The 60,948-nt window shown below is 48.5% G+C and overlaps 6 protein-coding genes across 14 annotated transcripts in view; 4 read left to right on the top strand and 2 right to left on the bottom strand.

Annotated features, from left to right (window-relative positions):
- The window catches only part of Lcn10 (lipocalin 10), a 3,093-nt gene extending 3,034 nt beyond the window's left edge, over positions 1 to 59 (top strand). Inside the window, exon 6 of the mRNA XM_034507546.2 lies at positions 31 to 59. Within this exon, the coding sequence (XP_034363437.1) occupies positions 31 to 59 (29 nt within the window). The remainder of the gene's footprint in view (positions 1 to 30) is intronic.
- A 13,418-nt stretch (positions 60 to 13,477) lies between these two features.
- Positions 13,478 to 16,872, top strand: LOC117709854 (odorant-binding protein 2a-like). Its single transcript, XM_034504257.2, has 7 exons — positions 13,478 to 13,632; positions 14,174 to 14,307; positions 14,549 to 14,619; positions 15,057 to 15,167; positions 15,664 to 15,765; positions 16,256 to 16,282; positions 16,699 to 16,872. Exons 1-6 carry the CDS (start codon positions 13,546 to 13,548, stop codon positions 16,279 to 16,281), a joined length of 531 nt encoding a protein of 176 aa, XP_034360148.1. The 5' UTR covers positions 13,478 to 13,545; the 3' UTR covers position 16,282; positions 16,699 to 16,872.
- A 3,048-nt stretch (positions 16,873 to 19,920) lies between these two features.
- Positions 19,921 to 21,172, top strand: LOC117710980 (protein B-Myc). Its single transcript, XM_034506339.2, has one exon. The coding sequence runs from the start codon at positions 20,427 to 20,429 to the stop codon at positions 20,934 to 20,936; it is 510 nt and encodes a 169-aa protein (XP_034362230.1). The 5' UTR covers positions 19,921 to 20,426; the 3' UTR covers positions 20,937 to 21,172.
- A 9,405-nt stretch (positions 21,173 to 30,577) lies between these two features.
- LOC143442907 (odorant-binding protein 2a-like) lies at positions 30,578 to 34,631 on the bottom strand. Of its 3 annotated transcripts, none has more exons than XM_076937585.1 (7): positions 34,504 to 34,631; positions 33,855 to 33,988; positions 33,584 to 33,654; positions 33,001 to 33,111; positions 32,299 to 32,400; positions 31,973 to 31,999; positions 30,578 to 30,596 (listed from the first exon to the last, which is right to left on the bottom strand). In XM_076937585.1, exons 1-6 carry the CDS (start codon positions 34,588 to 34,590, stop codon positions 31,974 to 31,976), a joined length of 531 nt encoding a protein of 176 aa, XP_076793700.1. In that variant the 5' UTR covers positions 34,591 to 34,631; the 3' UTR covers positions 30,578 to 30,596; position 31,973. The 3 variants fall into 3 exon arrangements, with proteins under 3 accessions (XP_076793700.1, XP_076793701.1, XP_076793699.1); XM_076937586.1 differs by lacking the exon at positions 30,578 to 30,596 and adding an exon at positions 31,474 to 31,644 and having other exon boundaries at positions 33,001 to 33,042; XM_076937584.1 differs by lacking the exon at positions 30,578 to 30,596 and adding an exon at positions 31,474 to 31,644.
- On the bottom strand, positions 31,474 to 51,274 carry LOC117709885 (odorant-binding protein 2a-like). 6 transcript variants are annotated; one of them, XM_076937582.1, is made up of 7 exons: positions 51,120 to 51,274; positions 50,471 to 50,604; positions 50,195 to 50,265; positions 49,398 to 49,508; positions 48,699 to 48,800; positions 48,412 to 48,438; positions 31,474 to 31,647 (listed from the first exon to the last, which is right to left on the bottom strand). In XM_076937582.1, exons 1-6 carry the CDS (start codon positions 51,204 to 51,206, stop codon positions 48,413 to 48,415), a joined length of 531 nt encoding a protein of 176 aa, XP_076793697.1. In that variant the 5' UTR covers positions 51,207 to 51,274; the 3' UTR covers positions 31,474 to 31,647; position 48,412. The 6 variants fall into 6 exon arrangements, with proteins under 6 accessions (XP_076793697.1, XP_076793698.1, XP_034360188.1 ...); XM_076937583.1 differs by lacking the exon at positions 31,474 to 31,647 and adding an exon at positions 31,772 to 31,790; XM_034504297.2 differs by lacking the exon at positions 31,474 to 31,647 and adding an exon at positions 47,913 to 48,083.
- A 6,461-nt stretch (positions 51,275 to 57,735) lies between these two features.
- Positions 57,736 to 60,607, top strand: LOC117710399 (vomeronasal secretory protein 1-like). Of its 2 annotated transcripts, none has more exons than XM_034505106.2 (7): positions 57,736 to 57,896; positions 58,255 to 58,376; positions 58,545 to 58,615; positions 58,841 to 58,951; positions 59,499 to 59,600; positions 59,773 to 59,799; positions 60,450 to 60,607. In XM_034505106.2, exons 1-6 carry the CDS (start codon positions 57,792 to 57,794, stop codon positions 59,796 to 59,798), a joined length of 537 nt encoding a protein of 178 aa, XP_034360997.1. In that variant the 5' UTR covers positions 57,736 to 57,791; the 3' UTR covers position 59,799; positions 60,450 to 60,607. The 2 variants fall into 2 exon arrangements, with proteins under 2 accessions (XP_034360997.1, XP_076791368.1); XM_076935253.1 differs by lacking the exon at positions 60,450 to 60,607 and adding an exon at positions 60,064 to 60,427.
- The last annotated feature ends 341 nt before the right edge of the window (positions 60,608 to 60,948 follow it).

Raw genomic sequence — 60,948 nt, forward strand, 5'->3', positions numbered from 1 at the left:
CCTCTCATCACCTCTTGTCCTTGCCCACAGATTCCTGTGCACACACCATCCTGCCTTGACAGCCAGCTACCTCCTGCTTAGCCCTTTGACTTGAGAGTCCTCCAGACACTGTTCCAGGTGGTGCTGTGACATTCAGTGATTGGCTGGCTGCAGAGAGCCAGAGCTGTGGCTGCTGCCTCTGTGCCTTCTAATCCCAGGACACTTCCTCTGGGCTGTGCTCATGGCTTTCTCTTTGGTCCACCTGCCCTGCAGCTTCCTGGACTTTACCAGAGGCTGAGTCTGGAACCCACCATCACTTCCCCCTGGGGAGGCCAAAGCTGGCCTCAGGCTCACCCGCTCCCATTTCCTTCTTTTCTTTTAAAAAGACTTTCTTTATTTGGGGGCCTAGGGGTGGCTCAGTGGTTAAAAGAACTCAAGTTCAGTCCCCAGCATCCACATAGCATGGCTCACAATGGCTCCAGGGGATCCAACAGCCTCTTCTGGCCTTTGTGGACACTGCACACACATATACAACCTGCCTACATATACATATAATTAAAAATAAAAATCTTTTAAAAGTTTTTGTTTTCATATGTACTTTTTTGTTTATTTTTTGTTTTGAGTGAGGCCACACCATGTAGTTCTGGCTGGCTTGGAACTCATTACCTAGCAGGGTGGTGGGGCTCAGGCTTTAATTCCAGCACTTGGGAGGCAGAGGCAGGCAGATCTCTGTGAGTTCAAGGCCAGCCTGATCTACAGAGTGAGTTTGAAGATAGCCAGGGCTACATAGAGAAACAATGTAGTCAAAGCTGGTCTCAAATGAGATCCACCTGTCTCTGCCTCCCTGGTGCTGGGATGAAAGATGTGTTTCACAAGCCAAGTGTTCATGTCATTATGGTCTGCTCTTATTCACCCCTCCCCGCTCTCCTTCACTGGTCTCCATTTTTTTTTTTTTTTTTTTTTTTTTTTTTTTTTTTTGCTTTCAAGCCGTGCATACTCCACAACCCTCTCCCTGCTTCAACCTGGAATTCTCTCTCTCTCTCTTAAGAATTTATTGATTTTTAAAAACTTTTTATGTACATTGGTGTTTTGACTGCTTGTTTGTCTGTGTGAGAGTGTCAGATCCCCTGGAACAGAAATTGTAGACAGATAGTTCTGAACTGCCTGTGGGTATTGGGAATTGAACCTGGGTCATATGGAAGAACAGAGCAGGCAACCCTTTTAACTGCTGAGCCATCTCTCCAGCCCCTGGTGATCTCTTTTTACATTTTCATGGTTTCATATTTTCATATTAAACACACACACACACACACACACACACACACACACACACTTTAAATCTAGACCTTGGGGCTGGGGAGATGGCTTATTGGTTAAGCTCCAGAGGATCTGAGACCATCTTCTGGCCACAAGGAGAGCTGCACATACATATGCATACACACAAACCTACATACAAATCATAAAACAATCTAGACTCTGCTTATGAGGGTCAAGATGCTGTATTCTCTTTCTGATTTGATTATTGATAATTGATACTTAATTATTGATAATTAAGTAGAGATTATTATTAATACAATAATCTCTACTTCCATCTATTTTGCCGCAAATGTCACTATTACACTTCTGTTTATGGCTGAATAGAATTCTACTGTGTGTGTGTCCCAGATTTGTGTATGCGCACCATATTTCCTCTGTCGGTTCATCTCGATAGCATCTAGACTGGGCCTGTATCTTGGCTACTGCAAATGGTGGAGCAATAACAGAGCTGCATGTGTTGCTGCAGTGTGCTGATTTAGAGGCCTTCGGGTGTGGTCCTCAGAGAGCTCAGATGGTATTTAGTTCCATTTTCTGTGTTTAGGAATCTCCATGCTGACTTCCACAGTGGCCATGGCCACTCCTCTTTACCCCCTGACCACTCAGCCATGTTCAGCTACAAGGAGCAGTGACAGCAGGAGCCCCTCATCTGGAGGCCTCCAAGGCCAGCTTGCCTGGTTGCTAGGTTAGCTCTCAGCTTTTCATGTAACAATCATAACCAATGTCACTTGCTTTTCCCCAACACGGGTCTTCCTCCAGTCCCTCCCCACCAAAACAGGCTTCTGCACCAGAGAAACTCCACTGCAGGTGCTGAACAGTCTTGGGTATTGGTGTAGCCGTATTCCACTTTGAACCTAACATGTGGGAAAAAGATCCCAACAGTGCTGGCCCACAGACTTCTCACAGATGTGAGTCTTAGGATGGAACTCAGGTCATGAGGCTTAGCAGCAAGCCCTTTCATTTACTGAGAAGCCTCTCTGTCCTTCTAATATTGGCATCTAGAACGAGCAAAATTGCAGCAAGAACCAGTTCCACTGTCCAGGAAGTTCTCAGATGTGTCTCTAGGCCTCACTGCCTACACCCAAAGACCACGGTGATATTCTGAGGCCCCCCCCCATCCTGATAAGCACATGGCCAGTTCTTTTTTCCTAACCGTTGAGTGTTTGGTGGCCAGACTTTCTGAGTAGACTTTACACACAGTTAAATCACATGGAGCTAGCTTGGTCTTTTCAAATCTTCCACTGAGGTGTTGCAGAACAGAGCTGTATTTGGGGTTAGTTTGACCCCATTACTTAACTTGATGGTTCTCATTGGCCACCCTGTCACCTGGGGCATGAGGAGGTTTCCACACACTGCAGTGTGAATCCATCCAATGGCCCCAAGGCTTGTTCTTCTGACTGCCTCTTTGCTAGTGGTTGGGTTTGCTTAAACATTTTTGGCAGGAGTATTAACAGTGGGTGATTTGTGTCCTTTGCGATGTGACTGATCACGTCGACTGACACAGGACTCTGTGCTATCTGCATTGTGTTTACTAGGTGGCTCTCGTGTAAGGCACTTGCCTGCTTTGTTCTTCAGTTCATTACTGTATGTGTGCTGTTCACCAGCCTTTTGGTCCAGGGCAATTACATATAATTTTTGGCTTATGAATGAAAACAGAAGCCCAGGAGGAAGGCTGTTGATGTAAGGTGTGGCTTCATCCTTGTAAGGATCTAAAACCTAATTATAGGGGGGGGGGATGGCAGGCAACATTAGGCATGCACCTAACCCTCCTGGGGGAAGGACCCAGGGTTTAAGTATGATGGGGACTTGAGCACCCCTTAATGTCTTGTGGAGCTCAGCCCGGGGTTCCTGTCTCTTCCTCTGATATCTTTGGTCCTTAATATTTGACAGATGGTGGCCACTTCAGAGCAAAGGACAGTCATGCCGTGCTATCTAGCCTTAACAATCTCTAGACCGTTGTTTCATCAGGGTGGGTAAGATCACTGTTCTAAGGGCCTCAGTCTCCCTGTCTTTCTGCCTGCTGGGCCCTACCAGGGATGGTTGAGGAGGAAAAGAGGTAGAGAGAAGAGGAGGAGGAGAATGAAAAAGGAAGAAGAGGAGGAAAGAAGAGGGAGAAGAAGGAGAAGAGAAGAAGGAAGAGGAAGAGGAGGAAGAGAAGGAGGAGGAAGAGGAGAAGGAGAAGAAAGAAGAGGAGAAGGAGGAGGAGGAAGAGGATGAAGAGGAGAAGGAAGAGGAAGAAGAAGAAGAGGAGGAGGAAGAAGAGGAGGAGGGGAGCATGGAAGATCCCAGAGCCTGGACCATGTCAGTAGGTCTGGATGCCTATATGTGCCCCACAAGGTGGACTCACAAAATCTGTCCCTTTACCCTTGAAAGTGACTTCCCTTGAATCCTTTGAATTGAGCCAGCTGAGTTGGGGGCAGAGTTGTCTAAGTCACACAGAGCCAGCCTTGCAGATCCTAATGCTGTTTGCAACAGCCTGACATTGGTCTCACATAAGCCTGGTAAGGTTAGATCTACTTCAGGGCCCTGGGAGGAGATTCACAGTCGCTGTAACTTCAGGAGCATTTTAAATGCCATTTCCCCAACTCATTTCATAGAGGCAGCAGCAAAGCCAGGGTTCTCCCTGCTATGGCGTGTGTGTGTGTGTGTGTGTGTATGTGTGTGCGTGTGTGTGTGCGTGTGTGTGTGTGTGCACACATGTGTGTGCATGTGTGTATGTGTGTGCGTGTGTTTGTGTATGTGTGTGTGTGCGTGTGTGTGTGTGTGTGCGCACACACATGTGTGTGTATGTGTGTGCGTGTGTTTGTGTATGTGTGTGTGCGCGTGTGTGTGCGTGTGTATTGTGTGTGTGCGTGCGTGCATGTGTGTGTGTGTATGTGTGTGGAGAGAGAGCCACATATTGTTAGGCCATAGGTGAGCCCATGGGTGAGCATGTATTACCATAATGCCATATGCATTATAGAATAACGTCGTCTGTTACTCCAGAGACTAATGAGCAGGGACAGAAATAGAAGTAAGGGGAAAAGCACACTGTCATAAACCTCAGAGACAAGACTGACCACCCTGCCAGAAGGACAAGATTTTGGAATGATTATGGCCTTTGTCCCAGTTTTCTATAAAATATACCAGAGAGAGAGAGAGAGAGAGAGAGAGAGAGAGAGAGAGAGAGAGAGAGCTCAGGCAAGGCTCCCCCTGCCCCCTGCTCCCCCCCTTCCCTGCTTGCTGCTCTCTGAGTAAAGTATCACTTAAAGAATCCTTTCCTGGCGGGCGGTGGTGGCGCACGCCTTTAATCCCAGCACTTGGGAGGCAGAGGCAGGCGGATTTCTGAGTTCGGATTTCTGAGTTCGAGGCCAGCCTGGTCTACAGAGTGAGTTCCAAGACAGCAGGGCTATACAGAGAAACCCTGTCTCGAAAAACAAAACAAAACAAAAATGCCAAACAAACAACAACAACAAAAAGAATCCTTTCCTGTCTTTGCTCATTGAGCTTTCAGTGCTGGACAATGGCTGTTATTGAACTAGAGCAACACATACATAGGTGAGCCTACGCTTGATGTAGTCACATGACAAATGAGGAGGGGAACACGGGGCTCACAGCAGACCCCTCATGTGAAGCTCTGGTCTACAGTGGGATGATATAGGGAGAGGGACCCTTGGGAAGATTTGTGTTGGATGAGATTGAGGTGGATCTTTATGGGAATCAGTTCCTTGGCACATGAGGACACTGTGAGAAGTCACCCTGTCATCTTGAAGGAGGCTTTCTTTAGAATTTCTTCATATGGGAGCCCTCTTAGACTATCGCCTCCAGAACTTTGAGATATAAATGCTGGTCAAGCCTCTGTCTAGGGCCCTTGGTTATAGTATCCCCAGCTGACCCATACACATGGGGGAACTGTAGGAAGCCCACAAGCTCTCAACTTTGCCTGGGAACTCGATCTCTGAGGGGAGGACACTCTTGGATCTCAACTTTGCCTGGGGACCCGATCTCTGAGGGGAGGACACTCTTGGACAGCCTCATCCCACTTAGCCATTCTGAGTGTGGGACAATGAAAGCCTTTTCTGTTGGAAGGTGGAGGAACTTGGGAAGACAGAGGGAGCCTCCCTCACAGGACTGGGTGCTATGTTCTGATGGAGGATGCACTAATGACCCTGCTCTGTAAAAGCGACAGGCTTTATTCTGAGTTCAGCCCACAGGTCCAGAGCCTCTGGATCTCTTTCTGCTTCCTAGATCAGTGTGTCTCCTTGAATCCCATTCCTACCACCTGGCTCAGTTTCCTGAAAGTCCTGGGTACATCTCCCAGGGCTGGGGTTTCTGCATTTCCCAGGGCAGTAGCAGATCTCAATGACTTCATTCTGCTGAGACTATAAAAGTGAATGGCCACAGACAGCTGCTGACACACACATACACAGCAGTGCACACCCATGTTATGGATGCATTGCACGCTGACAAACAGCTCCATTAGCACATCCAATGTATAGGCATAGAGTGCAGAGCCTCATGCGTGCTAACACATGCTCCGGCATACATAATGTACACACCCCATCTTGTGCAAAGCACACTCACCCGCATACACACTCAGTCATATGTATATATGCAGAATGTACATATATGCACTTGGACACCTACACAGGCACATGTATGTTCACAATAACCGCACATGCATAATATATGCATATATATAATACACACATTCATCTACATGGATACGTATTCACTCATACACATGCATGTATGCTTACACATGCACACACATGTGCACATACACTCCTGCTTGTTTGTTCCATCTCTAGCTCAAAGCTGAGCCAGCCATGCTAGTTTGCAGTGGAGGAGGGGTTGCAACCTGCCCAGCCCCTGGCAGTATCTGCAGTCGTGAGCTGCAGAAACAACTCTTATCATGTGGGCTGCTTAAAACAAAAGAAATGCACACCCTCAAACTCTACAGATTCCAAGGCAGTGTCTGAGGCCACAGGATTGTGCTTCCTTGGAGGGTTCTGCGGATGATCCTTTGGGTTTCTCCCAACCCCTAGTGATGTCACAGGGTCCTCATGCCAGGGTCTGTGAAGTGGACTTCTGAGTGACTTGGATGATCTGGGACCAGTAGAGCTGACAAGGAATTCTTTGATAGCCCTTCCTCACTGCTGAAGCTTGCAGGGCTGGCTCATTTGCCTCTTGGGAATCAGCTTCCTGGAAGGCAACCAACCACACCCAGCTGAGGGTTTTGATTCTTGGTGTAGAAGCTTTAGATGCAGTTCTGGAAATGACCACTGGGGGCATTTTGGAACAAGAGGAATCAGGGAAGAAGAACCTTTAGGGGCATACCGTGTGCCTGCCTCACCCAGAGACCTTTTATCTCCAGCATTCCAGGGCAGGGTGAGCCTCTCAGAGGTGGGGAATGACTCCAGGTTTGTACAAACAGGTGGTGTGACATTGTTCCGGGCTAGAGCTGAAATACCAGCAACTCCCTCCTCCTTAAAAGAGATTCATGTTGCTTAGACCACTGATTCGGGGGTTTTATTCATTCCCTCATTCCTGCAACAATGATCCATCCATTTTTTTCATCTGCCTATCCATCCACCTGTCAATCAACACCTGCTGACTTCTGCCCTCCGTCAGTCCCTGTAGCTCTGCTGTCCTGACTCGAAAGAGCTACTTCCTTGGAGTTCCTGTACACAGGAAGGACTGTGGCTATGGCCCTGGGGTTATCAGGGACAATGGCTACTGGGAATCACTCATACTTAAATGTCAAAGATTGAACTGATGTATAAACCCACTGGGTCACTATGGTGAAATTAATTTTGTTTTGGTTTTGTAAACATTTGCAGGTGGATCTTCAAGTTCATGTCAGTTAACAACACAGGGGCAACCACAAGTGTTACCAAGCCCATGGAGAAATGGGGACTCTGGGGCTTTACACATGAGACTGTGAGATGGTGCAGTCACTGTGCCAAGCGACCTTCCAGTTCTCCGGATGTCAGGATGGAGAGGGATCCTGACTGGGCAGCTCTGTACCTAGGATCATGGGTTCTGAGAACGTTCAGTCCACATGAACATGTGCATGTGACGGTCCACAGTAGCACGGTGGAATCAATGCAGACGTCTGTCAACTGCAGAGCAGATGAACACACGGAAACCTGTATGTGAAGGCCCACGGTAGCATGTTTCCTGATAATCCCATGGTGGGATCCGTGTTTGTCAACTGAACAGTAGATGAATACACATGGTCTGGGGTTTGTTTTCTACTTTTTTTTGGGCAGGGGTTGGGGAGGTCTTCAGTGAACCATAGGAAGGAATGGAGTTCTGACACACTAAGTACTTATAGGTCTGGAAAATGCTCAGGGCAGGAAACCAGTCCTGAGGAGCCACAGACTCTGGCTTTCACCTCTGTGACAGGGCACACTACAGGGATCACCTGGCAACTAGAGCTGGGGGCTGTGAACCAGCTCCAGGCTTCTCTTCCATCCAAGAAGGCTAAGCCAGCTGAAGACCGAGTGAATAGCTCTTCATACACAGTAGAGAATGGAATGCATTGTCCGATACCCACTTCCCCGTCAAAGAGCCAAGCTGTGAGAAGCCAGCATGGCACAGATATGAGGTTGGCTCTCCATGGGTAGAGATAGCTGTGTAATGGAGACTCACTTCCCTGTAGAAGGGCCAAGCCATCTGAAGCCAGCGTGTCATATTGCGTATTGAAGCTTGGCTTCTATGGAAGGTACCACCCACTTGTCTGGGGCAACGGCTTCAACAGTGTGGTGTGTCTTTTGATGAGTTTTGAAAAGACAGTTGCTATAGCTTTAAAGATGTATCCTGTTGCCTGTCATGGCTCCTTCTTCCTCAGGCTGAGTCAGCAGTGGTCCTGCCATGGTCCAGCAGATGGTGCATGGCCACTCTGAGCTCCACATGTCCCCTTACTCCTCATCATCCTGCACTTTCTTCTTCTTCTTCTTCTTCTTCTTCTTCTTCTTCTTCTTCTTCTTCTTCTTCTTCTTCTTCTTCTTCTTTTTTTTTTTCGAGACAGGGTTTCTCTGTGTAGCCCTGGCTGTCCTGGAACTCACTCTGTGGACCAGGCTGGCCTTGAACTCAGAAATCTGCCTGCCTCTGCCTCCCAAGTGCTGGGATTAAAGGCATGCGCCACCACTGCCCAGCTATCCTGCACCTTCTTCTCCCTGACATCCACATTACTCTAACTGTTCTGAGGTCTGGGTGGGTGGATGTTGATTCTCCCAGAGGCGTATTGAAGCCAGTCCTTTCCCCTTGAATTGTCTTTACTCCTTCAGGAGTTCATTGTCTTGTTGCCACGTGTTCTCCTGATAGTTCTTAGAAACATTTCTTACTTGAGGTCATTCTTCCCTCCGCCATGTGAAGAGCTGCTCCCCATGTGGTCTGGCACTTTTGTGGTCAGACGTATTTCTGGGGTTCTTCCTGCATGTGGGGGTTTTCTCCCTGAGTCTCACATAGTGCAATCATTGCTCCTGACCTCAAGTCCCGCTTCCATCCCCTCCACTCAGCCAGACCCCGGCTCTGCTGTGGATATTCTTTCTGGTGTTCAAATTCCCCACAGGTTTCAGGATGCTGTGACAAGAGTGGCCATGTACTGTGAGTCACCCCAAGGATGCAAAGTCTTCATTGTTTGTGGTCCATTTTATAAAAATGATTTTGCAGATTCTTTCCCATCTTCTCTTTATTGGCGGTGGATATATAAGTCCATTCTTTGTTCCTCCCTTCTGTCCAGGTAGGTAACATCATATCATCATTTTGGCCTGGATCACTTATTTCAGCCTTTCCGGCTACCTTCCCTGATGGTCTCACTTGCTGCCTCCAATACTGTCTTACTATATAACACCTGGAAGGACTCTAAAAATGTGCCACATTGTGCTGGGTCAAAGCCCTCCATTTCTCCCTGTTTCTTTCACAGAAAAAGCTAATGTCCTTATCCAATGGCCCATAGCCACCTATGCTGACCTGCCCTCTCAGTGACCTGGGCTTTGGCCAGTCTTCACAGGCATCATCTGCTGTAGACATCCTGCCCTTCAGTCTGTTCCTGGAACAAGCCCAGCTCTCTCCTCCAGGTCTGTACCCTGTGTTCCTCCCACACTGAATGTTCTTCCACCATAGTCAACTTCGTGTTCAAATGTCACTTTGGTGAGGTTGGCTCAGACAATTCAATTTAACATTCAAACACCCACTGTATCAACACTGTCTGTACGACTTGTTCCGGTTGATGTTCCCATAACATTTATGACCTTTTAAGTAATTCATAATTACACGAATCAGAGTTCAATCAAGAAGCAGAAATGTACAATAGATAGAGAAGGGATGGCTTATGAAATGGACACTGAGCAATACAAATGTACAGACAAAGCTAAGACACAGGTTAAGGTTGCAGGAGGTGGCTTGGGGTGGGATCCCCTCCACACGGCTTCCATCAGACCTGCTGGAAATGATGTGGCTGCAGCTCAGAGCATCTGCCTGAGTCAGGGATGGGTGTGGTCAGGGCAGAGGATAGTAAACAGAGAAAGGAATACATGCTGCCTGGCAAGGAGAAGCCTGTCTCCCTTTGCAGGTGCAGGAGGGCTAGCTGGGGAACCTCCAAAATTCATTGGGAATCTGTGGTGGGCTACATCTTGCTAGAAAGCCATTTGGGATCCACTGAGGATAGTGTGACTCACAACCTGCATGGCCTTATGTGTTTAGAGCTCAGTCAGCTAGAGAAGAGTCAGAACTCTGAAGTAGGCCTGACAAAACAGATGTGTCCAATTGAGATGAATATGTATTCTTTACAAGAGAAAACGTGGCTGTCTTTCCAGCATCCATTACTTCCTTCCTTCAGCCTCCACCTACCCGCACACAGTTAACCTTGGACTTTCATGCCATACATTCTGCAAATGAAAGAAAACATGCAGAATTTGTCTTTCTGAGTCTGGCAGGACTAGGCCAGAGCAGGATGTAGCTGAAGGACATGGTTTCTGTGACACATTCTTCCAGCCCTGGGCCTTCGGTCTGCAGAACACTCCAAAACAGGGCCACTGGCTGGGAATTAGTCTTCAACACATGGACCTCTGGAGGATGCTTCAGATCCCAACATGACAGCGTGTTACACTTACTTCACCTTTGCTCATTGAGGCCGTGTGTTAGGAAAACACAGAAGGAGATACAGGCACTGGACTGGGATGCTGTGAGGCTGTCAGTGTGTCAGAAAGTGTCTACCACAGGTTCAGGGGACTGTGAGGTTCGGCCTTCCACATTCAGACACAGCCCAAGTCAGCAGCAAACTGACAGTGCCCCTGGCTTTGCTAATCATGTGTGCGTGTTGTTCTCCTCCTGTTCAACGACTGAGACTCATGTGCCTGTGTGGGGACATGCTTACAGGAATGACTCATGCATGGTATGAAGGACAACCTGACAATACAGAGACCTCTGCCATAATACAGAACTGCCAACCTGCTTCCTGATCTCTCCTAAAGAGCACCAGCCCCACCGTCTCACGCCCAGCATGTCAGGCTTCCTGCTCAGCACCTTCTTTACTTACATCAAGACCTGGGCCATGCCAGCTCCTCAGCACAGTTCAGGGCTTGTCAGAGAGTGCTCGCTAATATTGTGTGTGGATACTTGGGCCTGTCCACCTTTGGTCCAGAGAGGGACAAAGGTGCCATTGTGGGACCAGCATCTGTCTCCAGGGCTATGGAGTGTGGACAGCTCCACAGGAACTGAATCCCTTCTCCAGAGATGACCTCTGTGTTTCAGGGCTGGTGGCCAAGTCCAGGAACTGCAGAGTGGGAGTGGAAGGCAGAGTTCCCGTTGGGAGGGAAGTTGGGCTAAGGCCGGAAGCCAGGGCAGCCAGGGCAGCCTTCACTGACCTCAGGTCACAGGCCCGTACATGGACTCATGGTGCCTCGTGCAGCCATTTGTAGGGAATGAGACCTGGCTGTGTTGAGTGTGTGTAGGTGCTCAAAGCCAATGAGAAGGGAGGCTGTGGACTCCAGAGGCATGAAGTCCAACAGAAGCACAGAGTGGCTCAGGACAGGCTGTGAAGGAGCCTGGTTCTCCATCTCACATCAGGGCACAGGATGGCAAGAAATGAATCTCATGGACCTCAGTTGTACCACAGCAGCCCTAACTCTGCAAACGTCCTGTCAGTGAGCCCTCAGAGGAGGGAGCAGCAGAAGGTCAAGTCCCCTGGTTGGACATGAACTCCCTTGAATCACAGACATGAACCCTTTCACCAATTCCTTCAGGGTTTATTCTACCATACTGGAAACTCATTGTTCAGGTCACCTGCTCATATTGGTTGGATGCCTTGTTTGGTGTTAATGTTTTCATTAATTCAATTATTTATTTACTTGACAACACAAATAGAGCTTTTCCTCCCTCCTCCCCTCCAAGTTCCTCATGCTCCACTCTCCTTCCTCTAGTGCCCCGTTTCTTGCTCCTCAGAGAAGGGGAGACCTCCCATGGATATTAAACCACCTTGGCTTATCAAGCTGTAGTAGGACTGGGTATATCTTCTATTGAGGCTGGACAAGACTGTCCAGTTAGGGGAAAGGGATCCAGAGGCAGGCAACACAGTCAGAGACAGCCATTCACAGCTCTTGCTGTTAGGGGTCCCACATGAGGACCAAGCTACATATCTGTTACATATGTGTAGGGGGTCTAGGTCCATCCCATGCATGCTCTCTGGTGGGTGGTTCTCTGAGTCCCTATGTGCCAGGTTAGTTGACTCTGTGAGTTTTCTTGTGGTATCCTTGACCTCTCTGACTTTCAGTTCTTCCTACCCTTCCACAAGATTCCCTGAGTTCTGCCTAATAGTTGTCTGTAGCTCTCTGCGTTTGTTTCCATCGGCGGCTGGGTGGTGCTCAGATGACTGCTATGCTAGGCTTCTGTCTGCAAGCATAACAGAGTATCATTGATAGTGCCAGAGGGAGATTTTCATGGCATGGGATGCCAGTTATTGATTAGCCATTCCCTCATTTTCTGCTCTCTCTTTATCCTTACACCTCTTATAGGCTTGTCCATACAGTCATAATAAACTCTGAACACTTTTGGTGCATTGTGTGGTTATATGAACAAACAGAATGAGATCTGGCCATGTTCAGACCATGTGGGTGCTCAAGGCTAATGAGGAAATGAACCTGCTGGGGGGTTGTGAACCCAAGAGAGACCATGTTCAACAGGAGCTCAGGTGTGATGGAGCCTGGGTCTCCACCCACCTATGGTGCAAATGCCAAGAAAAGAACACCTATGGACCTCAGCTGTATCAGGGCAGCCTGGCTCTGCAAATGTCCTGTCAGTGGGCCCTCAGAGGAGGGAGCAGCAGAAGGTCAAGTCCCTGTTTGGACATAAACCCCCTTGAGTTTACAGACGTGAACCCTTTCGCTGATTCCTTAAGGAGACACATACTCATGACCCTACTGTGTGGCTGGAATTCTTCATGCAGCCAACTTACAGTTGAGACGTAAGGAAATTGAACCCTGACCGGTGGCTCAGTAGATGAACACTGGCCATTTAGTGAAAAAGGAGCCAGACATCTGGGAGTAAGAAGTGTTCTTAGAGAACACAGCTGGCCTCAGTGCAGGATGGGTGGGTCAGGGGGCATGGTATTGCCTAGTGCCATGGGGTCTGCCCTGATGATGTTTAAACTGACTCCAGTCAGGAATTGGTGTCCCCACTTACAGGGAAGTCCAGGTGGTGTATCCATGCAGGGAAGGGACAATGAGGTGAGTCCCCAGGCAGGGGCCAAGCCATCTGGGGCCCAGCAGATGGTCTCTGGTTGTGAAGCTCAGCCTAGTTCTCAGCAGCAGGAGGTCAGAGGCCAGGTCTCAGGGAGCATAGCTCAGCTCAGCCATGGGCAGATGCAGGACAAAGTTGTGAAGGGAAGCCTAGCCCCCCTTTCCTCCCTCCCTCCCTCCCTCCCTCCCTCCCTCCCTCCCTCCCTCCTCCCCCTGCACCTGCGTTGCTCAGTCCCCAGGGTCCTTTGTGAGCACAGCACTTGGGTGGCCCACACCTTGCAGGGCATTGTGTGTCTTTCTTTATCTGCAGGTGACACTGAGTTGATATTCATCAGATCCCAACAACAACAACTTTCAGCTCCATGATGGATGTGTGTTTGGCCATGAGAGATGGACAGGAGGGACATGGTTAGTGCCAAGTGGGCACATGTCCCTGTCCCTGTCCCTGGGGGATATAAAGGGCACCAGGAGGAGCCAGAGCACACACTGCCCAGGTGACCTGCCTTGTGTGAGAGCCCAGTGACTGGAGATGAAGAGCCTGCTCCTCGCCGTCCTGCTGCTGGGGCTGGTGGCTGTCCTGAAGGCTCAGGAAGGCCCATCAGATGACCAGGAGGATGTGAGGATGGGAGGGACAATGGGTGGTGGTAGGAGATGGCCTGGCCCTGGTTGGTGTTGGTAGAGTTGTGCTGAGTTGGAGCATGTTTCCTTGAAGGTTGAGTTTGACTCCATACTTCTTCTCAGCAGTCAGATCAAGGACTCCTGAGATGAGTCTATTAGAAGATCAGGTCTTCCTGAAAACACAGGTCCTATTAAGACTTGAGTTAGGATAGACAAGCAGATTTGGGTGAAGTATCCTTGTTCAAGTACAACTAGGGCTAGAACATTTAGAGCAGGACATTCAGGGCAAGAATCCTTCCACTGCCCTCTTTGAGGTGTAGACCTCAAAGTGTACATACACTGGGCTGGAGAAAGACACTTCTGCCATCATGGTGCTGGTATCTCTCTATTGACCACAAGTCTTGGAACACATGGTGGTAGCTCACCTCAGTGGCTGCACCCTGGGCTCTGGAGTTTCTATTCAGGAGCTAGCTTATATGCCCAGCCTTGGGGTAGAGTCCGGGAAGGCTTGGTTGTGCTCACATTTTTGTCTCCTGCAGTACTCTGGGACCTGGTACCCAAAGGCCATGGTGCACAATGGGAGCCTACCCCACCACAAGATACCTGGTAGGGTCTTCCCTGTGAGAATAATAGCCATGGAAGAAGGAGACTTGGAGGCCACAGTTACAATGTGGTATGTATTCCCTACTGGGGCTCTCTGCCATTTTCTCTCCCTTGCTAGTCATTATTTGAGCTTGGGTAACTAAGAGATTCCTACTTTTGAGGGGATGCAGTCCCAAGGTAGCACCTTAAAAATAGAACAGGACTGACATAGAGTTTAAGGGGCCACCTGGCCAGGACTGATATACCAGCGGAGCTGAACAAGCCTCAGTTATGTTGCTGAGAGCAGCTGCCTGTGGGCTTGTGTTTTACAGGAAGAAGGGTCATTGCCATGAGTTCAAATTCGTGATGAAGAAAACGGAAGAGCCTGGCAAATACACCACCTGTGAGTCCCTGTGTCTCCGTGTCTCCTACAGTGTCAAGCCCTGGGGTGGATGGGTCCCTGCCTGCTCTAGTTCCTAAGACAGGCCATCAGTCACTTCCTAGAGGTCATTGACTGGCCAATACAGAAAACTGAGTCATTCTTTCTCCCCTGCCCAGCTCAGGTCTTGATCCATGAGGACCCAAAGACAGGAAAGCCAGACAGGGAGGTGTGTGGGCCTAAGGGGCAACCTCAGTTCCTACCTTCCATGAACTCCTATGCTGGGCTTGGCAGCTTCCATGGGAGATGGCTCCTGTCTAACTATGGGGACCACGGAAAGGCCAGGGCTAGACTAGCTAGGTGTTCTGGGTGACCACCAAAGTGTTCCAAGGTGCTCATTCCTTCATAAGGTTTTCAACAGTGTCTCGATGAGACACTAAGCTATTTCTTTTCATCTGCAGTTCATGGCAAGAAGGTTGTTCATGTTGAAAAGACAGCGGTGAAGGACCACTACATTTTCTACTGCGAAGGCCGGCACGATAGGAAGTCGTTCGGGATGGGAAAGCTCATGGGTGAGGTGCCATGGAGGCCCCATGTCCTGTCCCTGGTCTCTGCTTCTGATAACCATGAGAAAGGCAGGAGACATGTCTGGCCTGGGTCCAGCCAGGGTGCTGCTCAGGAAATGTGTGAGATCCAAAGAGGAAAATGGAGAAAACTGACTAGGAATGGGGTTTGTGTGGCCTTTGGAGGCCTGAGCTCTCAGTAGTGGGTTCCTTACCTAGAGCCAGCAAATGCCACTCCCTGGGCTCTCAGTCACATGAACATAAAAGGACATGTCTAGTTGGGACGTTTTATTGCAGGTAGGAATCCTCCAGGGCAAGGGACAACCTCATGGGCTTGAGATTCAGGGTTCATAAAGGACTGTGTAGTGACCCCGCAGGCCTGCTTGGGTCTATGCTATTCACAGGGTCGTCTCTGACCTCTGTGCTAGCTTGCACCTCCGTCTTGTGTCTCTGGCTCTCTGCAGAGCTGAGTACCACCCCTCAATCCTGCCCCACCTCCTCACAGGGAGAAGCCCTGAGGAAAACCAAGAGGCCATGGAAGAATTTGAGAAATTCATACAGCGTATGGGACTCCGACGGGAAAACATGTTTGTGCCAGAGATCAGAGGTGAGAGCAAGAATGTCCATGCCTCTCTCTCTGTCCCCTATGACTGTCTGTCTTCAACTCATGTCTGTGTGGGTGCCTTCTGTGTCCTCTCTGTGCCTGGTTCTGTTGTCCCTTACGTGTTATTTCATATCTCTCCATGTTCCCCGTGTGCCTCTGTGGTATTCCCCCAGTGTCCCCCAGTGTCACCCATAATTCAATGTCATCAAGGGGACATTCTGTCCCTGTGTCCCTCTGTGTCCTCATGACCTCCAAATGTCCTGTGCTTCTGCTTCAGTGTCTCCCCAGGTCTCTTTGTATCCCTGTCTTCTGTATTGTCTGTCTTCTGTATTGTCTGTCTTCTGTATTGTCTGTCCCTTCAAGGTCTCTTCCCTCTCACTGGGATCCCAGGGCTCTGCTTCAGATCTTGGCTATGGGAGGGTCTGAGCTACAGGAGTGATGGGGTCCTCTTACAGGGCCCTTCTCACTCCTGGGATTCTTTTGGTTTCTACAGATGAGTGCGTTGATGAAAGTGACTAAGGTAAGTCTCCCCCCTCCACCCCCCGCCATTGCCCATAGGACTGTGGAAAAGCCTAGAATGCTGGGCTCTGGATGAAGGTCCTCGTCCTATCCACATAGACAAGTGTGTCGCTCAGGATGTGGCCCTGTGTATGGTTTCTGTGGTGTATAGGAATTCTGTTCTCGTCATGATTGCTCCTAGTTTCAGGTCTCTACCTGCTCCTATCCTTGCCCTGCTCCCCAAGGAGGCTGAGACCTGGCTATTTACAGAAGTGGTGCAGGGCCCCAGCTCCCAGCAGGGACGACACAGAAATGTGGGGAAAGAGGATCTCTGACCCACATCCGCCCTGTGCCATCCCTGTCCATGCCTCCCCTGACTGCTGCTCCTGAAGAAAAATGAGGGGAGGGTGCTTATTTCTCTTTCTTTCCCCACCACAGCAGCTACCCAGGTCTGCAACAGCTGAGCCAGCCTTGCTTCCAACACTGGGCTGGGACATCCCTGCACCACACCTCTCCTGGACCAAACTTTCCACTGCCTCACCATCCCCCACTCAGTACTGGTTCCCCAACTTCCCCCTGACTCCAAATAAAGCTCTTTAGCAGTGCTCTGGATCAGCCTGTCTGTGAAGAGCCTTGTGTGGGTCCCAAGAGCTCTGCTGGGGGGAGACATGGGAAAACTGCAGAGCGATTGCCTAACTAGTGCCTAAGGAGCACGGCAGCTGGTTCTCCTGTAAAGCCATGTAAGGTCCTAGGAGCTACCTGGTGAGCTACTTGCTGTCAGGTTGGACCCTGGCAGAAGTGTCTAAGGTGCTCTGGGGAAGCAAGACTGTGAGAGGTCATCAGGGCTTCAGACAGAATGAATGCAGGGGCCCTGTTTTCTGGCAAATTGCTTGAACACCGGGAAGGCCCTGCTTTGAGGAGCTGAGCTCATTGACAGGGTAAAACAAAGGGGCCTAGTTCCTCCATCATCTCCCCCTGGAAAGACAGAAGCAGTTACAGCAACCATTAGCCCTGTTTCCCATTCCAGCCCTCTCCCAGAGTTTGTCCAAAGATCAGGGTTTGGGCTTTCTCTGTCCAACAGGAACATGGTGGGCCACAGTGAGGGAGCAGATGCTCCTTACCCCAAACAATCAGTAACAGCCTCAAAGTGCAAATCCCAGTGGAGAGTGGCTGCCCAGCTTGTCACCTTTCGTGAAGGGTTGTTGGGACTCAGGCTGGTGTCCATCAGCTCAGTGAGCCTCTGCTCTAACTCCCATGTGACTCATCATTCTGAATTCCTCTCCTACTTGGGCCCAGTTCTTGCTGGGAGCTATTGGATGTTTCTAAGGTGAGGCCTGCGGTGTCTAGGACACTTGGAGGGTAGGACCAGGCCAGGCTGGATCCCACATACCAGGCCTGCTTTTTACTCAAGACAGGGACTACACAAGGCCTTTCACTTGTGGGCCCCAGAACTGCCCCAAATTCAAATACTTGATATTGTTCTCTGTTGTGGTCAGTACATGAGGAAGACTCCTAAGTCCAGCCTCAATATGCAGAGATGACACCACAGCACATGATAGTCTTCCACCCCCTTTCCCGCTGTCTGAGTCAGTACTGAGGATTCATGAGTGGTACCCTAGATTTGGCATGCTAGCTCAGGAGCTAGGACTGTGCTTAGGAGGGATGAGCAGAATTCCAGCAGGACAGGAAGTGAAGAGGCATCCTGCCTTTCTGCCAGCTACCCTGCTGGAGAGCCTTCTCTGAAACTCCTTGGGCTTAATTTCTGCTGGAAAGAAAGCTTTAGGGGCTCCATCTGGCAGAGACCACCCAGTGTCTTCAAAGGCCTCATTGGCCAACCAAGCATCTTGTGGTTTGCAGAGGTTTGCCTCTTGTGACCTTTTGCAGTTGGTCTTGTCACATGTTAGGGGCTGGGCAGATAGCAAGATAGAGCCTAGGGCACTTAAAATGTTATTATCATACTACTTGTGTTTATGCAGGTATGCACAAGCCTCGGCCTAGGTGTGGAGGTCCCGGCAGGACTTTATGGAGGCAGTCCTCTCGCTTTCCAATTTTACAAAGTTCTGGTGGTTGAGTCACATGGTTAGGCTGTGCATGGCCTGTGTTTGTACTCAGGGAACCAACACTGCTGATACCAAGTCAGGTAAAGAATAAAACATACCCAGTTCTTACAGGAGAGTTGCTGTTCCGCTTTAGCGGTATGTACTGTTTTGGTAGCTCCCAACTTACATCTCAAAATAGGCGTTAAAGGTCCCAGCCCACTCCCAAAATTTAAATAACTCCTCGTTAAAATTAAAACCCTAGGGTGTGGTGGTACACACCTTTAATCCTAGCACTTGGGAGGCAGAGGCACGCTCTTCTCTATAAGTGTGAGGCCAGCCTGCCCTACACTTCACAGTCAGAGCTACACAGTGAGACTGTCTTGGAAACAAACAAATTAAAACTCTTTGGGAGAGCTGGCCCAGTGGTTGAGAGCGCTGGCTGCTCTGCCAGAGCCCCCAGGTTTCATTTTTAGCCTTTACTTGGCAACTCACTACTGTCTGTAGTTGCAGTTCCAGAGGACAGGCTCACACAGACATATATGTAAGCAAAAAACCAATGGGCATAAAATAAGAATAAATGAACCATTGAAAATGTGTAAAAATTAAAACCCCAAAGAATTAAAAGCAAACACAAAATATTAAGTTTCTGTTTTTTAAAGTTGGTCTTTTTGAACATGTGGGTGCTGGGAATTAAACCAAAGTCCTCTGGGAGAGCAGCCTGTGCTCTCTACCAGTGAGCTACCCCTCAGCCCCCTCACATAGAAGTTTAATGCAGACCTTAAATATCTATAAGAAGATATTGTTCAGAAACCAGATAACATATGTATTTTATCAGTGTTCTTTAAATCTTTTATTTTTTTCCTTTCTAAGAATTTGGTATAAAATAAGGAAAGAAAAGAGAAAATAAGCTAGATCTTTTAATTTTCTAAGAATTCTACACTATGGATTTTCTTGTTGTTTGAGCAAAGTTCTCACTATGTAGACCAGGATATCCTGGAACTTACTATGTAGCCCAGTCATCGTAACCCTCTTGCCTAAGCCTTCCAATGCTGCCTGGCATTGTGTAACATTTAATCATAAAGTATTTAGAAGTTTAGTTAATGCTAAATTTAATGTGTAACTCACACATATTTTATCTACACTCTCAAAAAATTGCAGGAGCCTTTTATAGATGCAGCCATCATATATTCATTACAAATGTATGGGATGGTGCTGGAGATGGCTGCAGTTAAGACCTCTTGCAGGGGTCCAGAGGTCCTCAGTTTCCAGCGCTCACATGGAGGCTCACAGTGTCCTGACTCAGTTGCAGGGAATCAGTTATCCTCTTTGGATCTCAATGGGCACTGGGCATGCAGGTGACGCACTTACATATATGCAGGCAGATCACTCCTGAACTTAAAATAATATAAATAAATCTAAAAAATGTAGTGTAGCTTTAAGAAAACCCTTGAAGAAGACATCAAGCAAGTACATCACACAGAGATCCTTGGACGCTTGTTTATCACGGACGTTTTCACAATAGCTGTTCCGGAATCAAGGTATCCATCAACAGAGGAACGGACAATAAAGATGTGGTTCATATGCGGAAATGGAATATTTTCAGTCATAAATAAGAGCAAAGAAGGTCATTTGCGGGAAACGGATGGAATCGGAGATTATCATATTAAATTAATTAAGTCAGTCTCAGAGAGACAAAAATCTTTGCTTCTTTCATCCGTGGGTTCTAGATTTTACAGATACATGAAACCACACATGTTACAGATGACATGAAAGTAGAAGAGACCCTGGGCGAACGAAGAGGACTGAGAGGAGGAGGGGTAGACACTAGCAGGAAATGAGTGAGAACATGCGGGGAATAGGTTACGAAAATGCATCCTGTGCACGCACGATGCGGCGCCTGTAGCCCCTCTCCGTAAGGTGGCGCGATACTTTGAGCGTGGCGTCTGGCGACGAGTGACGCCTCCTCCCTCCGCTGCAGCCCGAGACCCAGCCTGGTGAAGGGACTGTCGGGATAGTCGGAAGTGAGGGTCTGGGAAGGGGAGTGGTTCGGGGCTGCTGCGCAGCGCGCCAGGTTTCTGCAGCAGCCCTGCACCCGTCCGGGTGGCCTCTAAACGCAGCGCAGCGACCATGCCCCTCCACGTGAGCCTGGCCAACTGCAACCGCGACCTGGACTACGACTCCGTGCAGCCATACTTCATGTGCGACGATGAGGAGGAGGACGTGCACCAGCAGCCGCAGCAGCCGCCAGCGCCCAGCGAGGACATCTGGAAGAAATTCGAGTTGCTGCCCACGCCGCGCCCGTCCCCAGGCCACGCGGGGCTCTACTCGCCTCCCTGCGAAGCGGTCGCCGCGTCTTTCTCCCCCAGGGACCACGACGGTGATAGCTTCTCCACCGCAGACCTGCCCGAGCTGCCAGGAGGAGACGCGGTGAAGCAGAGCTTCGTCTGTGACCCGGACGACGAGACCTTCGTGAAGAACATCATCCTGCAGGACTGTATGTGGAACGGCTTCTCGGCCTCCGCCAAGCTGGTCTCCAAGCTGGACCCCTACCAGGCTGTGCGCAAAGAAGGCGCCAGCGTGAGCCCGGCCGCCGACGCGGAGCCTGCTACGCCTCCAGACTGCACCTGCAACACCTGAGCGCACAGCACCGCAGCTTCGGACTGTAAGCTTCAGCCATGTTAACTGCCTCAAATTCTGGGCATAAGAGAACCCTCCCTACCCCCTTTTCTTTTTTAAGCTTGCCATCCTTCCTCACTCCCCTTAACAGATTTGTATTTGTTTAAAAAAGGAATCTTAAAGTATATCAATTTTCCAGCGTCTGCTGGACCCTTAAGTGTAAATAACTTCAATAAAACATTTTATGTTATACAAGATCTTAAGATATGAAGTATAAAAGTATATTTTCCTTTTAAAATCTGATTCTTTTCTTTTGTTGTTTTAAGAAAAACAAAGTAATTGTCAAATATGTTGAGCCCATGCTTTAAAAAAAACAGTTTATGAAATTTAACAAAATAAAGAACCAAGGAGCTACAGAAAATACTAGTTACTATAAGTAGGCTAAAAGTAAGAAAGGGAAAATTTGTGTGACCAAAAAGGAAAGATAAAAAAATAAAACAAAACAAAATAAAAGAGGAAAAGATAAAAGGTTGTCCAATAATGAAACAAATGCATAAACAAAATTAAATAGACTAAGGTGAATCACGAGAGGCAAGAAAAAAAGAACACCAAAGTTCTGGTGCTTCTTTTCCCTGGGTCGCCTGTGTTTGGACTGGGTGTACGCACCCGCAGGCAGGTGGTGTGGCGGTCAGCTGAACTTGGAGACTCTTGTCTCTCCTACAGTTAGGCCAGTGCTGATTCTACAAGAAACAAGCCAACAGCAGAGCTGGTGAACATTTGGTGCTTTGCCTGAGTGAGTACTGGGGCCCTCTGCTGGCCACACTTGGCTTTGCAGTCTGAGTCTGGCTTGCCCTCTTACCCTTCCCCCTCTTGAACTTCCTCAGTTCCTTCACCCAGGAGAAGCTGAAGCTCTAGCTGATGTGACAGTAGTGTCTCCCAGGTGTGTGGGGAGCAGGGCAAGCAGCCACTGTGCAGAGACCGGTGTGTGGACCAGTCTTCCTACTTTCAAGGCCTGCTAAAGTGGAGTCTGTGACGGGGATGCAGGTCCACTGCAGCTCCAGGGACCTCAGACCCCTCAGGGGGAAACTCAAAGCTAGGTACTGACACACTTGCTGGCCCAGGCTGTGTGCTGCCAAACTGCAGAATCCTCTCAGTTGATAAGGTCAGCTCTAGGCAACAAGGGTGGAGTTCCTTCCCCCATGCACTCTGCTGCAGAGTCCAGCTTCCTGCCAGTGGGATTCAGTGGGCTCTCAATACCAGCCCCCTACTCTCCACAGCTGCCTCCCAGGCCCTTACCCTGGAGCCCTGTGGCAGGTCCCTGAACTGTCATGGTTCCCTGTTCTTGACCTCCAAGCTAGATCCAGTTTAAACAACAAGCCCCTTCTCGGGATGGCTCCTGGCCACAGCCTCAGAGCTGGGACACTGTTCTCCACGTCTGGCCCATGTGGCCAGGAAAGGGACTGCTCCTGACAAGAAGAGCAGCTGGATGTGAGGTTGGACTTGGATCTGAGGACAGACCAACCAGGCTCTGCACAGGCCTCCTTGCTGACCTTTGCCTGAGGGTCTGACTCCTCCCCATGGCCACCATGCTGGAGCTGGGCTCGCCTTTTTGGAAAGAATTGGGATTGGCTCGAGACACCCCAAGACCAGGTTCTCAGCACAAAGGAGATTCTCTGCCCCAGAGGGACAAGGGCAGAGGATAAGAGACAAAGACAGGAGCTAGAGGATGAGGGAGAAGAAGGAGAGGAGGAGGGATGTTTGTCCCAGGGCTGCAGGAGAGGTCTGGGGTGGACCAGGGGGATGATGACAGAGGGCTGCTTCTTGCTAGAGAAGGGACAGATGTGGCACAAAGACAAGTGGTGATTTATAGAGGTAAAATGGGAAGCCTGTGTTAGGATGAGGTGATTGATTTTATTTAGGTGTGTTAACTGGGGGGAGGGGGCTTTGATAGCTAGACTTCAAAACTTTGATAGCTTGACCTTGGTAGTCAGCCTAAGGTGGAGGAAGTGGCCCAATAAAAGAATGGACCTTGGTGGCCAGCTTTAGGAATGTAGTTTAATGGCTAATGTAGTCAGGGGAGAAGGAATGGGGGAGGGCAAGGCCTTCCAGAGTCGCGCTGGCCATGTGCGGGCTGGCTAGAGTCCCTTCAGCTTTCTTCCTTCTGTTGTGTGTCATCTGTTTCTACATATTCCCAGCTGTCCTATGATGAGTGCCTTGGTGAGTGTCTAACCCATCCTCTCTTTCCCTGTAAGAGCAGCTCTCTCTATATAGATTTTTATTATTAATCATTCCATTCCTTTACATCTCAAATGATACCCCACTTCCCGGTTACCCCTCCACCAACCTCCCATCCCACATCCTCCCTCCCCACTCCCCTTTGCCTGTATGAGACTGCTCCCCCACCCACCCATACTCTCCCACCTCACTGCTCCAGCATCCCCCAACTCTGGGGCATCAAACCTTCCCAGGACCAAGGGCCTCCCCTCCCATTGCTGTCAGGCAAGGCCATCCTCTGCTACATAAGTATCTGGAACCATGGATCCCTCCAGGTACACTCCTTGGTTGGTGGTCTAGTCTCTGGGAGAAGTGGGTGGTCAGGCCAGCCTATGCTGTTCTTCCAATGGGGTTGCAGTCCCCCTCTGCTCCTCCAGTCCTTCTGCCAGCTCCCCTGCCAGGTTCCCTGGGCTCTTCTGATGGTTGGCTCCAGGCATCCACATCTGCATTGCTCAGTTGCTGGCTGGACCTCCCAAGGAACTGCTTCACTCAATTCCTATCCACAAGCGCCTCTTGACCATGTGAACAGTGTTGGGTTTGGTGTCTGCAGACATGATTGATTCCTAGGTGGGGCCATCCCTTTTTGGCCCTTCCTTCAGTCTCTGTTCCATTTTGTGTCCCAGTTCTTCCTCTCGACAGAAACATTTCTGGGTTAAAAAGTTTGAGATGGGTGGGTGACCCCATCCCTTGACAGGGGGCCATGCCTATCTACTGGAGGTCTCAACAGGTTCTATCCCCCCTTCTCTACACATTTCTGCTAAAGTCATCCTCTTTGGGACCTGGAGCCCCATGTTTCACTGGTTATCTGGGAGCTCCCAGTGGCTATCCCCAGTAGCCTCCCCCCGCTACCTATTTTTGTTCGATTTCCTGACCTTCTGTCCTTCTCTCTCATCTCCTCCAGCTGCTGATACCACCCCCCTTATTTATAGATTTTTTTCTTATCCTGACCCTTCTCCTTCCCCAGGGCCCATGAAGTCACCTTGTCAGCCTTCATTTAACTGCAGGCCTCTGGTTTAGGTTTTGACCACACTAGAGAATTGCAGTCGTTGCTATTCAGCCATTTGTGAAAGAAAGTTTTCCATGTTGCCCACTCGTTCCAGTCTGTTTTGTTTTGTGCCCTGTGAGCTTCTGGCTGAGGGCATTCAGCAGGGCGCTCTGGGAGTGCCTCCTCAGAGTTTGACTTGGCTCTGAGAACAAAATCACATAGACTGTGTGGCTCATAAACGGAAATTGATTTCACAGTTTCAGAGCTGGGGGAGCCCAAGGTCAGGGAGCTGGCAGGTTTGGTGTTTGCTGAGGGCTCACTTCCTGGGTCTCAGATGGCTGTGAACCACTGTGTCCTTACATGGCAGAAGGGAAGAGCCCTCCCTGGTCCCCTCTCTGCTCACTTCAAACTATTAATTACACTATGAAACCTGCACCTCTCTGAAAGCAACTCCCCTCCCTCACCCCATCTCCTTGAACTTATGTGTCAACACATGGAGTGTAGGTAGACACAAACATCTGGGCCATTGTGAGCCTCTCTGAATATCAAATCCTATCTGAGCTGTGACAACCAAGACTGTTCCACTGTCTTTCAGGTCTTGGTGTCGGGTGGTGTTATCCAGCCACCTTTGAACTTTTCAGCAGTGTGTAGTTTGCTGGAGCTCTCCCAGGCAAAGAAGTTGCTCACAAACTGTTTTCTTTGATATCAGGCAGGGCTGGGCTGGGAGAGGGAGAAAGAGAGGAAGAGTGTGTGAGGAAGAGTGGGGAAGGATGGAGGGGGCGTGAGGAGAGGTGCCAGAGATGAGAGGATGCTTTTCCTACAGGAGACAGATGACCTCTGTGTTGCTACAGGTTCTCCCTGGATGCAGAAAAGCTGGTGTTATGAATGTTGTCACAGAATTAGATCAAATGAGCACAGGACACAAGCCCCTGGAGCTCAAAGTCACCTGAGCAGCTGTGGGTGGAGACCTGAGGTTCCTTCAGTGGATGCTGGCCACTCCCTCATTGTAGCAAGGGGACTTTTGGGAGCTTTAATCACCCTCACACCATATTTCCAGCTCATAGATCCCAGGATGCAGGATGACAGAGCAAGTTCCAGCAGAGTGCATGGAGTAGCCTTACTCTACCTGACATGCAGAACAACCACAAAGCCTCAGAGCAATTGCAGTCAAGTGGAACTAGGTCTCTCTTGGTATCAGAAAGGTCAGACTTCTCAAATGGAGGGGCCCAAAGTTCAGGGAGTGGTAGCAAGTCAGGTGGGTCTGGAATGCAGAGCCTCTCTCAGGACTGGGCCTTCTTCCTCAGGATAATTTCCATTCCTCCTGAGCTGAGCTGTCAAAGGGGGATATGCTGTGTGACAGTTTTCTCCGAGACTGGCACATTCTATCCTGCAGGAAAACTCTTTAAACAAACAAACAAACAAACAAAAAAAATAAAACTACTCAAAATACCTCAGTACCTCAAGTAGGTTCAGGAAATCTCTGAAACCTACCAGATTCTCACAGCGCCTCTCTGCCAGAGTAAGCAAAAACCTGAGAGTCCTTCTCAGACAAGAGAGCTGCAAAGAAGACTCTGACCCCAAACCAGGTCCTGGAAGAAGCAGAAACCAGCAGTGCTGCCTGCATGATGTTTAAACACTAGCTCCATTTCAAACTGAGTTTGAAAGAGTAGTCTAACCGTCTGCAGGACCGTATTCTCAGCCTAAGCACTGATACCCACACGATGTCTAGACCCGAAGGTCAGCTGCATCAGCTGCTGAGCGCTGACAGCATCTGTAGAGGAGACTGATGTCAGGGCCTCCTGGCTCATCTCCCTTATTGTGCATCTTTTATTAAAATTTTAACCAGACTCTTATCCTGCTGCTGTAATCTCACATCACTGCAGTGCGCTCAAAAAAAACCAAACCAAAACAAACAAATATGATAATGCCTCATTCAGAAGAAAGTCTTCAGAACTGAGACAGTTGGAGTTTGTGTCTTTAGAAAGTCCAGACTCTGTCTCCTTTTTTGTAGGATTGGCAAGACTGCTTACTTATTGCAAGGTTGTTATAAGTAAAGTAAAATCATTCATTTATCTTTTAAGTTTAAATTTTGTTTGGTGATCATTCCCTGATGGTCTCAAACTCCACAACACCTGGAAGAGCTTTAGACCAGTGTCACTTGAGAAGAACATCCTCCGTTGAGCTGCCTGCAGGCTGTGCAGTGAGCTGTACCCTGAGTCACTTCTCCTGTAAGTAACTCCCCACCCATCCTTCATACGCAATCCCAACAAAACTCTGGTTCATCAGGATGGCCTTTGGTGGTATCTGTACTTTGGGCTGTCATGGGATTCCTAACTAGAATGTATTGCACCTCTCAGGGAAAGTTGTTACAGCATCATGTGGCACAGACTGCTATGTGTCTCCTTCTCCTCCTCTCTCTTCCCTGACAGAACTGTCCACAGCTTCCTGTCCTGGGTCAGCAGGGAGTTAGTTTTATGTGGTCAACGAGGAATGTCATATAACATTAAGTTTGTGGCCTTGGGTTTGGTTTATAGGTCTCTAGAGGAAAATGAGTTCCAGATGTATTTCACTGACAGGGTGTCACTGACGGCCTGTGGTGAGAGAACTCATAGAGCCCTGCAGAGATGGGCAGACTGTCTCCAGAGGCTCCAGCTCCATAGATGAAGCCCTTAGATCCTCCTGCATAAAATGACTGTCTCAACCCAAACCATGCTGCAGAGATAGGCCATTCCACACAGGAGGTGGGTTGTCCCTCGGAGCCTCACCACACTGTGGAGCCAAGCACGCACTTGAGCAGTTCTTTCAGGCATGAGGTTTTGGGAAGTCTAAACGACAGGCTTAAAACTTCATACCCCACTCATCTTTCCTTCATGCAGTCTGACTTTGGGGGCTGTAAAGTCAGAATTTCCATTACCCTGTCTAAATTTTAAAGCCACTGTCATTCTGAAGTGAGCACTTTCTGTCTATCTCTGTGTTTTTATAATTTAGGGTTCAGATTAGAAGCTGCCTCCCTGTGATGTTGTGAGAAGTGGAGGAAGGGCCCCAGGAATACAAGGGAGGTAACCCACAGCTGGAAAGCACAGAGAACAACAAGACTAGGCAGTGAAAATGAAAGAAGCAGGCTGTGGCTCCCACCCAGGTCCTTCTGGAAAGAGGAAGCCAGAAGAGCAAGGTGAAGAGAGCAACCATCCCAGCTGTTGGCTAAGCTTGCAGTTCCCACAAGTCTTCATCCAGCTGAGGACACGTGTGTGATAGTGAGTTGGCCCCTGTGACAGGTTCACACTAGAGTGGATATCCACTTTCCCAGTCCCCATTTCTTGGAGAGCTGTAGTCAGGTGCTTGGATTTGTGATTGGATTTGTGTCTGAGATTCTGTGGGGGCATGAAGAAAAAACGCAATCATAAGGTCAGGGGTTGGGGGTGCCCTGCAGGGGCTTCCTGGGTAGGAGGACAATGCATGATGAGGCTGTCCTGAAGAGGGTGAAGGGTCATGGACTTTTCCCAGGTCCACAGCCCAGGCTGTGAAGGGCATGAGGCCAGATACTTACCTCATCTTCTGTGACAAAGATGATGGCCTGTCATCTGAGGATAGTTTTGAAAGGTATAGCCCTAACTCCGAGCTGGTTGGTGGCTCTCCGTGGGTTCCCCAGATCAAGAGTGCCTCTAAGGCAGGGCCCTGAGCCTTGCTAGCTTCCTTCAAGCTGTTGAGAGCTAACTTGTCTCCAGCACAGATCTCAGTGGCTTTTTGCCTTCCTCCCACTCTACAGTGAAATCACAAGACAGTGTGTGGCTTTGACACAGCCGCTTCAAGTGTGCGAACAGGAGTCTTTGCAGCAAGTGAGACTTTGCCTGGCCACAGCGATCAAGTGGCTTCAGGCACACAGCAAAAGCAGGCTCCAAATGCCAAGGAAGTTCTGTAGGATAACTACCCTGGGACAGATCCAGGCTCAGCACCAGAGTGGGCAGGGTGAGTGGTGAGCTGCTTAGCATCAACAGAACACTGTCCCCACGAGATTCCAACAGTGGGGATGCAGGATGGCACTCCTGTTTGTTTTCCATTAAAATTGCTTTGTTCTTCTGATTCCCCTTTTCTGTGTTTTCTGTGTGTATTTTCCAATGTTAGGGATCCAAGAAGGTGCTCCTATTTTATTTATGTATGTACGCTTTGTCTGCATGTACACCTGCATGCCAGAAGAGGGCATCAGATCCCCTTACAGGTGGTAATGAGCCGTCATGTGATTCCTGGGAATTGAACTCTGGCCGAACAGGCAAGGTTCTTAAGTGCTGAACCAGCTCACTGGCCCCAGACTGCTAGATTTTGTCATTGAATTTTTTTTTGTTGTTCTTTTTGATTTTCCTTTATACTATGCTTTTTTTTGTGTGTGTGTTTTAAAAATATCTCCTTTTATTTTTAATGCTTATGTTTATCTGATTTTGTTTTTGCATTTTATTTTACGGTACAATCAGATTTTTAAAATTTCTTCTGGTTCTGCACTCCCATTTCATAGCACCTTCTCCTTCCTTCTTTTATGTCTCTATCTAATAACCGTTTGCTTTGTATACATTGTGTGCACGCACGCGCATGTGAGTATTTGTGAGTGAACTAGGCATATAACATATACAAACTGTGGAGTTCTGAGGACAGCCTTAAGTGGAATATAGTTGCCTGCAACCTGTGTGACACAGGGCTTCTCTGTAGTGTTTCTGCTGTGTACAGTGGGGCAGCTGGCCCACACGCTTCTGGGAATCTGTCTCCACATCCTCTTCCATATGAACACGAATTATAGACCTTCTTGCAACTAATCTGGGTTTTTGTGAGTGGCTTCTGGGGATTCAACCTTGGACCCTTAGGCTTCTAGGCCAGCACTCAGACACTCCTCTCCCTAGCCTGCCCAGCCATCCTTCATTCAACCACGAGCACTTCTTTTACTATAAATTTAAGTTCATAACTCTCTCTGTATCATGTTCCATTCTCCTTTTTTTTTTTTTGTGGTTGGTGGTAGCACAGCAACTGCCTTTAGTTGGTTTGAGTGTATTTCCAGAAAGCTTCATGATGCTGCCATCATGATAGATTCTTTCTCCTCTTTGAGAAGTACTGGGAGTTGAGCTTTCAAGAGAAGGGTACTCACTAAGAAGACCCTGAAACAGATCTGGAAGACTTATCTCTTTCAATATGCAGAGTTCAGAAACACAAAAACCATGAAGACAGGTCTTCAGACTCCAAAGAGACCGAAATGGTTGAACTACCAAAGACAGCGCTCACAGCTCTACTTGCAAACAAGATCGTTAGCCTTCGGCACAGTGCAAACAAGCAAAGGAGTGGAGCAAGAATTCCGAACCTAGACTGGAAAGCCAACAACATGGGTGAGAAATTTTAGATTGTGATGAAAAACTCGCAGTAATTCTGGAGATGCAAAATAAATCAGACAAAGCACAGCAGAAGCCATCACTGATAGCCTAGAGGAAGTGTAAACCTAGGTATAAATAAATAAATAAATAAATGAACAAACCACATATGCATGGCAACAGCTCTGAAGAACTCTGACATGAACAAAGAAACATTAAAGGCTGCAAGAGAAAATAAAAATACCAATTCATAAATGGAAGCCAATCAGAACATCAAACTTCTCATCAAGAACCCTGTTAACCAGCGAAGCCTGGAACAGCACATTTCAAACCCTTCAGTAACTGCTAGCCAGGATCATCATAGCCATCCATGTTATCTTTTAAAGTGGATTGAGAAATCCAGGACCTCCAGGATGAAGACTCACTAAAACCATTCAGGACCACTCACTCAGGCAGTGCCCCAGAAGATCCTTTCAAGAATACTACGTAACAGAGAAAGAAGACAGGCAGCCTCATTCTCAAGAACATAAGAAAGTCTACATTTTATAAGAAGGCTAGGTGAATTAGGAGAGCCAGGGAAAAAATTCATCCATGGTATCCAACATGGTAGACTAACAAACCTGTGCAAGTTTTGTTTTGTTTTGTTTTTTAAAAAGGCAAGAAAATTGGGCCTGGGGCAATGGCTCAGCAGTTACGGGTGTATAGTGCTCTTGCAGAGGACCCAGATTCTGTTCTAGCACCCATATTAGACAGCTGACAACTGCCTGTAATCCTCCATCTCTATGGGATCCAACACCCCCTTCTTGCCTCACAGTCGCCAACGCATGTGTGCATGTGAACACACAAAGACACACAACACACATAATTGAAAACAAAAATCTTTTAAAAAGAAAGAAGAGTAACAAAACGGAAGAGATCCGCAGAGCCCACTCAATAGGAGTGTGAAGTGTAAAGGGTCTTACCTTCCCAACCGCAGGGTGAGTGGACATGCACAGCCTGACGGTTTGCTGCCGCAAGAAACGTCTCACTGACGAACAAGCACACGGGCTCGAGGGGAGAGACGGACAAGCAGAGCACCTGCAAATAAGTCAGGACTAAGGAACACTCAGGTTTGGCTCCCGGCGCTCATGTGATGTCTTGAAATCATCTGTAAGACTAGTTCTAAGGATCCAATGTTCTTTTCTGGACTATACATACATACATACATACAGGCAAACAAACATGCATACACATAAAAAAAGCTTTTAAAAGAAGACACAAATATTTGTGTGCCAAATATAAAATAAGCACTTAAGGGCAGATTGACCTAGATGTAGTAATGAGTGACTTCAATAGCCCATGTGGGACAAGCCATGTGAGTCAGCTGTTGATCAGTTGGGCCATGAGAATGTCCCTACATGATGGATACTGTGAGGCTACTGCTTGTCACCATGACTACTAAACCCAAGCTCCTTGTCAAGCCTTGAGGTACTTTTCTTGACTGAATTATTTGAAGTAGGAAGACTTAACCTAAATCCAGATCTTTTGATGTGGGATGATCCACCTTAAATATGGGCTACCCCTTCGGTGGCAGCCTGTAGAAGGACATGGAAGGAGGAGGTGTTTGCTCTTTATCTGTTTGCTCTCACTCTCACCAGCAAGTTCAACGCTTCACTGGTATTAGAGCCTTCTTCAGGATTCCTGCATATGCTAAAGATAGGCAGAGACACCTAGCCTCACCCAGACTGACCAGCACTAGTTTCTTGGATTTCCCATCAAGACACAGCCATTGTTGAAACAGTTGGTCCTGGTCTTGTCTATATAGATTCATTATATTATGTCTGTTTCCCTAGAGAACCCTGACTAAAATATATTTGATGATCTTCAGGAAATGGCTTCTGATGAGCACCATGTCTGCAAGATTCTACACTGTCAGAGCTTTTAGGAAGCCGATGCAGACAAGACTGAGCCAGAATGACTTGAGATGGTTTATTAGGAGAAGCTAGTGCTGGGGGAGGGTGAAGCCGAGGGTGAAGGGAAGTCCATCAATGAAGGTGAGAACAATGGTCCAGGGCTGGGGAGCTCCAAGGATGTCTCAGAACTGAGTTGGCGTTAGGGCAGGATCAGCCAGTGCATCCATGATGGGCTGCTGGGCCAGCAAGAATAGAGGGGAGTGGGAGATGCAGGCCAGTGGTCTTCCATCCTGCAGCATTTGTGCAGTAATGGCTGGACAGCCACAGGCATGAGAGTGACTCTGTCTTACACCGTGACCTGGCAAGTGTGTGCATATCCCTGGGGATGGGAGATGAGGGGCATAGCCAGGTGGAGAGCAGAGTTCAGAGATTAATGAGGGATCACTGCTTGGCTAGACTATTTCTGCACAAGTGAATGAGTAAAGATCAAAGCACATGGACCCTCCAACTCCAAAACCAAGGAAGTTAGGTTTTCCATAATCCTTCTGGAGGGCCACTTACCCTACTCATCGTCAAGCACACATTGATCTGTAGAAAGCAAGAACAGGGCAAGGGTAAGAAGGAGCTCTTGGATAAGAACCCATCACATGCAGCTCAGATCCTCCCAAAGCCAAGACTTAAAGCTGGGATCTGGTGTCCTCATGAGGGGGCAATGGAGTTTGAAGGGAGGCAAGAAGATGCATGTAACACAAAGTGGCACATAGACACACAAGGTACCCAGAGGCATACAGGAACACACAAGAAGAACAGAGCTGGGGTGCTCACAGGGACTCAGAGGAGAAAGAGGCTGGGTTAAGGGAGTACATGACCAGAGCTTTCTCTCTCACCCCTCTGCTCAGGTACAATGATGTATTCTTCTCTGAATCCCTTGCTCTTTACAAATTTCTTGAATTCTTCCATGGCCTCTGGGTTTTCCTCAGGGTCTCTTCCTGTGGGGAGAGGGCCAGGTAAGCAGGGCAGCAGTGATGCAGAGCTCTGCAGGGAACCCGTGACAGAGGGCAAGAGCACTGAGCAGCACTGGGGCTGCTAACCTGGAGCAGTGAGGACAAGGAGGAGGAGGACTCTGACAGGAGACATGCTGCTCTGGAATGAGAGCTCCCAGACACTCAGTGACCCCGACAGCCCTTTGTGAACCTTAACAGGCTTTCAGGGTTACTCCCAGACCTTTAAGAGTCTGGAGCTCAGAAGCATGGAGCTATCCCCTGGCCCTGGATACCTGACCCCTAGCTACACCTCAAGGCCTCTGTCGGGTTATTCGTCTTCATATTGACTGGTAGATGCCTGAGATCTCTAGAAATGTCATTTGCCAGCTCCAGAAGTGGAAACTCCTGCTGAATGCTCAGACCTCCACAGGTCACATAAGCTGGGTCCCCTCCCAGCTGACCCACTTTCTACATTGGATCTTACATAATGCCTGGGTAACACATTGAGGCTCCCCAGTCTGCAGTGGCCAGCATGTCTGTTGCTGTTTTGATAGCTCCTAGAAACAGAGACTGTGGACAGGACAATGAGTCTCTGTTTTTCCTTACCCACAAGTTTTGCCTTGCAATATGGTTTCCTGTGGCGCCGGCCTACACAGAAAAAGACGTAGTGGCCCTTTACAGGGATCTTCTGAATATAGACGGTACTTTTGCCATTCACTGAAGGTGCACAGAAAAATAGCTCTTAGCGTTTAATTTCTTGAAAAACCTTTGGAAGTTTTTCAAAGAAATATTCAGAAACGTTTGTGGTTAATCACACAGGAGACCCAGCCTGTCCAGCTCTGGTCTTTCTGTGATCTCCATAACTAGACAGAAGCCATCTTCCAGGATATTGCTAGGCCCTGTCAAGATCCCCAAAGAAGGTACGGGCTGAGTTTCCCACCAAGCCTAAACACTTCTCTTGACTGCTTTCCTAGTCTTAGCAATGATTCCTCGTGGGTCAAGAGCTAAACAGGAGTAGTCAGGGTTTGGCGGTGGTGGACCAGTCAGTATGTGAGTCATAATAACCTATGACCTCTAATGTCTCACACATGGAATATTAGTGGGATGCTGAACTGTGAGCTGAACAAGGCCAGCAGCCTCCATGCAGAAACTTGCCCCTGCAGGAGACCCCGGGCTGCAGGACACTCACAGGCAGTGTACTTGCGAGGCTCACTAGTTCTCTCCAGGTGAACAAATATGACTTCACACGCACCAGGAACCCTGCAAAACAGGAGCCACACGCAGATCACCTGGCTCAGCCCTGACCGGGCAACTTTAAAATTTTATACCAGCCCTGCCAAAGATTTAGAGTTTTGCGTGGTACCAAGCCCACTCAAAGACAGAGGAATTCAGCCACCCATAACAAAATAAAAATGAAAAGACCAGAAAGACAGCAGCAGAGACTTGGTGGGGACACTCACCAGTACGTTATCCAGACTTGCAAGTCCCCTCCTTCCAGGGCTGTCACGGTCATAGGGAAAGTTCTCTTTGGTATGTTCCCACCTGTAAGGTTTCTGTCACATACTGTGGCCTTTGTATACCAGATCCCAGAGAACTGCAAAAGACAGAGTCTATAATAATGTCCAGCCTGGTCCCTAGTGTTCCCAGCCTCTAGTGCCTGAGCCTGCAGCCTGAACAGACATTCCAGAGCCTAGGCTGCAGCTCTGAAGAGGGCTGGCACCACACATCCCCACACATGCCCACTGTAGAGAGAGCCCAATCTTGGCCGATCTGGCCTAGTGAGGACACAGGATCCCTGCTTTCTATGCGTATGCTCTTGGAGGTTGGGAAGTCAGCACTGAAGAAGTCCTCTGTTCTAAAAGTCACGTGCTATGAAAACTTCTGGTATCCCATGCCACTCAAGCAAAGACCCATGGCTTCACACCACTCTCCTACTCCAGGCCAGTGCTCTTGGAGAGGTTCTGCTAGCAAAAGAGTAGTGTTCCTGATCTGACCATTCCATGCTGGGATGCAGGGCTAGACTTCAAGGATATCACTTGAACCAGTGGACCAACACCAACCAGGGCCAGGCCATCTCCTACCACCACCCATTGTCCCTCCCATCCTCACATCCTCCTGGTCATCTGATGGGCCTTCCTGAGCCTTCAGGACAGCCACCAGCCCCAGCAGCAGGACGGTGAGGAGCAGGCTCTTCATCTCCAGTCACTGGGCTCTCACACAAGGCAGGTCACCTGGGCAGTGTGTGCTCTGGCTCCTCACCGGGTGCCCTATATATCCCCCAGGGACAGGGACAGGGACATGTGCCCACTTGGCACTAACCATGTCCCTCCTGTCCATCTCTCATGGCCAAACACACATCCATCGTGGAGCTGAAGGTTGTTGTTGTTGGGATCTGATGTATATCAACTCAGTGTCACCTGCAGATAAAGAAAGACACACAATGCCCTGCAAGGTGTGGGCCACCCAAGTGCTGTGCTCACAAAGGACCCTGGGGACTGAGCAACGCAGGTGCAGGGAGGGAGGGAGGGCCAGGCTTCCCTTCACAACTTTGTCCTGCATCTGCCCATGGCTGAGCTGAGCTATGCTCCCTGAGACCTGGCCTCTGACCTCCTGCTGCTGAGAACTAGGCTGAGCTTCACAACCAGAGACCATCTGCTGGGCCCCAGATGGCTTGGCCCCTGCCTGGGGACTCACCTCATTGTCCCTTCCCTGCATGGATACACCACCTGGACTTCCCTATAAGTGGGGACACCAATTCCTGACTGGAGTCAGTTTAAACATCATCAGGGCAGACCCCATGGCACTAGGCAACACCATGCCCCCTGACCCACCCATCCTGCACTGAGGCCAGCTGTGTTCTCTAAGAGCACTTCTTACTCCCAGATGTCTGGCTCCTTTTTCACTAAATGGCCAGTGTTCATCTACTGAGCCACCGGTTAGGGTTCTCTTTCTTTACGTCTCAACTGTAAGTTGGCTGCATGAAGAATTCCAGCCACACAGTAGGGTCATGAGTATGTGTCTCCTTAAGGAATCAGCGAAAGGGTTCACGTCTGTGAACTCAAGGGGGTTTATGTCCAAACAGGGACTTGACCTTCTGCTGCTCCCTCCTCTGAGGGCCCACTGACAGGACATTTGCAGAGCCAGGCTGCCCTGATACAACTGAGGTCCATAGGTGTTCTTTTCTTGGCATTTGTACCATAGGTGGGTGGAGACCCAGGCTCCATCACACCTGAGCTCCTGTTGAACATGGTCTCTCTTTGATTCACAGCCCCCCAGCAGGTTCATTTCCTCATTAGCCTTGAGCACCTGCATGGTCTGAACATGGCCAGATCTCATTCTGTTTGTTCATATAACCACACAATGCACCAAAAGTGTTCCAAGTTTATTATGACTGTATGGACAATCATAGTTTGCCCTGCCATTCCTAGTTCTAGATAATTATTAAGTAAACTTACCAATTAGTTATAGTATAATCCTATGCTTGTATTGTTGCATTTAGCCTAGAAGGAATTGCGAGATCATATATTGAGTATATATATACCAACAGAGAAATCACAAATGGTTTTCCAAAATATATTTACACACATGTTGTTTCTGCAGCTGTGCACCTGAGTTCCTATTATGACTGGCTGTTGTCTTGGGCATGTAGTGTCTGCTTTTCTGGGTGGCTGAGATGTTCCCATGGGCTTGTGAGCTTGGCTGACAAACACATGACATCTTTGGCCATGTCTGTTCAAGTCCGTTGCTCATGTCCACTGGTGGTTATCTTATCTGATGTTAAGGGTTGATGCTTCCTCACTGACACTAGTGTTGTTCATGTAACCTGAAGTGCTTCTTAGTGCATGGCTTGTGTTTCTGTCCAGCTAGCCCTGTCCTACCTACATAGCTGTTGTAAGCGGGAGGAAGTCAACCCACTAATTTCCCTTTACAGGGCTGTTCCTTGCTGGCAGATCTGAGAACTGCCTTGCCACCCAGGTCATGACAATCCTTTCTTTGTTTAGCTCTCATTGCTTGGAGACCAACAGGAAATTGAGGCCTGTAATCCTGTCAGAGCTGACTTTGAGAGGAACACCCAGGCTCTAGTCAAGGTCTGCTTGCTGAACTGTGGTTGGCAGTTGATCCAGTGCCATGGGACGGATAGCTAGAGACTTGCTTTTGTATGTTTGTCAGAAACTAAATTGCATTTGATGAAAGGTATTTTAATGAAACAGATAGCATTGTGAGCAACTGGCATTTGGCCCTTCCCAAGTGCCAGGGTAGGACATTCCATGCTATCTCAAGGAGGAAGGAAAAGCCCAGACCCATTATCCTGTCAGTTTCCATCCCTGCAGACTGAGGGTGTGTTAGCCAGGTTTCCATCACTGGGTTAAACACACCAGAGAACAATGTGAAGGGAGGAAGGATTTATTTTGGCTCCCAGTTTCAGAAGTTCTGCCCAGGCTCGGCTGCTCTCATGGCTCTGGGCCTGTGGTGAGTCAGAGCATCACAGCACAGAGGGTTCAGTGAGGGGCTGCCCATCTCATGATATCAAGGCAGCAGAGAGAAAGGACAAGGGGCCAGAATGAGATGTAGTTGAAGGAGACACTGTCAGTGACTAACTTCTACCAGCCCAGCCTCATTCTCCAGAGCCTGCCAAAACAGGGCCACACTTCAGATCCACGTGACAGTGAGTTTATAAACCTCACACCTGCTCTTTAAGACTGTGTGTCAGAGAAACAGGAAGAGGAGACACAGGCACTGGTCTGGGAAGCTGCTAGCCTCTCAGTATGCTGGGAAATGTCCACTGCAGTTGCATGGAGCTCAGCCATCAGCACTTTGCACCACAGCCCACACCTGGCACTGACACTTGAGGGGACAAATACAGTACATTTCACAACTGCAGTGGCCTCTCTCTATCTGCTGCCATCTTAATTCCTTTATGTCCAGGAACATGATTGGACACTTTGGGAGAATTCAACTGCTGAGACACAGGCAGCAAATAACAAAGATACATGAAGAGATTCATTAGCCTCCAGCAAACTGACAGTGCCCTGCTCTGCTAATCACATGTGCGTGTTGTTCTTCTGTTCAACGACTGAGACACATGTGCCTGTGTGGGGACATGCTTACAGGAATGACATGCATGGTATGAAGGACAACCTGACAGTACAGAGACCTCTGCCATAATACAGAACTGCCAACCTGCTTCCTGATCTCTCCTAAAGAGCACCAGCCCCACCCTCTCACGCCCAGCATGTCAGGCTTCCTGCTCAGCACCTTCTTTACTTACATCAAGACCTGGGCCATGCCAGCTCTTCAGCACAGTTCAGGGCTTGTCAGAGAGTGCTCGCTAATATTGTGTGTGGATACTTGGGCCTGTCCACCTTTGGTTCAGAGAGGGACAAAGGTGCCATTGTGGGACCAGCATTTGTCTCCAGGGCTATGGAGTGTGGACAGCTCCACAGGAACTGAATCCCTTCTCCAGAGATGACCTCTGTGTCTCAGGGCTGGTGGCCAAGTCCAGGAACTGCAGAGTGGGAGTGGAAGGCAGAGTTCCCGTTGGGAGGGAAGTTGGGCTAAGGCCGGAAGCCAGGGCAGCCAGGGCAGCCTTCACTGACCTCAGGTCACAGGCCCGTACATGGACTCATGGTGCCTCGTGCAGCCATTTGTAGGGAATGAGACCTGGCTGTGTTGAGTGTGTGTAGGTGCTCAAAGCCAATGAGAAGGGAGGCTGTGGACTCCAGAGGCATGAAGTCCAACAGAAGCACAGAGTGGCTCAGGACAGGCTGTGAAGGAGCCTGGTTCTCCATCTCACATCAGGGCACAGGATGGCAAGAAATGAATCTCATGGACCTCAGTTGTACCACAGCAGCCCTGGCTCTGCAAACGTCCTGTCAGTGAGCCCTCAGAGGAGGGAGCAGCAGAAGGTCAAGTCCCCTGGTTGGACATGAACTCCCTTGAATCACAGACATGAACCCTTTCACCAATTCCTTCAGGGTTTATTCTACCATACTGGAAACTCATTGTTCAGGTCACCTGCTCATATTGGTTGGATGCCTTGTTTGGTGTTAATGTTTTCATTAATTCAATTATTTATTTACTTGACAACACAAATAGAGCTTTTCCTCCCTCCTCCCCTCCAAGTTCCTCATGCTCCACTCTCCTTCCTCTAGTGCCCCGTTTCTTGCTCCTCAGAGAAGGGGAGACCTCCCATGGATATTAAACCACCTTGGCTTATCAAGCTGTAGTAGGACTGGGTATATCTTCTATTGAGGCTAGACAAGACTGTCCAGTTAGGGGAAAGGGATCCAAAGGCAGGCAACACAGTCAGAGACAGCCATTCACAGCTCTTGCTGTTAGGGGTCCCACATGAGGACCAAGCTACATATCTGTTACATATGTGTAGGGGGTCTAGGTCCATCCCATGCATGCTCTCTGGTGGGTGGTTCTCTGAGTCCCTATGTGCCAGGTTAGTTGACTCTGTGAGTTTTCTTGTGGTATCCTTGACCTCTCTGACTTTCAGTTCTTCCTACCCTTCCACAAGATTCCCTGAGTTCTGCCTAATAGTTGTCTGTAGCTCTCTGCGTTTGTTTCCATCGGCGGCTGGGTGGTGCTCAGATGACTGCTATGCTAGGCTTCTGTCTGCAAGCATAACTGAGTATCATTGATAGTGCCAGAGGGAGATTTTCATGGCATGGGATGCCAGTTATTGATTAGCCATTCCCTCATTTTCTGCTCTTTCTTTATTCTTACATATCTTATAGGCAGAAAAAGTTGTGGGTTGAAGTTTCTGTGGCTGGGAATGCAAACTTGTACGACCACTTTGGACATCAATTTGACAGTTTCTCAGAAAATTGGAAATAGTTAAGTCTCAAGACTCAGCTACCACTCCTGGGCGTATGCCCAAAAGATGCTTCCCCATCGCACAAGGACACTTGTTCAACTATGTTCAGATCAGCTTTATTTGTAATAGCCAGAAACTGGAAACAACCTAGATGTCCCTCAACTGAAGAATGGGCAAAGAAAATGTGGTCCATCTACCAATGGAGTGCTGCTCAGCTATTAAAAACCAGGAGACCGCCGGGCGGTGGTGGCGCACGCCTTTAATCCCAGCACTTGGGAGGCAGAGGCAGGCCGATTTCTGAGTTCGAGGCCAGCCTGGTCTACAGAGTGAGTTCTAGGACAGCCAGGACTACCCAGAGAAACCCTGTCTTGAAAAACAAAACAAAAGCCAAGGACATCATGATATTTTCAAGCAAATAAATTGAAGTAGAAAAGATTATCCTGATTATGGTTACCCGGACCCAAAAAGACAAATGGTGTTAAATATTTTAAGTAATTTATATATTCTATATGTCATTCCCCTGTTGGATTGGCAAAGACTTCCTTCTCTTTGTAGGCTACCTCTTCACAGCTGATTATTTCCTTGGCTGTGCAGAAAGAAGAATTTTAATTTCACACAGTTCTAATTGTCTTGAAATTATTTCCTGTGTAATTTCAGTCCTATGCAGAAAGTCTTGTCTCTGTCTATATCCTGAAACTTCAAGTAGGCTTGTGTCTGTGTCCTGTATCCTATCACACTGACTCTACCAATGCCATGCTAGTTTAGTGACTGTAGCTCTGTAGCATAGTTTAAAATCAGATGTTAGCTGGGCAGTGGTTGCACATGCCTTTAATCCCAGCACTTAGGAGGCAGAGGCAGACAGATTGTTGAGTTTGAGGACAGCCTGGTCTCCAGAGTGAGTTCCAGGACAGCCAGGGCTACACAGAGAAACCTTGTCTTGAAAAAAAAAAAAACAAAAAACAAAACAAACTCCTCCAGTTCTAGATCTTCTGTGCTCCCATATGAACAGTAGGATTCTTTTCTATTTCTGTGAGGGATGACATTAGGCTTTTGACAGAAATTTGTATTGAATATGAGGCTTGGTTTTAGTAATATTGCCATGTTCACAACTTTGAATCTCTCAATCCATGAATATAGGCATTCTTTCTGACACTGTGCTCTTCAGTGTCCTTCATGCTCTGTAGGTTTGATAGGATCTGTAGAAACTTAATTTTAACACCTTATTAATTAGGTTTCTTCCTCAGAATATATCTCTTTTCTTTTTTACTTGGTTGGCTGATGTGACTTGGATCACCTTCAAGGGTTTGTGGCATATTTGTTATTGTTATTCAATGCAGAAAAGTTAATAATCTTTCATGTTGATTTTATATTCTGTTATCTTGCTGAAAGTTTTCTTTTCAATCAGATTTCAGAGTTTTCTGGTGACATAGTTAAATCTTTGCAAACACAAAATAACTTAATGTGCATATAAACATAACTGGACCTTTCACTTCCTTTCCTGCCATATTGCTGGGGCTGAGACTTCAAGCTCTGTATGAATAAAGAAGGCTCTTATACTCTTGTCCTGTGTGTGGACCTGTCTTCCTACTTTCAAGGCCTGCTAAAGTGGAGTCTGTGACTGGGATGCAGGTCCACTGCAGCTCCAGGGACCTCAGACCCCTCAGGGGGACACTCAAAGCTAGGTACTGACACATTTGCTGGCCCAGGCTGTGTGCTGCCAAACTGCAGAATCCTCTCAGTTGATAAGGTCAGCTCTAGGCAACAAGGGTGGAGTTCCTTCCCCCATGCACTCTGCTGCAGAGTCCAGCTTCCTGCCAGTGGGATTCAGTGGGCTCTCAATACCAGCCCCCTACTCTCCACAGCTGCCTCCCAGGCCCTCACCCTGGAGCCCTGTGGCAGGTCCCTGAACTGTCATGGTTCCCTGTTCTTGGCCTCCAAGCTAGATCCAGTTTAAACAACAAGCCCCTTCTCGGGATGGCTCCTGGCCACAGCCTCAGAGCTGGGACACTGTTCTCCACGTCTGGCCCATGTGGCCAGGAAAGGGACTGCTCCTGACAAGAAGAGCAGCTGGATGTGAGGTTGGACTTGGATCTGAGGACAGACCAACCAGGCTCTGCACAGGCCTCCTTGCTGACCTTTGCCTGAGGGTCTGACTCCTCCCCATGGCCACCATGCTGGAGCTGGGCTCGCCTTTTTGGAAAGAATTGGGATTGGCTCGAGACACCCCAAGACCAGGTTCTCAGCACAAAGGAGATTCTCTGCCCCAGAGGGACAAGGGCAGAGGATAAGAGACAAAGACAGGAGCTAGAGGATGAGGGAGAAGAAGGAGAGGAGGAGGGATGTTTGTCCCAGGGCTGCAGGAGAGGTCTGGGGTGGACCAGGGGGATGATGACAGAGGGCTGCTTCTTGCTAGAGAAGAGACAGATGTGGCACAAAGACAAGTGGTGATTTATAGAGGTAAAATGGGAAGCCTGTGTTAGGATGATGTGATTGATTTTATTTAGGTGTGTTAACTGGGGGGAGGGGGCTTTGATAGCTAGACTTCAAAACTTTGATAGCTTGACCTTGGTAGTCAGCCTAAGGTGGAGGAAGTGGCCCAATAAAAGAATGGACCTTGGTGGCCAGCTTTAGGAATGTAGTTTAATGGCTAATGTAGTGAGGGGAGAAGGAATGGGGGAGGGCAAGGCCTGCCAGAGTCGCGCTGGCCATGTGCGGGCTGGCTAGAGTCCCTTCAGCTTTCTTCCTTCTGTTGTGTGTCATCTGTTTCTACATATTCCCAGCTGTCCTATGATGAGTGCCTTGGTGAGTGTCTAACCCATCCTCTCTTTCCCTGTAAGAGCAGCTCTCTCTCTATAGATTTTTATTATTAATCATTCCATTCCTTTACATCTCAAATGATACCCCACTTCCCGGTTACCCCTCCACCAACCTCCCATCCCACATCCTCCCTCCCCACTCCCCTTTGCCTGTATGAGACTGCTCCCCCACCCACCCATACTCTCCCACCTCACTGCTCCAGCATCCCCCAACTCTGGGGCATCAAACCTTCCCAGGACCAAGGGCCTCCCCTCCCATTGCTGTCAGGCAAGGCCATCCTCTGCTACATAAGTATCTGGAGCCATGGATCCCTCCAGGTACACTCCTTGGTTGGTGGTCTAGTCTCTGGGAGAAGTGGGTGGTCAGGCCAGCCTATGCTGTTCTTCCAATGGGGTTGCAGTCCCCCTCTGCTCCTCCAGTCCTTCTGCCAGCTCCCCTGCCAGGTTCCCTGGGCTCTTCTGATGGTTGGCTCCAGGCATCCACATCTGCATTGCTCAGTTGCTGGCTGGACCTCCCAAGGAACTGCTTCACCCAATTCCTGTCCACAAGCGCCTCTTGACCATGTGAACAGTGTTGGGTTTGGTGTCTGCAGACATGATTGATTCCTAGGTGGGGCATCCCTGGTTGGCCCTTCCTTCAGTCTCTGTTCCATTTTTTGTCCCAGTTCTTCCTCTCGACAGAAACATTTCTGGGTTAAAAAGTTTGAGATGGGTGGGTGACCCCATCCCTTGACAGGGGGCCATGCCTATCTACTGGAGGTCTCAACAGGTTCTATCTCCCCTTCTCTACACATTTCTGCTAAAGTCATCCTCTTTGGGACCTGGAGCCCCATGTTTCACTGGTTGTCTGGGAGCTCCCAGTGGCTATCCCCAGTAATTTCCTGACCTGTCCTTCTCTCTCATCTCCTCCAGCTGCTGATACCACCCCCCTTATTTATAGATTTTTTTCTTATCCTGACCCTTCTCCTTCCCCAGGGCCCATGAAGTCACCGTGTCAGCCTTCATTTAACTGCAGGCCTCTGGTTTAGGTTTTGACCACACTAGAGAATTGCAGTCGTTGCTATTCAGCCATTTGTGAAAGAAAGTTTTCCATGTTGCCCACTCGTTCCAGTCTGTTTTATTTTGTGCCCTGTGAGCTTCTGGCTGAGGGCATTCAGCAGGGCGCTCTGGGAGTGCCTCCTCAGAGTTTGACTTGGCTCTGAGAACAAAATCACATAGACTGTGTGGCTCATAAACGGAAATTGATTTCACAGTTTCAGAGCTGGGGGAGCCCAAGGTCAGGGAGCTGGCAGGTTTGGTGTTTGCTGAGGGCTCACTTCCTGGGTCTCAGATGGCTGTGAACCACTGTGTCCTTACATGGCAGAAGGGAAGAGCCCTCCCTGGTCCCCTCTCTGCTCACTTCAAACTATTAATTACACTATGATACCTGCACCTCTCTGAAAGCAACTCCCCTCCCTCACCCCATCTCCTTGAACTTATGTGTCAACACATGGAGTGTAGGTAGACACAAACATCTGGGCCATTGTGAGCCTCTCTGAATATCAAATCCTATCTGAGCTGTGACAACCAAGACTGTTCCACTGTCTTTCAGGTCTTGGTGTCGGGTGGTGTTATCCAGCCACCTTTGAACTTTTCAGCAGTGTGTAGTTTGCTGGAGCTCTCCCAGGCAAAGAAGTTGCTCACAAACTGTTTTCTTTGATATCAGGCAGGGCTGGGCTGGGAGAGGGAGAAAGAGAGGAAGAGTGTGTGAGGAAGAGTGGGGAAGGATGGAGGGGACATGAGGAGAGGTGCCAGAGATGAGAGGATGCTTTTCCCACAGGAGAGAGATGACCTCTGTGTTGCTACAGGTTCTCCCTGGAGGCAGAAAAGCTGGTGTTATGAATGTTGTCACAGAATTAGATCAAATGAGCACAGGACACAAGCCCCTGGAGCTCAAAGTCACCTGAGCAGCTTTGTAGGGGAGTTTGACCACACCACTCTGTGCTCCCCACAGATCCTACTGCATCACCTACCAGAGGCTATCTTACCTACCAGAGGCTATCTTACCTACCAGAGGCTATCTTACCTACCAGAGGCTATCTTTGGAGCCTTGAATGAAACACACACACACACACACACACACACACACACACACACACACACACATTAGCTTATTTTTAATATGCCTTCACTGCCTCAAAGCCTGGGCACTCCCAAATCTTTCTCTGCTACTCCAAGCCCTATCAGGGAACCGGCACATGTCCATTTACCTGAAGTCTCACTTGACTGGTTGGCTTTATTTACTGCTCCTCTTGCATCCCATCCTTCTACCCTGAGTTATGGCAAATCTCCTATTCCTCTCTGTGGTTTTGCCCATGCAATTCTATGTGTCATGCCCTGGGCAGGCCATTGGCTTTTGGCATCTTTATTGATTAATCAAAAACCAACTGGGGGCAAGGACCTTTAGCATTTGGGCACCCAGGTTTCAAATTGAATCAATGCATTAGAACCAATCTCCAACACCTTACCTTTTCTGTTCAAAGTAAAAAACAAAAAAACAAAACAAAAAAAGCAAACAAAAAACAAACAAAATACCCCACTCTTCTCTCAGACATAAATTGAGGACAACCATTACCATAACAATTATATAAATCACAGAGTATAATATATAATTAAATCCAGTCCTTCGTATTTGTCAATTAGATAAAGTACTCTACCATAATTCCTAATTAAAATAGCTTACAATTCTAAACCTGAATTATGCCTTGATTCCATCCTGGAACACCACTCCTTCCCTGTCAATACAAATACAGAGCCTCTCTCTCAAAATAGCATGTCCTTGGTCCAGGAACTGGAAATCATTAAAGGTATAGCTTGACCTCTCTCCCAGAGGAATTTTAATATAAACACCAAACATGTAACTACATGCATTTTGATAATTAAAACAACTCGAAACAGTTAAAGCAATCTAAACAAATGTTAACCATTGAGACAGTGCTTCTGCACCACTTCCTGCTTTTTAACCTATGATTTAAGATCAAAAGCCTCAATATTGTATACATCTATGTACACTTAAATCCTCCCTACTATGGAGACTAATCTCTCTGTGGGTACATATTGTAGTATTCCCCTTTCTCTTCATATACCTTGAATTAACAAAGGTTTCTATTATCTTTCTGAAGCAAATTTTTTCTACCTACCCCCTGCTCTTTGATCTATAATTTGAGATCAAAAGCCTCAATATATTTATTCAACTGTGTATTTAATTTTAATTAAATTTCCTTCTACTTACTGTATGAGCCTATTTCTAGGTCTAATTTTTGTCATACCAGACTGACAATCCCAGAAACCCCCTGTAGACCATGTTCAGAGATCCTGAGAATTTGCCCTTGTAAAACTTTTAAATATCTTTAAAGTATTTGTCCATTCATTCTCCCTACCATCATTTCTAATTCAAAGAGCTTATGATTCTATACCTGAATTATAGTATTATAATTATTATATATAGTACTCCCTTCTGTAGTGTCTGCTGTGTCTACTGTCTGGCTCTCTGACTTTCACTTTCTTCCTTGGCTGACCTGGCTCTTTGCACAGCAGGAGCTCCCAGCTTCTCAGCCTAAGCTCTTAGTATCCATTTCAAACTGCTGGGAAGAAACCCACATATGGTTCGGTCAGAATCCGTATAGTTCTTTTATCCTTAGAAACAAGTTGGATTTATGAAATCTCTGTCCTTTATTTATCTGGTGGCTAGAGGCAGGCAGCTTTTACTCTTTGTTTCTTACTGTATTCCTCATAACATGTGGCTCAGGGAAAATCCCTGCCAGACGCTGTGTTCCTTTGTTCTAGTTTTAAGGCTTGTGCAGGAACTGAGTGACTGACTCTGGCTTGGCTAGCTAAAAAACCAAATCTCCCCTCCTCCTAAATTTATCTCATGGTGCATGTATATTGTCTTTTTCATTCAGGAATCTCTAAATTATTTTAATAGTATGTACTTGCCCACCATGTTGCATGCAATCTGTAGTGAGAGTTTTGGCTAAACCACTTTGTGCTACCCCCCAGAAGCTATCTTTGGATCTGTGAATGAAACACACACACACACACACACACACACACACACACACACACACACACACACACACACACAAGCTTGCTGGAAATTCTAAACCTTCCCCTGCTACCCTAGGCCCAATCGGGGAAGCAGCTACTGGCCACTTCCTGAAATCTCACATGACTGGTTAGCTTTATTTCCTACTGCTCCTGCATCCTATCCTTCTACCCTGAGTCATGGTGACTCTCCCATTCCTCTCTAAATCATTACTGGCACAACTTTAACTGTCTCATCCTGTGTGTAGCCACTGGCCATTGGCATCTTAATTGATCGATCAAAAACCAATTGGCAACAAGGACCTTTACACTTGGGCACACAGATTTCTGGTTGAATGGAAGCATGAAAGCCAATCTCCAGCAGAGCTGTCACCCATGCTGGGGTGGGCCTTTGTGATACAACTGTCTTTGTCACTTCTGCTTCTGTAAGGAACCCGCCCATCCTTTGTAAGCAATCCAATAAAACTCTGGTTCATCAGGATGGCCTTTGGTGATATCTGTACTTTGGGCTGTCATAGGATTCCTAAATAAAGTGTATTGCATCTCTCCAGGAAAATAATTGTCACACAACATTATGTGATTCAAATATATAAAAATGCCAGTTTATATATATTTGGGAAGCTGCTCCTGTGCAGGCAAGTTCGCTGGTTCCAAGAAAGGAGGCCAGGGAAGTCGCCATGAAGAAGTACAGAGGGGAGGTGGAAGAGAAAGCACGCACATGTAGAGAGATGGAAACGGGGAATAGAAAAAGAGCAGGAAAAAACTAAATGTCTGGGTTATATAGAAAAGAGCCTCTGGGAGAAGGACAGCTCAGCTTCTTCCTGGGCTGGAAAGTTCAGGGTCAGGAAAAGAGTATGCCAGGCAGGGACTTTGGGATGCTGGGAAGCCATGTCTGCTTTGGTATGTAAGATATACACCTCAGCACCTGTCCTAGGTTCTCAAACTAGCATTCCAGTCTTTTATGATCATAAATGAATAAGGGGCGACATAATCTCCTATGACTAAGTACTTCCTCCTGACATCAGGGTGTCATTATAGGGGAGGGAGGCTGGAATGTTTGCCAAGTCTAGGTAGAGCTGGTTGTTTCATTGCTGTTCAGGCTGTGAAACAATCTGGGGCTAAGAGTGTATAGGCCCAGCTCAAGCAATGTGTGAGGCTGACTGGAGCACCTATGGGTAACTGCTTTGGAGCTTTCCTGGGTGCAAGTTCTGAGGGAACACCTAGACCTAGGATGCTGGAACATATACATGTATATGTATGTGCATGTGCATGTGTATGTGTATGTATATGATATATACACACATACATATACATATATGTGTGTGTTTGTGTATATATATATTATACATGTAATATATATATATTATAAATTTGAAACTTTTAGGCCTATGACCTTGGCAGGTTGGGGTGGGGGTCCCAGAACCAAGGAAAGTGGACTAGATCCCACCATCAGAAAGAGGCAGGTGGGGAGGGAAACAGGCTGTTGATTGACAGTACTTATCTGGAGTCCACTTGATCTGTGGGAAGGGGATTCACGTGGATTGCCTGAAACTTGTAAGAATCGTTTTAAATTTACAAAAATACTTGCATTTACCAACCTCAAACATCTTTCATTTGAATCATTTTTTCATTCCTCCTAAATACCTTAAATCACTTTCTTGTCACCATTCAGGGTTTTCACACCCTCTAGCCTCTGTAAAATGCATTTACCAACCTCAATCGCCTTCTGTGACCCTCAAGCACTTTCACAGAAGCTTGCCAATACAAGGCCCTCTGCAGACAAGACTGAGCCAGAATGACTTGAGATGGTTTATTAGGAGAAGCTAGTGCTGGGGGAGGGTGAAGCCGAGGGTGAAGGGAAGTCCATCAATGAAGGTGAGAACAATGGTGCAGGGCTGGGGAGCTCCAAGGATGTCTCAGAACTGAGTTGGCGTTAGGGCAGGATCAGCCAGTGCATCCATGATGGGCTGCTGGGCCAGCAAGAATAGAGGGGAGTGGGAGATGCAGGCCAGTGGTCTTCCATCCTGCAGCATTTGTGCAGTAATGGCTGGACAGCCACAGACATGAGAGTGACTCTGTCTTACACTGTGACCTGGCAAGTGTGTGCATATCCCTGGGGATGGGAGATGAGGGGTATAGCCAGGTGGAGAGCAGAGTTCAGAGATTAATGAGGGATCACTGCTTGGCTAGACTATTTCTGCACAAGTGAATGAGTAAAGATCAAAGCACATGGACCCTCCAACTCCAAAACCAAGGAAGTTAGGTTTTCCATAATCCTTCTGGAGGGCCACTTACCCTAGTCACTCTCAGCCACACATTGATCTGTAGAAAGCAAGAACAGGGCAAGGGTAAGAAGGAGCTCTTGGATAAGAACCCATCACATGCAGCTCAGATCCTCCCAAAGCCAAGACTTAAAGCTGGGATCTGGTGTCCTCATGAGGGGGCAATGGGGTTTGAAGGGAGGCAAGAAGATGCATGTAACACAGAGTGGCACATAGACACACAAGGTACCCAGAGGCATACAGGAACATGGAGAGAAAGAGGCTGGGTTCGGGGACATCATGGTAAAAGCTTTCTCTCACCCAACTGCTCAGGTACAAAGATGTTTTTTTCTTGGAATCCCTTGCTCTTTACAAATTTCTTGAATTCTTCCATGGCCTCTGGGTTTTCCTCAGGGTCTCTTCCTGTGGGGAGAGGGCCAGGTAAGCAGGGCAGCAGCGATGCAGAGCTCTGCAGGGAACCCGTGACAGAGGGCAAGAGCACTGAGCAGCACTGGGGCTGCCAACCTGGAGCAGTGAGGACAAGGAGGAGGAGGACTCTGACAGGAGACATGCTGCTCTGGAATGAGAGCTCCCAGACACTCAGTGACCCCGACAGCCCTTTGTGAACCTTAACAGGCTTTCAGGGTTACTCCCAGACCTTTAAGAGTCTGGAGCTTAGAAGCATGGAGCTATCCCCTGGCCCTGGATACCTGACCCCTAGCTACACCTCAAGGCCTCTGTCGGGTTATTCGTCTTCATATTGACTGGTAGATGCCTGAGATCTCTAGAAATGTCATTTGCCAGCTCCAGAAGTGGAAACCCCTGCTGAATGCTCAGACCTCCACAGGTCACATAAGCTGGGTCCCCTCCCAGCTGACCCACTTTCTGCATTGGATCTTACATAATGCCTGGGTAACACATTGAGGCTCCCCAGTCCACAGTGGCCAGCATGGCTGCTGCTCTTTGATGGCTACTAGAAGCTGAGACTGGGGACAGGACACAGGGTCTCTGTTTCCTCACCCACGAGTTTCCCCTTCCGATGTGACTTCCCATGGTTCTGGCCTTCATAGTAGAAGATGCAGTGGTCCTTTACAGGAATCTCGTGAATATAGAAGACCTTCTTGCCTCTGACTAAGGTGAACAGAGATACAGCTCTTAGCGTTTCTTTTTCTTTCTTTCTTTCTTTTTTTTTTTTTTTTTTTTTTTTTTTTTTTTTTTTATTTTGATTTTTCGAGACAGGGTTTCTCTGTATAGCCCTGGCTGTCATGGAACTCACTCTGTAGACCAGACTGGCCTTGAACTCAGAAATCCACCTGCCTCTGCCTCCCAAGTGCTGGGACTAAAGGCGTGCGCCACCACCGCCCGGCAGCATTTCATTTCTTGGAAAACATTTGGAGGTTTTCCAAAAAAAAAAAAATTTAGGAACACTAGCAGTTGGCTATACAGGAGACCCAGCCTGTCCAGCTCTGGTCTTTCTGTGATCTCCATAATTAGACAGAAGCCATTTTCCAGGACATTGCCAGTTCCTGCTGAGGATTCCAAGCAAGGTCAGGTCTGAGCCTGGCTGCAGGCCTGGTCCTTCCTTCCCTGCTTTCCTGTTCTTAGCAATGCTTACTTACTTAAGGGTCGAGAGCTATACATGAGTGCCTGGGGGATGGCATGGCAGAGCAGTTAGGACCTGGTGCAGACTAACCCATGACTTCTAATATCTGGTAGATGCGCTGTGACTGGGTGAACATACTTGGAGCTGAACAAGGCGGGCAGCCTCCATGCGGGAACTCGCCCCTGAAGGAGACTCCAGGCTGCAGGACACTTACAGGCAGTGTACTTGCGAGGCTCCTCAGTTTTATGCATCAAAATTTTTTTCATGTGACACTGACCCTTCCTCCTGTAAAACAGAAGCCATACTCAAGTTACCGGGCATATCAGCCTGACCAGGCAATGCCAAAGATTTATATCAAGATCATGCCCAAAATTTAGAATATGATGTGACAGCAAGCCCCTTCAAAGGCAGGGGAATTCAGTCACCTATACCAAAATCAGAATGGAAAAGACAAGAAAGACACCTGCAGAGGCTTGATGAGGACACTCACCAGAACGTTATCTGGACCTCTAAGTCCTCTCCTTCCAGGGCTGTCACGGTCATAGGGAACACTTTCATAGGTTTGTTCCTATCTGTGTGATTCCTGTCACATACTGCGGCCTTTGTATACCATATCCCAGAAAACTGCAAAAGACAGAGTCCATAATAATGTCCAGCCTGGTCCCTAGTGTTTCCAGCCTCTAGTGCCTGAGCCTGCAGCCTGAACAGACATTCTAGAGCCTAGGCTGCAGCTCTGAAGAGGGCTGGCACCACACATCCCCACACATGCCCACTGTAGAGAGAGCCCAATCTTGGCCGATCTGGCCTAGTGAGGACACAGGATCCCTGCTTTCTATGCGTATGCTCTTGGAGGTTGGGAAGTCAGCACTGAAGAAGTCCTCTGTTCTAAAAGTCACATGCTATGAAAACTTCTGGTATCCCATGCCACTCAAGCAAAGACCCATGGCTTCACACCACTCTCCTACTCCAGGCCAGTGCTCTTGGAGAGGTTCTGCTAGCAAAAAAGTAGTGTTCCTGATCTGACCATTCCATGCTGGGATGCAGGGCTAGACTTCAAGGACATCACTTGAACCAGTGGACCAACACCAACCAGGGCCAGGCCATCTCCTACCACCACCCATTGTCCCTCCCATCCTCACATCCTCCTGGTCATCTGATGGGGCTTCCTGAGCCTTCAGGACAGCCACCAGCCCCAGCAACAGGACGGTGAGGAGCAGGCTCTTCATCTCCAGTCACTGGGCTCTCACACAAGGCAGGTCACCTGGGCAGTGTGTGCTCTGGCTCCTCACCGGGTGCCCTTTATATCCCCCAGGGACAGGGACAGGGACATGTGCCCACTTGGCACTAACCATGTCCCTCCTGTCCATCTCTCATGGCCAAACACACATCCATCGTGGAGCTGAAGGTTGTTGTTGTTGGGATCTGATGAATATCAACTCAGTGTCACCTGCAGATAAAGAAAGACACACAATGCCCTGCAAGGTCTGTGCCGCCCAAGTGCTGTGCTCACAAAGGACCCTGGGGACTGAGCAACGCAGGTGCAGGGAGGGAGGGAGGGAGGGCCAGGCTTCCCTTCACAACTTTGTCCTGCATCTGCCCATGGCTGAGCTGAGCTATGCTCCCTGAGACCTGGCCTCTGACCTCCTGCTGCTGAGAACTAGGCTGAGCTTCACAACCAGAGACCATCTGCTGGGCCCCAGATGGCTTGGCCCCTGCCTGGAGACTCACCTCATTGTCCCTTCCCTGCATGGATACACCACCTGGACTTCCCTGTAAGTGGGGACACCAATTCCTGACTGGAGTCAGTTTAAACATCATCAGGGCAGACCCCATGGCACTAGGCAATACCATGCCCCCTGACCCACCCATCCTGCACTGAGGCCAGCTGTGTTCTCTAAGAGCACTTCTTACTCCCAGATGTCTGGCTCCTTTTTCACTAAATGGCCAGTGTTCATCTACTGAGCCACCGGTCAGGGTTCAATTTCCTTACATCTCAACTGTAAGTTGGCTGCATGAAGAATTCCAGCCACACAGTAGGGTCATGAGTATGTGTCTCCTTAAGGAGTCAGCGAAAGGGTTCATGTCTGTGAACTCAAGGGGGTTTATGTCCAACCAGGGACTTGACCTTCTGCTGCTCCCTCCTCTGAGGGCCCACTGACAGGACATTTGCAGAACCAGGCTGCCCTGATACAGCTGAGGTCCATAGGTGTTCTTTTCTTGGCATTTGCACCATAGGTGGGTGGAGACCCAGGCTCCATCACACCTGAGCTCCTGTTGAACATGGTCTCTCTTTGGTTCACAGTCCCCCAGCAGGTTCATTTCCTCATTAGCCTTGAGTACCAGCATGGTCTGAACATGGCCAGATCTCATTCTGTTTGTTCATATAACCACACAATGCACCAAAAGTGTCAAAACTTATTATGACTGTACTTTCTCTATGAACCACAGTCCAGCTAGGTATTCAGAAGGTTTTTCATTTGTATTCATAAACCTGCAATTCCTAGGCCCAGCCACTTTCCCTGAGACCAAACTGACCTAGACTCTGGAGGCAAGTTTGGTCCCACAATAACATCTTTGTGCCTCTCTGGACCACGATTAAGAAGTTTCTAGACAGGCCGGGCAGTGGTGGCGCACGTCTTTAATCCCAGCACTTGGGAGGCAGAGACAGGCAGATTTCTAAGTTTGAGCCTAGCCTGGTCTACAGAGTGAGTTCCGGGACAGCCAGAGCTACACAGAGAAACCCTGTCTCAAACCCCCCACCTCCAAAAAAAGAAGTTTCTAGACTCTATAAACAACGTTAATGATCTCTCTATGAGAGGTTCTAGGTTGCGCCACCTAAGGCCCTATCATGAACCAGTTCTTTCCCCAGCAACCCTGTCCCCCCCGCTTCTCCCCATCATGGAAAGTGCTGCTGAGGGGGAAGCAGCTACCACCTGGTGGGACAGGAAGACCAGTGCTCTTAGGACCAGAGCTAGCATCTCCATGTATGTGGAGCAGTGGAGCATCCTCAGTGATCCTGGCATGTTTTCCTCCACTTGCACGCATGAGTCACTTATCTAAGTCACTTAGCATGTAGGTACGTATGTTCCAATCCTTGAGACAGGAAGGGTACAACACACAAGTGCTTGGCAAAGCCTGGACTCCAGCAGTGCTGAGTGCCAGTGAAGCCCTCTGGGTGCCTGCCATTGTCTCCTGGCTGTGGCCAGTGTCTGAGTGCTCCCAGTTTTCCCACTGTTTGCAGGCAGCAGTCAAATTAAAGTGACAACAGACACTAGTTGGAATGAGTAAATTGCAAGAAGTTTTTTTCAGGTAGATACATGAGCAAACATCTACCTGGTTCAGATGGGCACCAACCAAAAACCAGAGCGTGACTCCACCAATTTCCACCTTAGAAAACCTATGAGTTTCTTAGGCTCATTTACCTGGGTGAAGCCAAAGCTACATAAAAGCCGCAGCCAGCATGGATGATGACTTCATCCTTTGTTTGATAAGACCTTTCACAGTCTATATACTCTAACACCGTCTGAGACCAATTGGTCTCAGACATGAAATTAAGTCAGAATTTCTTATGGGGGTGAAATTTGCAGGAGAAAATCACTAGAATCTCAGAGGAGGAATGGGCAATTCTCCCAACACCTCCATCTAAGGATGAGTATTAACAGTCTACAGGTAGACCTTGACAGTGTCTTGTAAGTAGCTAAAATTGCCCCGATGAAGATAATAGTCACTAAGATAAGAGGATAGCAGTATGCATGGAGGATATCACTCAACTCTAAACAGGACTGGTGCCATCCATGGTGGACAGGATCTGTAACTTGAGGTTATATTCCACTGAGGATAGATGCTCCCTGGAAACAGTAGTACAGACACCAACCAGGGCCACCCTTGGGAGATGGTAAGTTAAGACAGTAAAACTCCCTTCCCAGTGCTATATGGCCAGAATTAGTTCCCTGGGGTATTCCATGACATTGTGGTAGCAGGTCCTGCCTTCTGTGGGTCATCTCCCTCTCCTCACTTGCCTCTGATTCTCAGCTCTGGTTTCTTGGTGCTGCTCACTGGAGGGCCAGTGTCTGGGCTTTACATAGCATTTACATGTAATAAAATCTTGACTGTTCCTGCTGCAGCCCCAAGCTGTCCTGAATAGAGACACATCTAGAAAGCATGAGACAAATGAGTGTCCATGAAGACCAAAGACCACCTGAAAAGTGGGTTACAACATACTCCATGGCTGTCAGGCCAACCATTTCAGAGACTTAGTCTCCAACAGCTTGAAACCCAGTTGTGGAATAGACTCAAATACTAAAGAGTCTGTGCCAAGGTGGGGTGTGGCTCAAAGTACTGATGGCCAAAGCTCTGAGTCCCCTAAGCTGTGCTAGATACTTCCTGACACACTGACACACAGTGAAGTGCATGTGTCTCCTCTTCCTGTTTCTCTGACACACAGTCTTAAAGAGCAGGTGTGAGGTTTATAAACTCACTGTCACGTGGATCTGAAGTGTGGCCCTGTTTTGGCAGGCTCTGGAGAATGAGGCTGGGCTGGTAGAAGTTAGTCACTGACAGTGTCTCCTTCAACTACATCTCATTCTGGCCCCTTGTCCCTTCTCTCTGCTGCCTTGATACCATGAGACGGACAGCCCCTCACTGAACCCTCTGTGCTGTGATGCTCTGACTCACCACAGGCCCAGAGCCATGAGAGCAGCCGAGCCTGGGCAGAACTTCTGAAACTGGGAGCCAAAATAAATCCTTCCTCCCTTCACATTGTTCTCTGGTGTGTTTAACCCAGTGATGGAGACCTGGCTAACACACCCTCAGTCTGCAGGGATGGAAACTGACAGGATAATGGGTCTGGGCTTTTCCTTCCTCCTTGAGATAGCATGGAATGTCCTACCCTGGCACTTGGGAAGGGCCAAATGCCAGTTGCTCACAATGCTATCTGTTTCATTAAAATACCTTTCATCAAATGCAATTTAGTTTCTGACAAACATACAAAAGCAAGTCTCTAGCTATCTGTCCCATGGCACTGGATCAACTGCCAACCACAGTTCAGCAAGCAGACCTTGACTAGAGCCTGGGTGTTCCTCTCAAAGTCAGCTCTGACAGGATTACAGGCCTCAATTTCCTGTTGGTCTCCAAGCAATGAGAGCTAAACAAAGAAAGGATTGTCATGACCTGGGTGGCAAGGCAGTTCTCAGATCTGCCAGCAAGGAACAGCCCTGTAAAGGGAAATTAGTGGGTTGACTTCCTCCCGCTTACAACAGCTATGTAGGTAGGACAGGGCTAGCTGGACAGAAACACAAGCCATGCACTGAGAGGCATTTCAGGTTACATGAACAACACTAGTGTCAGTGAGGAAGCATCAACCCTTAACATCAGATAAGATAACCACCAGTGGACATGAGCAACAGACTTGAACAGACATGGCCAAAGATGTCATGTGTTTGTCAGCCAAGCTCACAAGCCCATGGGAACATCTCAGCCACCCAGAAAAGCAGACACTACATGCCCAAGACAACAGCCAGTCATAATAGGAACTCAGGTGCACAGCTGCAGAAACAACATGTGTGTAAATATATTTTGGAAAACCATTTGTGATTTCTCTGTTGGTATATATATACTCAATATATGATCTCGCAATTCCTTCTAGGCATAAATGCAACAATACAAGCATAGGATTATACTATAACTAATTGGTAAGTTTACTTTATAATGATCTAGAACTAGGAATGGCAGGGTAAACTATGGTGTGTCAAGTTCCATGTCATGAAACCTAAAACATTGCATCCTAGATGTTAGAAGAAAACCAAGCAAATTTTCAGTTGATTATAAAGGAAAAGTTGAATATTGACAGAATGAAAATATGTTTACAACCTCTAGCAAAGCTGACCAAGGATAAGGAAGTAACAAATAGGACCATCAGTAATTAAAAATGAAGGGACCATCCTGGTTTTAGCATGGTGTTACACACTAATAGAACAAGACAATGTTATGATCAATTACAAAATTAAATTTACAATCTACACAAGAGTCACAGATTCTTTAGAAAAACCACAGTTGACATGGAAGAGATCAACATCTCAGTGGTCCTGTAGATGTTAGATTATAGCCAGACATCATGGCTCCTGCCAATAATGCCAGGGCATGGGAAGCTGAGTCTGGGCCCTCACCATGAGCTCAAGGCCAGCCTGAGCCACATGGCAAGGCCCTGTGAACACAAAACACTTATATTGAGAATCTTCACACTAATTAATTTCTATGGTAAACTCAACCTAGAAAAGGGTTAATCCTAAGGTTTCATAGTTCGAAAGTCATTGTCTAAATTGAAAAGATTTCTCTTGTTTTTTAATGGGTCACTTGGCAGGGCAGGATGGGGGGGGCAGGGTTTGCTCTGTATGGATAGAACTTGTGGTCACAAGGAGCTCTTCTTAGCTGGTCCTTGGGAAGTTGTTACATTTCTCAACTGCAGGTGCAGTAAGTGGCAGGGGTGGCAGCAGATGGCTGGGACCCAGAGCAAGTGGCACTGCCCAGTGTTAGAGCACTCATGGCTACTGAGACCCTTGGCTCTGCAGTGATGTGAGACAGCTCTGTGTAGGCCCAGAAAGGCGGGAATCCCCATCTATTGACAATGGTTCTATATCTGGGTGCCCGAGAGCCCTGGCCTTTACATCCTGGCCACTCTCAGAACTCTTCTTGCACCGGTGTCTGCAGTCTCTCCTCTCTGGCTTTTACCGCTTTCTGTCCTTCATCCTAAGCTCTTGAATGTCTCTCCTTCTGCAGACTATCCCAGCTCTGCCTTGGCCGTCCACCGGGACCTTCTGGCTCCTTCTTGTTTGTATGACCACTGCCATGGCTGCAACCTGAGTTTTTGCTTTGGCTCCTGCTGTCATCACCAATGTCCTGAGTGTGGCTATTGTCTCCCCACGGCTCCAGCTCCTGCTTTCCCTGCCTCTACGTTGCTTCTCAGCTGCGGTGGCTCTTCAGCCATTGTCTGGCGACTGTCAAAGCGGCTGGCCACTCCTTCTAGACCAGCTCACTCGACTCTTAGTGATAGGTAGTGAAAGTAGGCAGGAACGCATGCCGGCAGTTGTCTTCTTTTATTTATGTGTGTGTGTGTATGTGTGTGTGCGCATTTGTCTGTGAGTGTGTCTGTGGGTGTGTATGTCTGTGAGTATGTTTCTGTGAGTGTATCTGTGAGTGTGTCTCTGTGTGTCTCTCTGTGTGTGTCTCTGTGTGTCTCTGTGTGTGTTTCTCTGTGTGTCTCCATGTGTCTCTGTGAGAGTGTGTAGGGAAGGCATGGAGAGTGTTTCTAGAGGGACAGCTCAGTGACCAGGCTGAGCCCCGGGTTGAAAAGCTGTGTCCTGCAGGACACTCTTGGACAAAGTTCCCAACAGAACAGGAAGTGCTGGGCTCAAGGGGCTGCGCTTGTGCACCTGTGGTGGAGCGGGTCTGAGTTCCTGCTCTCTCCCCGTTCTGACTCCATCCTCAGTGATGGGTGGTTCTTGCAGTTCTTCAGACTCCAACAATAGATCAGACTGTGTGAATCACCTGGCCTTTCCTTAGTTCCCAATTCTTCCTCAGCTTCTTTGGACTCTGAACAGTAGCTGTCACTCTGATCAATGGTCTTGATTTCTCGAAGTCCTAACAAGCTGTTATACAAAACACTGACATTCCCCTTGCCAGCTGGCTGTGGACTCAGAAGGACCTGGTCCTCTCTGCCAAGTTCCCCAAAACCCTGCATGGGTCTGTATAAAGGGTAGTCGAGTGAGGGGCCAGTATAGCCTTTCCTGCCCCTATTACCTGCTGGTTGGCTGTGAATGCAGACCCTAGAGATGAAGGCTCTGCTCCTGACCGTTATCTTCTCTCTGGTTGCTGCCCTGCAGGCCCAGGACTCCTCATCCCTTGCTTTCAATAAAGAGAATGTGAGTCAGGGCTGGGCAGGGTAGTCTCAGCTTTTACTGGTGCAGGAAGACGAGAGTTCTGGATTCAGGGGGCATCCATATCTGATCTGTGTCACAGGTTGTAACTAAAGAGAGTAGACTAATTGGGAGGTAAGGGATCCCCATGCATATTCAGGCCTCCCTGTGCTCGGGGGTGCAGTCTGAGAGCGTGTGCTAGAAGAAGGCCCTGGTACCTTCAGAGTAAGCAGGTCCCAATCATGTGAGATTTCTAGGTTTTGGTGGTGGGGTAGAACGGGCAGACACGAACAGTAACTGGAGGGCACATATTCCACAGGGAGGGTGGTCAGGCATCAGGCAAAGAGAAAATTTATCTTTTTAGTTTTCCGGGAAGTGGTTCATAAAGGCCTTGGTGTCAGAAGATGAGGTCCCAATAAACAAGGTCTCTTCCATATTTATCTTGGTCCTGAGCAACGGGGACATGGAGTTTTCTATCACATATATGTGAGTGTCTGTGGTTCCCATGGTTATTTGGTCTCTTACCTGGCCCATTACTTCTCAATGAGTCCCCTGACTTGGAAAGAACTCCAGAAGTGGGTTGAAGAGGGAGGACCCCAGTCAGCATGAGGGCCAGGTTTAAGAGGGCCACTGCAAGACTGTTTCTGATTCCAGGATCTATGACCAGTGTCTTGAAGTGACCACCATCTTGGAGAAAGCAGATGTGCCTGGCCAGTATACTGCCTGTGAGTGTTATCAGCCCAGGGATGGGTGGCAAGCAGCCCATGGAAGGTAGAACCTCCTGCCAAGCCCCACCCCTAGGAGGGATCACAGACGAGTCCTGGGAACCCTAGACCTCAGCTCTCAGGCCACAGTAGTACTTAGAATCTGTGACTAGAGGCTGGAGTGATGGTCGGAAGAGGGACCCAGGTGGTTGTAAGCTAACCTTGCTCTTTCTGGGGCCTCCACAGTTGAGGGTAAGACCAACCTGCAGATGCAGCTTTCTTCTGTGAAAGGCCACTACATGAGCTACTATGATGGGGAGATTGAGGGGATGGGCTTCAGGATGACACAGCTCATAGGTAAGTTCCCACCACCCCAAGCTCAGCACACCCATGCCTAACCCATCGTTCCTCTAGCCCCCATACGAGAGGAGCAGCTTTCCTCTCGTGGGCAGGAGATGGCAGGGCACAGTGCTGCTGGCTGGCTGGACCTACCTTGCTGAGCTTCCACTGTAGTGACTGCCAAGCCTGGCGGGTACCATCCAGGACAGAGAATGACAAGCTTCTTGACCACAGATGCTGTTGGTGATGCTTTGTGGAACCTCATGGTGTCATACGGGGTTTATAACACAAGGACAGTGGTGCCTTGACCGAAGTCTTCTCAGCCCAGGGGCCTTTTAGGTCAGGGACAAGATGTTACAGGCTTCCACTGGGAGGTTTTTGGTTTCCAGGGTCCTTTGGTGGCTCAGATGCCATCCAAGCTCAGTGATAACCCTCCATACCACCTCTTCTCCTGCCCTTGGCTATTCCATAAAGAAGCACCTGGTGCTGGGCTCCCGTCTTTGTGGCACTGACTCCTTGCAAACATGTGGTCACCTCTCTCTGCTCATCTGTCCATCTTCCATAGGGAGGGACCCCCAGGAAAATTTGGAGGCCTTGGAAGAATTTAAGGAGTTCACACAGCTAAAGGGACTTGTACCAGAGAACCTGGTCATACCGGAGCAGATGGGTGAGAACACATGCAACCCATGTTCCCCTCCCTTGTAACTCTGTCACTCTCATGTCCCCTGCCCCCAACATGGACAGTGTGGTCCCTGCTCCAGTATTGGTCATGGGAAGATAGAAGCCATAGACTCTTGTCCAGGGTTCATTCTTATCTCTGGGTTTTCTGCTTCCTACAGAAAAATGTGAACCAGAGAGTCACTAGGGTAAGTGACCCTTTTAACAAAGAAGAACCTTGGTATTCAACTGAGCCTCAGGGTCCACCTGGAAGCCTCAGTTGCAGCCAGAAACTTTCCAGGTTCTGTGTCCCAGAGCCCTATGTGCTCTGAACTTCATTTCTGGGCCATTAAGAGTTCCTTGCCTTCCTCATTCTATCAGTGGGATATACTGGGATATGCTGGGATACACTAGAATATGCTGGGCTATACTGCCAAGCTGCTAGCCATCCAGCAAGTGCCCTGTCCTTCTAGCCTCCTTCAGGGCTTCTGGGGACTTCCTACCTGCTGGTGTACACATGCCATCCCTGTGTCCATGAGCCTACTCTGGATGACATGAGGGCACTTTGATCATGGAGCAGAAAGTCCTGAGTCCTGGGTGAGGAAGGCCAGGGATAGATGGAGTCACGATGCCCATATCCGTTATGCCTCCACTTGTCGGTCATACCCTTGCCTGATCACCACTGCATGGTCAGAGCTTTTCTGAAGGAACTCAGCAGAAAGGAATTCCTTGCTCAGTACTGGCTAGCTCTGCTTCTCTGCAAGCCTGTGATGCCGCTGCCAAGCACCTACCATTCCCACCCCACACCATAACCAGTCAGTCATTGTCCCCTGCTTGCCTCATGAACTCTCCTTTTTAGAGCATGGTGAACCAAGGCTCCAAAGCAGCCACAGCAGCCAGAACAGCACCATCAGTCTGTCCTGTGGGAGGTGAAGAGGGCCCTGCTGGGCCCTCTGATTCCCCTTCTCTCCTTTCCCCTCCTCCTCCCCAGCTTCTCAATAAAAAGTTTCAGCAGTCCCAGATGACTACGTGCGCGTGTGGACCCTTGGTGGCCTCATTTGTCCCCCCTTGTGATCTACTGAGGGGATGATGGGTGGGAATTGTTTAGGAGAGATGGGAGCACCCAGCCTTGCTTGGGGTAGACATGGAAGCTGGAGACTGTGCCAGGCCCCTGACTCCCGAGATCCTTCTGTAGGTGTGTTACGTCAAAGCCCAGGTTTTAAGCCATAAGTGAGATGAGGAGGAAGCCCATGATAATGACAGGGTGGGATTCCAAGCAACAGGTGAGCACCAACAGAGTCCATGTAGAGGTGGGGACCACCTGGGGACTACAGTAGGAATGAGACCAGGACACAGGC

Source organism: Arvicanthis niloticus, chromosome 6 (genome assembly GCF_011762505.2).
Source record: "Arvicanthis niloticus isolate mArvNil1 chromosome 6, mArvNil1.pat.X, whole genome shotgun sequence".
NCBI lineage: Eukaryota > Metazoa > Chordata > Mammalia > Rodentia > Muridae > Arvicanthis > Arvicanthis niloticus.

Bases quoted from the DNA above. Each gene is read 5' to 3' on its own strand.
- LOC117709885 (XM_076937582.1), bottom strand. From the start codon at position 51,206: ATGAAGAGCCTGCTCCTCACCGTCCTGTTGCTGGGGCTGGTGGCTGTC. The intron at 49,509-50,194 runs GTAAGTGTCCTG...TGTTCACCTTAG, and splicing joins GCCTCGCAAGTACACTGCCT to TCAGAGGCAAGAAGGTCTTC. The intron at 48,439-48,698 runs GTGAGAGAAAGC...TGCTTTCTACAG, and splicing joins CTTTGTACCTGAGCAGTTGG to ATCAATGTGTGGCTGAGAGT.
- LOC117710980 (XM_034506339.2), top strand. From the start codon at position 20,427: ATGCCCCTCCACGTGAGCCTGGCCAACTGCAACCGCGACCTGGACTAC.
- LOC117709854 (XM_034504257.2), top strand. From the start codon at position 13,546: ATGAAGAGCCTGCTCCTCGCCGTCCTGCTGCTGGGGCTGGTGGCTGTC. The intron at 14,620-15,056 runs GTGAGTCCCTGT...TTTCATCTGCAG, and splicing joins GCCTGGCAAATACACCACCT to TTCATGGCAAGAAGGTTGTT. The intron at 15,168-15,663 runs GTGAGGTGCCAT...ACCTCCTCACAG, and splicing joins CGGGATGGGAAAGCTCATGG to GGAGAAGCCCTGAGGAAAAC.
- LOC117710399 (XM_034505106.2), top strand. From the start codon at position 57,792: ATGCAGACCCTAGAGATGAAGGCTCTGCTCCTGACCGTTATCTTCTCT. The intron at 57,897-58,254 runs GTGAGTCAGGGC...TTATCTTTTTAG, and splicing joins TTGCTTTCAATAAAGAGAAT to TTTTCCGGGAAGTGGTTCAT. The intron at 59,601-59,772 runs GTGAGAACACAT...TGCTTCCTACAG, and splicing joins GGTCATACCGGAGCAGATGG to AAAAATGTGAACCAGAGAGT.
- LOC143442907 (XM_076937585.1), bottom strand. From the start codon at position 34,590: ATGAAGAGCCTGCTCCTCACCGTCCTGCTGCTGGGGCTGGTGGCTGTC. The intron at 33,989-34,503 runs GTGAGGATGGGA...TGTCTTTTGCAG, and splicing joins CATCAGATGACCAGGAGGAT to TTCTCTGGGATCTGGTATAC. The intron at 33,655-33,854 runs GTGAGTGTCCCC...CCTGTTTTGCAG, and splicing joins CAAGTCTGGATAACGTACTG to GGTTCCTGGTGCGTGTGAAG.